General features: G+C 44.9%; 1 protein-coding gene across 1 annotated transcript; it reads right to left on the reverse strand.

Annotated features, from left to right (window-relative positions):
• Positions 1-36,658: 36,658 nt before the first annotated feature.
• Positions 36,659-56,196, reverse strand: LOC116488912 (glycerol-3-phosphate acyltransferase 3). The gene is made up of 12 exons (XM_032186912.1): positions 56,007-56,196; positions 48,353-48,425; positions 43,237-43,507; positions 42,685-42,759; positions 42,100-42,189; positions 41,796-41,889; positions 41,212-41,327; positions 40,373-40,428; positions 39,850-39,935; positions 39,466-39,594; positions 38,840-38,919; positions 36,659-37,803 (listed from the first exon to the last, which is right to left on the reverse strand). Exons 1-12 carry the CDS (start codon positions 56,148-56,150, stop codon positions 37,677-37,679), a joined length of 1,341 nt encoding a protein of 446 aa, XP_032042803.1. The 5' UTR covers positions 56,151-56,196; the 3' UTR covers positions 36,659-37,676.
• Positions 56,197-72,089: the final 15,893 nt, after the last annotated feature.

The raw sequence follows: 72,089 nt of genomic DNA on the forward strand, positions 1-72,089 counted from the left end.
CTGTGCTCATCATATCCTGTTTTACATCAGTGTGCATGTGTATATTCATACTAACATTTTCAAAAACAATCATTGTAATACCATAGATGCTTGACTGCAAGGAAAATACACTGGTCTGAACTCAACCTTACCTTTGATAAATAAAGATTAATAGCATTTTGTTGTGGATTAACCCGGGTAGGCAGCTAAACTGTACACAGCTGCTCGCTTTCTCCCTCAAGTGGTACGGGGCAAAGTGAGAAAACTTGCGGGCTGAGTTACACAGCTATACCGGTAGGGAATGCTCCTTGGACCAGCTGGGGGCCGCTGTCCCACCTGTGTCCCCTCCCAGCTCCTTGTGCATCCCCAGCCTCCTCACTGACAGGGTAGCCCAAGAAGTAGGGAACATCCAGAGTCTGTGCGAGCACTGCTCAGCACCAGCTAAAAACCTTGGGCTCTTATCAATGTTGTTGGTCACAAATCCAGAACACAGCACCCCAAGGGCTGCTATGAAAAAAAAAAATGACTCTATCTCAGCCCGAACCAGTAAACTTTTACATACTTCAAATGTACTTATGTGAGCTTTTTGATTTTTCTGGAAACAATAAAAATCTGAAGTCACTTACAGGATAAAGGTCTCTAAAGCTCTCAGGAGGGAATCTGGCAAACCAGCATGACCTAAGAATTAAAAAAAAAAAAAATCAGTAAAGTACCAGGAGCACTGTGAAATTTTGGCCCAATTTCTCTGTAGAAGGTATATAAATCAATACAGTAAAACCATCTTTAATCCCAGGGATTCTCTGTAACACGTAAAAATCTCCTGCCATTCCTCTCCATGCACTAAGCATGACATTTTTCTTTGACTGTGAACAATGACAATTTCTCCTTTATCAAAGAACCCAGGGGAGAAAAATCATCTTGTCTTTGCATAAAACACCACTCGTTTTTATGCTTTATATAAAATAATAATGAATGTGGAAGGATCACTAAGTTCCAAATCAATCAGTCTTTTGATGTTATTATTAACTGCACATACTCCATTCTTGTGGTTTATGGTATCATCAGAACCCCTCAAGATTTATACTCTGGTGATCTAGTTGTCTCTATTCATTATCCTATATTTAATTAATATATCGCTTAGAAGGAGTTGTCAAAAGACAAAGTTAATTATAGTGGCAAAAATATCTAGTTGAAATCGTGTGTCACATTTTAGTTTAGCGACAGCTCCCACAAAAGAACATTTAAACTACTTTTGTATTTTTTCCTGTTTCTCTGAATAAATATTATTGTATTTTTCCACTCAAGTAATACAGAAGACTAGTCTCTGCTATTTACAAGGCACTTTAGACTGGAAACATTATTAATATTTTACTATATATGTGCAATCTTTGAGCTACATTTAAAGACCTGTTCCTGAAGAATGGAGAAGTTAGCAACAAGTAATTAACCTTATTCGTCAGGTTGAAGTAGCACCCTTTATGAGGGAAAAGTGAGTATTATACCTGTATATAAAACCATCACAATTTTATTCAAAATTATTCCAGCTGTACAGGCAACCTTTTCTGAGACACCTTCACCGTGTTCAAACAAATGACTCCTTTTGAAGGAATGTTTGCAGAAACAGTACATTTTAAGTTCACGTTGGAAAATATCAATATACAATGAACATTTTTAGTCTTAAGTATAAATATTCACTGTGGGAACTGGATTCAAAGAGTTACACTCACCCAGAGATGTGGGGCTTGCACATCCAAAGAAAGCTGTCTGGCTGATATCTGTCAAAGAACACTGACTAATAATCTGCATTTTACGACATATTTTTCAGAATTTTAGTGAATGATTTTGCATTATGAATATATTGAGCCAATTCTATCTGTTTCCAGGTTTAACTTCAGGAAAGAAAAAATGGTCCTTGAATGGCACACAAGGAGTAAGCTGGGGATGAATTCCACTATGTACGTAGCACTTGTACTTTTTGTCACATATTATGTCACACAAAATCTATTAAACCAATATTTTTAATACCTTTTGGTTATGGTTCTTTTCTCATATTCCTCTCTTCGTATTGGCCACAAGCCTTTGCTACTCTAGCTGTAACAGTAAAATCTAAGACTGATGACAAAGTTAAAATATATAAAAGAACAAATAAAAATCTAAAAGAGTCCCACTGATGAAAATCCATCTTACATGTACTCATTAGTACACAGTTTCTTATTGTGCACCCAGATGCCTTCACAGAAACCCCCCCAAAAAAAAAACAAACTTCACCAGACAACTGATATCTCCCATAACTACAAAGATTCCCACATATTTTGGAGTAACAATCACTACCACCTTCCAAATTTTCTCCACTGCCAGCACTGCTGCTTAGAAAGCAATGATTACGTAGATGTTACTTCAATTTATAGGTCTGCAGACTAGCCACAGGCCACTTATTATGACCCCACGAACCACAGGCTATGATTTGGGAACCAAGGCTTTGAGACTCAGTTTCCCTACTGTCCACCAACTGCACAACAGAAACATTCGTTCCAGAGTGGCATTGCTGCAAAGCCATCAAGGACACCCACATGAAGAGGCAGGAGCTCTTGAGCACACCACCATATATATAAAAGCAGTATAACATGTATTTTATTTCCTGAAATCTTTCTTTTGTTGTCATCAGCAGACTTCTAAACATAAAGGGGGATATCAGGCTTTGTTTTTTCCCATCAGATTTGACTGGCTGCCATTGTGCAGCACTGTCACTCCAGGGTAACCCACACCTTCCCTTCGAGTCCCAAAATTTACAAAAGCTTTTGAATGCTGTTTCTGATGTGGGACATAAAATATTAGCATCCATGACAGCCATACTGCAATGAAATGTGAAACTGAAATTTAGGCAATAATAACGATTAGCCCATCAAAAGAGAAAATGTGCTCCAGCACACTCTTGCAGAAGATTAATGCTGCTTCATAAGCTGACCAGACAACAGTAGCTTTTACAGCCCAAGCAGGAACATGACAAGTATAGTTCACTTCCGATCTGCTCTAGAAAACAGCACTTTGAACACCAACCTGCAAGAGCCAGAAGTTGATGATTGTATTCAATGCTTTGCTAAATTTCCAAAAGCTGATCTAAGGATGCCACTGCAGGAGGTGCCCAGGAGCATCCCAAAAGGGGATACAATTCCTGGAGGCAATATGAATTTATAATAGAGCTGGTCAGCTTATTCTTTCTATGTTATTCAGACAATTTAGTGATATAGTTTCAGTTTATTAAGGATTTCTGAGCAGACTTCAGCTTCTTGCCCATTCATTTACTGTTTGTAATCATTTTACACCCAGCTAACCCAAGCAGGTAGTAGTAAACAGTGAAAACACCTAAGGCCACTGCTTATTTAGGTATCTTCAATGTGTGACCTAAAACATTTAAATTAATTAACATAAACAAACATAAGAAACAAATGAAGAACAAATATGAATAAACATATTATATAAATCAAAATTATAAAATAAACAAGTGTTATACACAAATAATATATTCATTATTATACTTAAATATTATTATACATTAACATAAGCAAAGAACATAAGAGTAAAAAAAATAAAGAACATAAGAATCAAGCTAGGCTGTCCAAGTGTCCAAAAGGAAGCTCAGCATGAAATAGTCATTCGAAAGGGCAATATACTTTTGTAACACGTGACTAGTTGCTGTGAGTTGCTAAGATTGCTAAGAGTGAGACTGCGACCACAGACCAGCAGAATTTATGACCATCCAATTTACATAAATTTACTTGTTGACTTCAAAAATCTCGCTTGAATATTCATCCTTGTTCATGAGTTTTTCCCCTTCATATGCATGCAGTCACAGGTTTGAGATTTTTATAACAGCTATTTAGCCTGGCTTTTTGGTGTATACCACCGAATAAAGCATGATCCCCTTTTAATTTCAGCATGGCCAAGACGGTATAGTGACAAGAATCATGGAGCTTTCTTTTTTTTGGGGGGGAGCAAACATCTCCTATGACTCTGACACACTCCCTGCTCCAGGCACCATGTATTTAAGGATAAAGTATGGCTCCCTTGCAGTGCTCCTTTCAAGTAACATGCAGACTCATGCTGGCACTCCAATACAGTGATAATGGATATAGGCTGAGGAAAAAAGGACTACAAAACTGTATAGGATGGAGAGTATCAATATTCTTTCATCAATACAAGGACATTAAAAACACATTTAAAAAAACCTTCATCAGACTGTCTGTGTGCATCCCTGCCACAAATAACTGATGTTCTCATGAATTTACTGAGAAACCCAGTAAGTAAATACTTCTTCATTTGTATAGCAAAAATGGAAGGGGAAAAAAAGGTTGTGAAGTGTCTGCCAGGGAGTATATACAAACTAAATCAAAGGTATTGTTCAAAATTTACAGCAGGTCATCTCTTCTTTTTTCCTGTTTCTTTTCAATATCGAATGAAGGGCTGACCAGCAAGGTCAAACTTTCCTTATTAATGAGGCATTGCTAGAGCTTTGTCTCATTAGGGCACTCAGAACTATGCATTTACTGCAATTTGCAGCACTTAATAGAGAAAGGTCAGAGCGGGTTACGTTCAATTTCCACTTGGCAGAGGAAGGAAAAATGGAAGCAATTCATTTGCACAAATTTGAATAATTCTTCTCAGTCTCCTTTTCTTTATGTATGTCTAGATAATTCCTGCATTTTAGCCTACTCACAATCATCCCAAACCTGCCAACAGTCGGCTTTCTATGAAGGCTGTAATGGAGCTGACAGCTTCTATGAATCCAGGTGTCAAAATAAAGCCATTCACTCCCCCCTTCCCCTCACTCACAACAGGGAATAGGAGCTGCCTCTAGTGAGCTCTTAAACTTATCATAAATGTATCAAGATTGCTGTGGGCCATGAAACAGCTGTAGACAATTACTCTTTCCACAATTCTTCGGCATAAGAATTGCTTTCCCTGCGAAGTAACATCTGCCATGCTGAGGTGATTATTCATGGGCAATGGGCACCACCATAGTTTTATGCATAGAGCCATCAGTGGCAATGAAGCAGAATTTATAGTTTTCCCTGGTTCAGTAAAAATAACATTTCAGCTGCATTAAAATGTCATCCATCAGCATTGTCCCAGAACACAAGGCCCCATCTCATCCAGAGAAATTAAAAAGTATTCATTTTAATGCTAACTTGTGAAGCTTGCAGTGACATTGCTTTTTTTTTTTCCTTCCTTTTTTTGTAAGCAATATTGAGGAGGAGGAGGAGAACTGAGGGAAAAGGTTACGTGGTGCAGTGAAGCTGAGGATTAAATGTGCTACTAGGGAGTAATGATATACCAATTACTAGGCTGCTGGTTCTTATTTATTCATAACCCCTGAACGCTTAATCAAAAATCCTTGAATCAAATTGAACAACTAAAGAAGGAAAGTTATTTCACAGAGATAATGTAATTCTTCAGCTTAGGAAAAAAAGAAAAAAAAAAAGGAAGGGAGTGCCAAATGGATATAAAGGCAAGATATGGCTCTTGCCAGAGTAGTAGGGTTAGTCTTTTAAAACATTAGCTTAAAGGAGTAGGGAAATTTAAGCCGGAAATGTAATGGTTGTAATTTACAAGCGAGTTTCTATTCTAATTCCTAGAGTAAAGCTGATTAATGCCTACTTTGGCGGCACGCTCAAGGGAGAGAAGTGTGCAAAAACTTATGGTGTGAATTAAAAGTGCTCTGCATTGCTAATGTGTCATGGTTAGATCACAGCTACCATGCTGCCTGCACAGTATCTTGCTCGAGCAAACAGTGAGAAGGATAAGATTGCTGTCTTTGGAGATGCCACTGACGTTAGTAAAGACAACACACCTCAGATTAATTTTGAGGCAAATTAAGCTAAATTAATTTCTGCAGTTTTCTCTAGAGAGGTAGCAGTCTGCACATGCAACCTCTTTTAGGATGAGAATATATAGTCATCATCTTCATCTTTAAGGACAGGATTGTTTATAAAAGCTCTGCCCTGAGATTGTAGGTGAAGCACAGCACCAAAAGAAGAGCTTCTTTTTGCCCACAAAAGCAGCCTTCACTCTAGGTAGCTTGGAGCAAACACAGAGCAACTTTTGCCTTCAGCTACTGGGCTTAACTCAGCATGTCCACAGACAGGTTTCACCAATCAGTTTTACAGTTGTGTTTTTGTCCCCTAAGCTTTTTCTTTCCACAGTATTTCCATCAAACCCTATTTGTTTTGTGTTTTTGTCTTATGATCAACCTCCTTAAAACATGATTACCCAAAAAGAGAAATTCAGGCTTGGACCCAAAATGAAGTCTCAAATCCTTCAGAAACTTAAGTGATACCAGAACAGCTGTTGTTTTATTAAAATAACTGTAGTAGGTAGATGTACTACTATTACACTAACTTATCCTCAAAGTACAGCTTGCTCAAACAAAAATACCACCTTCTCTCTTCTGAGAGTCTCAAAACCATGGGAAATGCATGGCAACAGACACTTCCCAGTCCAGCGCCTGTATCTGAGGAGTCAATAAATCATGGCCTGAAAAATAAACTACATGCTCATAAGTGAGAGGCAACAGTCAGGAGCTGAGTGGTGGTAAGCAACTCCAATGAGGAACAGACAGGCTTGTGACAAAATGTTACCTACCTGGTTTGTTAATTAGCTTCTTTCTTCTGCTTCCTGTATGGTAAGAGGACTGACTCAAGGCCCATGTCTAGAACGAATGAGGCTGAGCTGGTATCTAGTGCATTCTCCATTTTCTACTGACTCCTGCAGAAAAAAAAAGCATGAGATGCAAAGAGACCTATCAGCAGCACAGGAACAAACAAAATCATTGTGATGGTTTGCACAAATTCTTTCAATCACACCGCTGATTCATTAGACAGGACAGGTTCAGCTCTCAGGTCCTGCCTGACCTCACTTAAATTATGAGGTGCCTTGCATAGAAGAAATATTACTGTTGGCAAGATCAGAAAAGAGTAAGAGTGCCTGCCAGGCTCCAGTGTATCAGCCAACGTGGCACACTGAAGGACATAAGACCCAAGAGCAAGGGAAATACTGAAGGAGAATCACAAGTAACATTCCGGTATGGATTCAGAGAGAGAATGAAACAGCTAGTGAGAAATTATTTAAGAAATGGATTTGACATAAAGAGAATACACAGATCAACTCATTAGGGTAGGAGGGGAAACTCATTAGGGTGGAAGGGAAAAGACATTTCACGTTTACTAGACTGCTTTGTTGAGTGGAGAGAACAATGAAGTGCAAGAAGGCAAAAGAAATGGCTATGAGAAGGAGCTAGAGAATGAAAGCAGAGGAAAAAGCACTATAAAAGTTTGGAAGGGAAAATATACAGTTAGAAAAAAAAAATCCACATGAAGGATAACGACAAAAAGAGGAGTAGAAACAGAGGCAGCTGATACAGTTAATTTTCAGCTGTCTAAAGGCTCCACCATTTGCAACCTTACACTCAGTTGTGAAATTCCATCTAGGGAACATGGATCAGATCCCTCCTCATTTCCATGGGCCATCTGAACTTTCCTGGATTCAGTCTACGTGCAGAAATAACAACCTTTCAGTCACTCCAGCTAAGAAAGCACAGTAATCCAGAGAAAGTACAGACTTTGCATTTTCACAGAGATTTTTACTTTCACCTGATCTTGGCACACATTCCTTAATCTCAAAAAATATGTTTTATTGGCTTAAGAATGCAAAGCTCTTCATGAACAGAAGTAGTCCACACGCTGTGGCTAACCAGCTTTACAAAGAAAAAGAATAAAGAAGAAAAAACACAAATGGTTCAAATTTTCTTTCTTCCTTTTTTTTTTTTTTTTTTTTTTTTTCCCAATTCAGAGAGGCAAGAATAAAACAGAAACTTGAATAAACAGTCTGCTAAATTTCATATTCCTAACTCTACAAGTCAAAATAACGCAACCTTGACTTCGTGTGATGTGAAGCTGCCTGGATGCTTGTATTTAGGCTGTACATCAGGAAGAGGTTCTTCACCGAGAGGGTGGTCACACACTGGAACAGGCTCCCCAGTGAAGTAGTCACTGCACCAAGCCTGTCTGAATGTAAGAAGCAATTGGACTGTTCACTTAGTCACATGGTCTAAACTTTTGGGCAGACCTGTGTGGTGCCAGGAGTTGGACTTGATGATCCTTATGGGTCCCTTCCAACTTGGGATATTCTATGATTCTATGAAACTGTTTTAGGGATTAATTAAGAGCAGGGTTATCACAAGCACATAAAAATGGACTTGAGATCCTTTTGGTACCACACATATCTCTGACAGCTTCAAGGAGCAGACTCCCAAGCAAACAGCATGAGATCAATACAGAACATTTTTTTTTCTCCTGGATGTTAATGCCAGTTTCCAGCTATGATTGTTTCAGGGATCTCCTGAGCCAAAGGCTGCCTCTACAGCATCTCTTGTAATATCCAGTCCACCTTAACAGCACTACTGTGCTTCTGATAAAGCAACAGTATCAGGCAGTTCTTAAGTCCTGCCCTTAGCTCAGTACTATCCCCTCCCTGCTACCACCTGTCTGTGAACAAGGGCAGTAGGAGATGCACACTTGACGGGACTACTGGCAATGCTGCCTGGCAGAAGAGCGCGGTGTAAATGGCACACACAGAGCAGCTTTCCTTGGCGATAACCCACCCTCTGACAGCAGACACGAGAGCACATGGCCTGAGCTCTCCAGATTTTCCCAGCAACTCTCAGGATATTTGCCAGCCTGGGGAGCCAGGCTTCTTGGGCGTTCAGGGGAGCAACAGAGCTACACCAAGTGATTCCTCTGTCTCTGTGGAGGGGAAACTGGCTGAGATGATCAAACAGATGAACTTTTTTTCTGGACATTGGTGATAGAAGCAAGTTCTGATTTTCCATCTAAAAATGTTTCAACTCAAACGGTATGCCACAATGCTTTTAAAGTTTGGATCTTTTTTAAGCTGTACAATTACCCTTCCCAAGAAATGTTAGGACAAGACTATTAACCATGTTATTGATTTTCTAAAATAACAGTCTTACTGTGACTTCATCATGAAATCTGCTGATGCTAGGCCATAACTACACTTAGTGGTCACACCAAGCCATCCTGTCTGACCAGGAAGGTCTCTCTCACCTTGAAGATGCCTGGCTTTCACCATGGTACATTTCCCCTTCAAGAGATTTGCGGAGAGCTTTTAATTATTATTTATAATATGAGGTCTGGAAAACCCATTGCTCATAGTATCTATCTGCACAGTGTTTTCCCACATCCCACTGCTAATTTCCTCTAACATAGTTCAGTGAAGAGCCAGTCTTACAGGCTGCAGCACACTCTAGCAGCCTGAATACATCCCCAGGGTCTCCAGGGAACTTGGAGATGACATTTACAGCCAGCATGCAGCAAAACATCTCTGTCCTCCCGATCCAGGTCTATCTTGTGTAGGATTTTAACTCACCTGGCTTCACAAAGCAGTACAGCCATGCCTTTGGCCCTTTGCTGGGCCAAAGCACTAGTGCAATTGGGAACAGCGCAACAACTCCAGCCAGAAGAGTTTCCCATAGGCAAAGGAGAAGAGGCCAACCCTGGCAGGGAAGCACTCTGCTAGCCACTGGTCAGGTGAGGGGATGAGGAGATCACTGGTGACCTGTTAAGAGTCATGTGAGACTGCAACTAACCTGGGAACTGTCCTCTGATCCTCAGTCACACTCTTCCATCAAGCGCTCCTTCATGCTCATCTTTCTTCTTGGTACATAGAGAGACACACTCCTCTCCAGCAATCTCTCAGCAGCAAGACCTGTGCATGATGCAAGAAGCCATTTTTGGAGAGCTGAGTATCTTCTGTTAATTTTAACAAATCACCATTTTTTATTTCCTATGACAGTCACAACAAAGAGAGAATTCCCACTGAGAAGAAATGCCATGCTTCTGCAACCTCAACTCCCAGCCAACAGCACCCCTTTGTTCACTTTCTACCCGTAACAAAAAATATGTGGTGCTCACATCTGCAGCCAAAGAGCAAATAACATCCTTTCTCATATTCTTCACATAGGTATGAATACCTTTTTTTTTTTTTTTTTTTTTTTTTAAATACGGTTATTTACTCTAACTTTACTTCATTAGTGTTAAAGACTTTATTTCATGTTAAATGTTGGGGGTCTTTTAAAATAGGAGACACTGGGAAAAAATAGAGGCCTGCTTTATCAAATACATTAAACTCTTATCTCTACTTGATTTTAAAAAATTGTGAAGCACAAATTATCCAGAGCTTAGCACTCAGAGTCTCTTCCTTGGCCTATAAAGTCAACAGTTACGGTGTTAAAGTTTAATCAATCCCATAAAATATTACTCAGAAAGTGACCCTGGTGTTATGGCTGAAGTACATCTCCTACATTAAAAAGCACTTTTGTGGAAGTCAGAACAGTGTTACTGAAAGAGCGAGCTAATAGGTATCTAGATGAGGTTAAGATAGGGAGGTAGAAGGAAAGGAGAGAATTCTGAAAGGCAGTAAAGGGAAGAAAACAGGAGAGGGAGGGGAAATCAGCTTCTTCCAAGTGGTTCCCTATGGACCTAAATATGAATGGATGAGGCAAGATGAATATCAGGCCTCAGCACATATTCTAATTGATTTCTGTTTCGGATTAAAACACCCAGCATCCTTCAATATTTTGTAATGGTCAAATAACTTTGGGTCTTATCATTAGTAAAGAACATAAAAGGCCACAAACACTTCTCAGGGAGGCGGTATGGTTTAAAATCAGAATGGTTAAGCCTCCCAAAGAATTCAAACTGCACAGCATGTGATCAAATCTCTGCATTTCACAGAGCAAAAGTTGGGCTCTCTCACTCACCAACAAGTTATGAAGTCTGCCAGATCTTAGGTCAAGATTAAAAACTGTGCTAAACCCTTGGTCCAATATATCATGTCTTTCAGACCAATATCTAAACATATGCAATCCACACAGATCATTATTCGGAAAAAAATAAGGTTAGTGTCATACCAGAAATAGTCCCCTTTGTCAGATGCTATGCAATAAAAACTAGAGGCAGTCTGTGGTTAACTCAGATTTCAGAAGCAGCTGAACAAAAATTATTTAAAGATTGGAAAAGGAAAAATTCCTCTTTCAAAGGCCTCAGCCTCAGAATTATCTGCTGGTGATAAGCAAGATATTCCAAAATCCTAAATACTCCAAAGAAAAAAAAAATAATTAATTTGCTTACTACCTATAAGGAAGTTTTTAGTGACATTTTTCCCTCAGAGCTATGAATGAGAAAAGGGCCATTCTGTAAAGATGATTCCAAATTAGTTATACACTGAAGTGGCAATCTCCTCTGCAGCATCATAACATAAGAAACTAGTTTCTCAGTGTATTTTAACTGAGAAAGAGAACCACAGAATCATAAAATGGTTTAAGTCTTTTATTAAAAGATTATCCTAGCCTGATCTGGGGTGTGTTCCAGTACTGCTGTTCCAGAAAGTCTTTTAATGCAATATGGATTTGTTGCAGCTGTGCAGAGTCATATCTCTTCCACTTAAAACAAGGAAAGTTCTCAAATTACGGGAAGAAAAAAAAATTGTCCAAGTTGCAAATTTCACCTAGAAAAGAATGCTGGACAGCTCCCTGAGCCCATGGGGCTCTCAGGCTGGCTGCTCAGCAGTGAGCCCTCCTCAGCTCTTCTGAAACATCTGCCAGCATCTGAAAGGAAACATTCTCACAGCTAGCTGGAGTTACATCTCAAATAACCATACGTTCCCTCTCACATGGATAACACACAATGCAATAGGTACCCGCAATGATTCCAACAGAAGACAGGTATTGACTCTGAGAGCTTTGCAGGTCAGACTGAATGTCAAGAACAAGACAACAACTTGAGGAATAAATTATGGAAAACTCTTCACATTTCCTACATTTGCAGTTTTGCACAAGTTGATCTGCAAGTGCTATTATATGCGAGAACCCAGATGAAGCAAGTTGAATGCACAAAGGCAGCAGAACATATCATCCAGGTTCACACCTAATGATATTAGTATGAAGTTCACTTTGAACATCTCAATTCACATCATAATTTGGAATTCCTCCAATTTTTGGTAGTGTTCAGGACCAAGGTTTTGACAAGTAATCTTGTAATGTATGGCAATGCAAGAAATATTTTAATACAAGTAATATTTTAATCAAATGGCAAATCATAGTACAAATTCAGTTTTACCTCTGAGAAGTTTTCACAGCTGAAACACCGTAGTATTCTGTACAGTGTTTATACCTAACTACAGCAACAATTTTCTTTGACTTACCTATGCTGAGTGCCGGGCAAAGATACTGAGCAAAATGATGAGAACACCCACCTTATTAACTTGAGGTGAATTTGCGAACATGCACATGTTGACTTCAGCAGATCAACTTCTAAGGTCTCCAATACACTAATGGACCCAAGGTCTCCAGAATGACCATGCTTCAGAATGATTAACTACCTGTGTCCATCACCAAGTCCACTGGAGCAGTCAATCTGCTTCCCACCACCCACCACCCCATCCCCAGGCTACCTTTACACAGCTTTAACAACAGGTTTTCATCCCTGCTGAGTGACTACTACAAATCCATGGCTGCCACCTCCAAAGCTTTCCTTCACTATTTAACCAAAACATATGCCCTCCTTTTCATCTCACTTTTCAAAGTCTTTATTTCGTATATACAATAAACAATTCCTTCCTTTTTTTCTTCTTTTTTTTTTTTTCTCCCAGAGAAGGAGTAGTTGTAGACCACGATTTGCTCGAAATGGAGATGTTTATATGGCAAACAATAAATCACCCGTCTCCCTGCTGTGCCTCAGAATGCCAAAAATCAAAGTGAAGTTCTCTTTAAGTAATCTCACACCAAAACAAGGCCCTTTATCATCACCTTGATTGCGAACATATTGCTAGTGAACGCAGACAAGTTCCAATGAGAAGAAGGGATAGCATTTAGCAGGGATGCAATTAATTACAAAAATAGCTAAGTATGCTTTCAGTATAAAATTTAGATACAGATATACAGATTAGTGTTCAAAACCACCAGCGCAGAGGGAGGATCACTATTTCAGTGTTCTTCTGACCAGTCTATTCAAATTATTAGCTAAAAAGGGCTTTTTTTTTTTTTTTTTGTTCCCATAAGTAACTTATTTAAAAGGATGTGAATTAACTTAGAATGAATGTTCAATTCATATAGTTGAATCGCCATCATTATTATTACAGGAAGCTCTAATCATTATCACTAATATCAGACACTCTCCCAGCTTGCCTTTAATGAACATGACTCACATTTCACTTTAATGATTCCTACACCCATGTCTCCTCTGTGCCTTCTGCTTCTACCCAACCATGGGGGAAGGGTGGCCTACATAGCTTTCTAAAGATGAAAGGCCACCTTTTAAGAAAGGAATCACTCCTGATGCCTGTTTTATAGGTGCTCATGCTGCAAAGCCTTGGAGATATCCTGAGAGTCCAGAAATTACTCTCAGCCATCTTATTTCAAGGAGTCCCAAACTGTGACACCTTTGATAGCGTATCAAAGGAGTGCTTTCCTGAAGAGGGCTGAACTGCCTGTAGCATTTCCTCCAGAAGAGTCACCTTCCCATCTTGCTCACTTTACTCACCGTCTTCTACAAGAGAATGTAGTAGCTGATGCGGAGTAGGGCTGGCAGGGAAGAGGCTTGCAGAGGTGACAACAGAAAGATGCAAGTGCACTGTACTAAGGACAGGAAACCAAAGGGCCCATGGGAATATTCCTCACAGACCTTACACCCTCCTTTCTCACCCAAATCTAAATTCAGGGCAAAAATCAGCCACTAAGATACCGCAGCTTGAGATGGCTCAAACAGTCCGCATGGTTCACTTAACTCTATTCCCTAGGGTCTTAAATATATTCACAGTACAAACCATTTTTCAAAAAAATCCACCTCGATCACGTAGCAGTCAGAAATAAGCCTGTGGCACCCACAAACAACTACTTGAGAAACATTACCAATAACAGCTGAGGACAGGCACAAAGCTTACACTTTACATGTCAGCTACAACAAAACAACACAACCACAGTCACAGAAATATGGATAAAAAAAAAAACTACTTTGCACAGGACTTCCATCAAATTTCTTAAACTTTTGTTGCCACTAATTACACCATTGAACTACAGAATTAGTTTCATTACAGACAGTTATAAATTAATCAACTCAACTCAATCTGAATTTAGTAATATTTATACTTATAAAAGATATACAAGCTATAAAAGGCATAAAAACTATAAAAGGCAAGTAAACAGCACTGGGTGTGCGGGGAGTCTACGCTCCACCAACACACACACATGAACATCAAACTTTCTAAATATACAGAACACCGCCCCCACGTACTAAACCCAAGTATGCCCACACATACATACAATCAGAAAAGGCAACAAACAATCCCCCAAGTTCCATGACTTTAACAGTTTCCATTTTTCCATTCCTTTTCTTGATTACAAACAGGTCTCCATTTTCCATTCCTTTTGAACAATATGTCTTGCTTTAAATTGTCAAGCAACTCAGTCTTCAGGCCTTATGTTCAGGCCTTATGATATGCTTGAAGAAAAGCATATCCATCTCCTTTTCAAGGCCAATGAGGCCTGGGTCAAAAGTCATGTCCAGGTCACCAGAGGGCGGAACACCAAAGGCCTGCGATGGCTGTAGTAGCAGAGGGGCCCATGGCGTAGCAGTCGGATCAGTAAAGGATCCCACAGCTCCCTCACTGTCTGGCAAACCACACGTGTCTGACTGTAGGTCCCACATGGCTCTTTAAGGCCTCAGAGACTGCTCGCCAGGTGCCGAGCAGTCCCACTGCAACCTTGGCGCTTTTAATTGCAGAGTCCCACACCTTGACATCAATTTGGTTCCATGTTTCAAGATCATAAACTGTCCAATTGTTAATAAGGAGAATGAGCTGTAAAGTTACCAGGGCAGTCTTTGTTCCTAAGGACGTATGATTCCCCATAATGCGCAGCTGCTTACCAGCGAGGGGCAGCCTTGCGCTGGGTCTACCCCTTCCAGCTCGAGCCTCTTCGCAGCTCCGGCGCGCCCACCTCCAGCGACCTTCAGCACGAGCCTCCCCGAGCAGTCCGCTGAGCCCGGCCGAACCCATCCCCATGAGGTAATCAGTGTGCCTGTTCCCATCTTGGTCTCCATTCTGCTAGCTTGTTCCTTTTCATTCCTTCTTTCTGCTTCTTTATTGATGACATAACTTCATCACATCGTGTTGCCTTTTTTTTCTGTTTATCTTGAGGGCAGGCTCCCCTCTTATACCCTTCTCTCCACAGCAGTTCTTTTCAAAACAACTTTTCATTGGTCAAACAACTTTGAATATAACAACAGCAAACACCCAGAAACTTCCATGCCTTAATGGCTGGAGAACAAGAAACCGGAGACTGCATGGAGTCTCCTGAATCACCCTTCTTTGTTCCCTCTAAACTCTTTTACATTCCTGATGGTCTCATCGTTAAGACTCTAATGTTATCATCAGCCACGGGGCTTTCCAACCCCCATGGCCAAGTTCCCAAATCTCCCCCTTCTTTATTAATATCAATCATTTTCTCGACACGAATTACCACTCCATATATAACAAGACCCTGTCATTTAAACAGAATTGTACTTCTATTAACCAGCTGCTAAAGCCAATTCAATGCTGTGTGTTAACACTGCCTTGCCAAAGGATAAGACCTTAACAGTTCAAGACTGACCAGTAGTGGTTTTATGGGTGGTGGTTGCAGGTGCAAATAAATTACTTCTCTACACAACAAGAAATCCTCTATTGCACTCATCAGTTAAATTAGACTAAAATATTTTGCAGCATTCCTGCTAAACAGATAAAGGAAAAGCTGAGAAGACTTTCACAGAAGTGCCGCTACATCCATCCCAGGTGTGGTGTCTGACATCCACAAATCACTTTGCCACCTGAGGCCACAGATGAACAACACTACAGGACCTTAAAACACTTGCAGTAGTCTAGGGAGAAAGGATGTCATTTCCAAAGCTCATTGACAAGTTTAACATTACAGTTGGCTTCCCATTCTTTTGTAGTCTTTAGGTTTTTCCTCAGCTTCATTAAGACACACAAATTCCTTTCTTTCCCTTTTTAGCATTTAAGAGGCTGGTAAAGCAAAGTGTCACCACGCTTTCTTAAATGAGTTCAATTGTTCAGAACCTGTTTGGTGTCCACTCTTGCATGTAGCATTGTATAGGAAGGAGGTTGGGTCTGCTCCTGACTTCAAGTAAGTGCTGGTGGGTATAATAACCAGTGTTTGTGCAGCACTTAAAAGATAACCAGCATATATGCCATTATATATATACATACTACCACAGTTTCTATGCTGCAAGTCCTTGATAGGTCTGTCTGAGGCATTTACATCTTTAATGGGATGGCTTATGTTATTTCAAGACCAATTTGCATAAGATACCTGTTCAGGGATAAGGAAAACAACATTTTTTTATTTATTTTTTTTTGTCCATTGCTGCTTCACACACAATCTGAGGAGTTCTCACTCATCTCAATCAGGTCCAGCTAGAGATCATCACCACAACTTATCCTAGAAACACGTTAGTGATGCACGCTGTACAGGGAGAAGGCAGGAAAAATTTGGAAGTTTCCAGACTAGCAAAGCTCACATGTGCTAAAAATAAAGGAACACAGTACCTCTTGTTGCTTGCTGATAGAGGCTGACAACAGATGCGGCTGCATCCTTCCTCCAGTCCTGCTTGGAAACCATGGAACGATGTTTTGGGAGCAAAGCCTCACCCTGCAATCCCTCTTCTTCAGCAGGATGGAGCTTTCCTCACTCAGTGTGCCAAGGAAAAGCTTGTTTAAGCATAAAGAAACAGGGATGAGAGTCAAGCACTTTACCTGTCATCTTTGGTAACCAGTTACACGTGACATTTACGCTGATGTTTAGCTCCCCAGTTGCATTCATTATTAGTTTACAGTACATGCCCAGTGCTTTTAAGAGATGCAGGACTTCCTTCCATTTTGGTTTTGGGGGACCACAGATATTATTTTATGCACCAAGTTCCTTCTGCGATTGCTCCCCATTACCTCTGAAACTACACAACCACCTTTTTTAGTTCTTTGGTCTACAGCACACAAGGATTTGTTGGGTCACAGCTGAACTATTCCTGGAAATGCTAAACATCTCATACCCAAATTTCATTTGTAGTGCAGCTCAGCAGCTCAACCGGCCATCACTGATGTTAGCCTAACACGTTCAAATAGTTTTGGAACAGGAATGAAAGAAACAAGTCAGCTAAAATAACATCTCTGGTATGAAAGGCTGGTCAAAGCTCTTAGTGATCCCAGAACAAAGTGTTTTCCTTTGTTTTAGATGAAAACAAAATGAATATCCCCAGTACTCACTCACTGCTGTCATCCTGCTTCACATCTATTACAACCAAGAAAAGAAGCAGAACTGCTGATTACCAATGGGAAGACTGTGTTTTTTAGATTGACCTGTAGAAGGAAACAATAGTTAACAAAGGAAACGCCATATGAGTTCAAGAACCTGTGAAACCATCCAGAGGCACCCAGGCATCACCCACACAAGTTTGTTGCCCAGAGTCCCCCGAGTCTTTGGGGCCAAATTCTGACATTTCAGCAAATGCTGAAAAGCATCTTCCACAAGTAGCTGCACAACAAGTGAGTGTGAGCCACCAAGTTACACTCTAACCCTCACAGGCTCATTCAAGTTTGCAATTATCCCAAACTGTATTCTTGTCAACAACATACAACTTTCAATACATCACTTGCTTTCCAAGTCAAATTAGCACTTCACAGTCAGATTGTGCTTCCTAGACAATTCTGTCCTAATTGAGACTTCCATCATTTTATTTCAAGAGAGTAAGAGCTTTCATTTGTGATTTCAGCTACAGGGGCAGATAGATAATGAACTGTGTAAGTTTCTCCAAACAAAATATCACATCCCCTAGATGCAGCTATCTGACAAAAGACATTAGTGTACAGGAGCCGGGGCTGTGCTTAAGCTCAGACATGTATTGTTAAATGTGACATGCTCAATTTATCATTAGTTATGAAGTGAAAACGGATGAATACACATTCAATTTAGTTCAGCTGCTTTCTTCATTTATCACAGTCTTTCATCATCCATCATTCTTCCCTACCACCCTTTTGATTTGAACAAATAACACACTTTCATAAATTTAATCTAATTAATCATAATTGTAAGGTAATGTTCCCTTAATGAAGCATATATTGGGCTTTATAAAGTTTGTTGCAATTTTAATAAAATCTGTTCCAGATAGAATCTACAAATGTTTTCAATGGAGCCAGAACCAGCCCTATCTCTCTCTCCCATTCATTACTAAGGTTGATGATGATGTATCAGTACAAAGAGCTGCTCAAGCATATTGCTCTTTTATAGAACAACTGTTTCAATAAATTGAAAGCGTTCATCATTTTATGAGACAAGACATGCAGTTAAAAAAACTTAATTGAAGTAGAAACAAATTAGGAAACCAGCCTTAAAGATTTTTCATACGTTATTGCTACGAAATACAATTCTTGCTATCTTCTGAGGGTATCTTCTGAGGGTATCTTGCATGCCAAAAAATGGAGGAAGAAGAAATTGCTCTTTAGCATCAGAAGTAATGGGCAGAGCTAGGAAGTTTTGCTGTAGTTCCCCAGCTGCAGTTAACCCAGAAGGGCCCCACTGTCTAGCAATAACAATGAACCAAAAACTCAGTGCAGAAGACCAAGTCACAACATTTCAGTTCTGCTCAGGGCTACTGGAAAACTTCTGGCCAACATAGCTAAGCCATACCAAATTTCATTCTTCTCTCCACTGTCTGTGGTGGACAGCATGCCTTACCTTGTCTTGTTGTGATTTTCCAAGGTTCATAAAGCATTTTGGAGCATCTGGGCAGAAAGTGCTGTAGACAGTAAATATGACTTATGACCATTATTAATGTGCAATTTTATTTGATCGTTATTCACACACAGATTCACAGACACACAGATACTCTCCATACCAAGATTAACATAGCCTCCATTTGCCAACATCACAGCACACTCATTTGTATCTGTTTCAACTCTTATATTGGCAGTTATTTCAAAGTTGCAAAACCAGAAACAGGACATTAAAGAATTGACACTATTCCCACTGGCAGGCTTTCACATCTGCAGGCCACTAAAGACAGATGCCTGTCCTTTTCAATATTGGGCTGAATATCTGGTTAAAAACTGTACTTTGCTCCAGGGGGTTCTGCCTGTGTCAGCAACCCAGTTGTAATGATTGCTGCAGAAGTACTGGAAAGTTAATACTCTGCCTATCCAACCATACATCCATGGTGTTATTTCCTTATTTTAATTTCTCAAGTGCAGTTAAACTACCTTTACTTGAGCCTTGTTCCAAACTTTTGAGAAATTTCAGCAAAAGGAACAATTTTAACCATTGTGTGCTACTACCACCACCTCCATCTCAGTGAAGATTCACCTGCCAAGGTGACAGATGAACAACCCAAAAACCATCTGTTCCAGTATGTGATCCTGATGCGAGTCATTATAGGATCCTTTCATTACAGAAAAGAAATGTAGTTCTACAGCTAGTTCCCTGGTTTATATTGCAGAGTTCAAGAGCTTTTCCCTTCCGCTTTGTGAAAGAAATGTTTGATGATTTCTGGCAGACCATTAGACCAAATTTGCTTGTGATGTTCCCTTGTTGCATACAGCATTAGAGCTGCACAGCCACCTGTAGTCCCTTCAGACCTAGCAACTTATTATATATACCTCATCAGCAGCAGTGGCAAACAGGGATTTACTTGTTGCCTACAAAGACAGAGGCAACAGCAATTGGAATTAACTTATTGTCTAATGTGGACTTCCTGAGGCCAACCACCTCTTAACAGCCACTGATTTCTGTAATTCGCCCTTTGAACCACAGAAGTCCAGGGCTTAATCATCTGCCAAGGCCTCAGAATGCCTACGCAGCAGTGCTGGGAGAAGGAAATACCGCAACAGCAGTAAGATCCCTAGCAGATGGAACTTTGCAAAGGAGCAATGGCAGAGATGCCATCTCTCTTTAAAGAGACTGATGTGGTAGTATTATATGAAAGAGACACTTCAGACATTTAACCTAGTTCTGCATCCTTCTGAAAAAAAAAATAAATAAATAAAAATAAAAATAAAAATAAAAATAAAAATAAAAATAAAAATAAAAATAAAAATAAAAATAAAAATAAAAATGAGGGCTCAGCTGGTGAGGGAGAAGGATGCAATGCAAGCTTTTCTCTCTATACAGGGGGTGTTTCCACATCATCTCAGCTGTGACCATTCCTGCTGTACTCCCCTTTTCCCAGCTCTGCTCCACTCCTGTTTTACCCGCAACAATTACATGGGCCAGTGAGGAAGCTTATTGGTGGCACTTTCTCTTCCATGTCCTATGCCCCTTGACTTTTTTTTCCTTCTCCTCCCCCCAGAGTACATCTTCTAAGCCTAAGCTGCTACAACAACCAGTGTGGCCAAAGCACTGCTAGCAATCAAGGTAAGTACAAAGTATGAGATCAGTTAATCATTTGTTATCTTTACAATGCAGTAGCTGAAGCTCCAGGGTAGGCAGTCCAATAATCTGTACAACCCCCAAGGTGCTCATCTTCTCCTAAACTGATCATTCGTTATCCAGAGCATATCAGCATATGAAATTCTTCATTGTTAAAGGCAACCAATCTCACACAAGTGTCAAGACTTTGAAGCTCTGGTCCATCTCAGACCCATGAAGTTTAAGATGCCTGTAAAACACATGTTAAATCTTAAGCAGATTTAAGGCCTGATCCTGCTTTCAGTGAAAGCCAAGGGAAACTTCTTCTCAAGTTCTTGGAATTCAGATTCAACTGTTCACAACACTGACCAAAACAGGCAACCTTTACAAATGCACTGTTCTGCCGTAAGCACTACCTCTGTCCCAAGGCAGAAATATGAGTCCAATCCAAGGGGCAGTAAAAACTGCTTTCCATAAATTGAATGAAGGCAAAAAGTACCATCAAGTTGCTGGTCAGTCAATGAATGCTATAAAGCATGGTTGCAAAATATCCCCATCCTTATCTTCCTTGCTCTGAAATGACTGTGACCTCTCATGCAGAGAGAATAATAAGATGGGGATGCAAATGACACAGAACACCTACAAGGTACACACAAGGTAACTCTACAAAATACACTCAGACAGAAAGCAATGCTTACCACCTCTTGTCAAGGTTTTTGAGTAGTTACCACCACCATGATCTTGAGGAAAAATTGATTTTGAAAAAAAATTGATTTTTTTTCATCTTGATTTTGAAAAAACTTGGACTTACAGCCATCAGATCACACAGCTGGCTCCTGATGCCCTTTTCCCCCAGAAACCTCCTTTCTTTCAGGCCACAGCCTCCCACATCACCTTGTATCCCACTCGAAGCACGGTTCCCAGCAGATAAGTTGCTGCACTACCACCAAACCATGCACTGGAACCCTTCATGCTGGAGCATGAAGATATTGTGGGGCAGGCAGTCAATTTTCCACACAAGGGAAAACAGAAAGAAACCAGTTCTCCATGGACAGGGACAGGTCTGGCTGCTGGGTGACAGCAGAGGTCCGGGACACTCAGCCAAAGCACAGACCTGCAGGCATTAACAATGCAGGCATGTTTGTCGTGTTGGCCATTAGCATCAACTGCACTCAAAGACAAGTTATCTGAAAAACAGGTTTGCCATCAAGGAAAGGAGGGCGTTTTCATTGCTGGGGCACAGAAACAGCTCAAGGAGCTGCTGGGGTGTGGACATGTTGGAGTTGCACACAACTAAGCAGAGCTGGCTGTCTCCCCATGCAGCAATTACTGAGTTGTAAGTTTGTCATAATGGTGTTCCAAGTCCACTCAGGTATCAGTTGTTAGATCTTGTGTTCAGTCCTTTCCTTCCCTCTGTTGGAGCTCCTCCCATACAATAGGGTTAAAGACATTTGCTCACATCTGAGTGATATGAACTCCCCACTTAAATACTAAAGAAATCAGATCCAACTTTTTCAAGTAAGGGAATACTCCTGAAAAAAACGCTTTCCATTTTTCCAGAATTAAATAATAATCATCATCATCTCACAACCAAACCTCAGAATCTACTTCCCTTCTATCTTTTCAGATCTTTTTCCACAGAAACTGATGAGGGGGAAGAAATTTTTATTTTTTTTTTTGATACTGAAATGTTTTGCTGCCTGCTTTTTCTTGGAAATGCAAGGGAAAGAAAGGAGTAACTTTAATGTGGTAGATTTCTAGTATGGCCATTCTGGTAAGATGCTTCCAAGTTAAAATCTGTCATTTTTGAGAAGCACAGAAGAACAGCAAGTTTGCAGTTTTTCATCCCAGTTTCTAAAAGATTTCCACCAATGCAAATGCATTCCCAGAACAAACTGCAGCCCTCTGAACACATCCGGTGCTGCACCCCTTCCAGTACCGCAGGTGGAGAAGGGGCATGAGTTAGCCCAGGGCACTTCAACTTCACCTCCCCAGCAGAAGCCAGAGCTGCTGAACAGATGCACAGAGGGAGGCGATCTCCCTCTGAGCTATACAGGGCCCTTTACTGACAGCCAGCAGCCAAGACCATCTGAACCACTGTTATTTTTCCAGTAGTCTTTTATTTTGTTTTTCCTGCCCCTACAACACATACATATGAAGGACGTGAGGCCCCTCGAGGGTTGTGTCCTACTTACTATTGGCAACTGTGTCTGCTTCAGAGTGCTCACTGAGGCTTCGTCCATTGAAGCCACTGGATAAGCCTTTTATTTAAGAACTAATTTGTTACAAAGAATGATCTCTTACATTTGGTTGTTGTTTGTCCAGAGAGTTCCTTTGTCATTTACTTGCTTGGTGTGAGGTATTTACTGAACTCTGCTTTCCTGGCAGCAGAACAGAAAGTGCTTGGACTCAGTTCATTAGCGTTTAATGTCATACGCGTAGTAAGATCCACCACTTTACAAGAACAACAAATGTTGTCACCATACCATGCTGCAAGCAAAAGATAAGAATAAGAGAAAATGTACTAATTATCATCTTTGTTAGATACCTGCCAATGCTAACTTCGCTGTATATGGCCATTATAATCTTCCTTTCAACTCTACTAGCGCAGCTCATGAAATCTGCCTCTGCCGTATTGCACTGTCTGCTCAGAGGCACATTGCGAAGGTTTAAAAAGATGGATTCTTCATAAGAACGCCACAAGGTAAGAAACAACTACCCCTCCAGCTTCAGCAAAACCACAACTCAGTCACACAAGCACACACCCACTGTTTCATCTTCATAAGCATGTAACAGCACATAATCAACACCCACCCCAACTCCTGATCTAAACAGGTGTATTTGTTGCACACCCCTGCCTAACACAAGACAGCATTTCAGCTGGGCAAGAGCTTGAGCTAGTATCAGAAAAATCTTAAGAGCATATTACTATTCATTTTTTCCAAAGAAAACAATTATCTTCCAGTGTTTTCCAGCTTCTGGTTAAGAAGGTGTTTTCTTGGAACAGTTTTAAAAAATGAATTGCCAGGAATGGAGCTATCAATTAACATCAGGAAAGAAGAACTGCATGCATTTGGGTAAGTGTGGAGGAAGTGAAGGGAAAAAAAGGACTGGTAATAAAGGGGTAGACCAGAAAAGGAGTGTTGTTTCCTGTGAACTGCCTTATGTATGTTGGCACCTTTTCCCAGCTTTTAAAAGGAGAGACAGTCTAGAATAAAATTCAGCAGTACAGACTTGAATGGTAACAGCAAACTTAGACCCTGGCAATTATTAAATAAGAACATAATTAATTATTTCTTCAACTGAATAGTCCTGAATCCTACCACAAATCAATCAGCTCTTCTTGCCTAAGAAGCTGTGACTCTATTTTAGCTCAATAAAAACAAAATCAATGAAGGCCAATTATAGCCCATCTCCTTAGAGTACGCAAATAGTGCGCCATATAGATGGGCCGCTATTGCTTAGGGCACTGCCAAGAAAGATGCTCAGCAGGCAAAAAGTAAACGTGAGCTGGTGCTGCCCCCTAGCTGTGTGTGCTGTAAAACGCCAGCTTTTCTCCCACTTAATGAAGGTTATGCAAAATTAGCAGACAGTATGTGCCCCCCAGCAGTTGTTCATCAGCTTACCACTCAGTATTTTAAGATGCAGAAAGTCCACAAATGCGTCTCAGATCACAGATTCCCGGTTAGTTACGAGAAACAGTGCATGAGGGAATTACAGAAATGTGACAGTGTACTTTCCTTCCATCATCTGAGACTATGAGGAAAAGGTGCTTTAAGAATATGTAAATGTATCACAAGAAAAGGATTTCATCACACTGCCACGTAAATCAATTAAACATCTCACCCTCTCAAAAGGGGACAGAGAGCTCTGTGTGCGCAGAACAGATTTCTGGCTACAAACACAGGCAGTTTTATACTTCTACCGTACTACTACCATGCTAATCTGAGCCTGCTTTCCCTCCGACAACACACCAGGTGACAAACTAACCAAACCTAAATCCATGGCCCTTCAGAAAGATTTTTCGTCTTCCCTCTGAAAATTGTGAAGGAAAAGTTTATCAAAATTTTCACACATGTACCATACAACTCTACAGCTGTCTGGAGACAAGAGGCTACTGCAAGATGAACTGAGGAGCTGAAGCTTTTTCCTGCCAGTTCTCCACTGCTGTGCACAGCCCCTCCACCTGGGAGAACTGACTGCAACCATGCAAATGTCCATGTAGTATGCACACAGTGGACAAATGTCTGCCATCCCCCAGGATCCATATTCCCCAAAAATCTGGCCTGCCTGGCTCACTCTGCAACAGTTTTCTCACAACAGACAATTATTCCAGCTCAGGAATCACCTGCAGGGGCTGAGTCTGCTTCCACATTCTCTGGCTGCAGTCCAAGCACACTTTTGGCCAAAAGCCTGCTGCATGCTGGCTTTCTGCCCCTGTAGTGGAACTCTGTGCTTAGCTTTATGGACTATTTTGATTGGCAGCTTCATCTTAGCATGTCTTGATTGCTTACCTAAAAATGAGCATTTTTGCACTGTGGCCCAAAACAAAATTTTATCTTCCTATTTAAATGCTGTGACATCTCTAACGTCAAGAACCATAAAAGCCCTAGAACTGAAAGTAAAAGAAGTAAAACATTAATTTATAAGCCACTATACGCAATATAAAGCACCCTCTTCACACAGCTTTGAAAGTAACATGATGCTCAATAGCATAATAGTCTTCTTGAAATAGTATCCTGAGCAGTTTATTTTACCTCTCTGCTAAGTGTGAAATAACCACTCTCATTTCAGGACATGCATGCACGTATTTGGCTTAAGTGGCAAGGGTTTTGCGGTGGGGGGCTGCAGGGGTGGCCACTGTGAGAAGAGCCCAAAAGCTGCCCCATGTTGGACAAGAGCCAGCTCCAGATGCTCCAAAAAGGAGCTGCTGCTGGGCAGAGCTGAGCCAGTGAGCAGCGCTGGTAAAGCCTCTGTGAGAGCAGATTAAAAAAAAAAAAAAGGGGGAAAATTAACCCATGTTGGAGCAGTTCTTGAAGAGCTGCTGCCTGGGGGCAGCCCCCACTGGACCAGTTTGGGAAAGACAGCATCCCATGGGAGGGACCCCACAAGGAGCAGGGACAGAGAGGGAGCAAGATGAAGCAGCAGAAGGTGAAGTGCTCTGGACTGACTGCAGCCCCCTTGCACCGCTTGAGCAGATGAGATGGGAGAGGATGGACAGAGAAGAAGGTGTTATCTGCTTTCAGTTTCTCAGTGTTCTAGTTTGCTAGTAATGATCATACTAACCTGCCTATGGTAAGTCTGTTTTACCCCTGATGGCAGTTTGTGAGCCCTGTTCCCGTCCTACTCTAAAGCCATGAGCCATTTTCTATTCCATTTTCCCTTGCTGTTCTTTTGAGGATGGAGTGAGAGTGGCATGGTGGAGCTCAGCTGCCCATCAGGGTGAAACCACGGAATGTACACCATGAGAAAGCTGTTTGAGATACTGGAGTAAGGGAATTGTGTAAGCTGTAATGAGATGTGCTGGAATTGTCATCACATGCCCATGAAAAAATGTTCAGGGCTATCACAGGCATTCTCAAGACAGCACTTGTGCTGTCACATCCTGGGATGTATTTCCTCTGTTTTCTCTCTGGGTTACAACCAATTCAAATAACAATTTTCTTAGTGGCTGAGAGTTTTACTCACTACAGAGTCCATCTTCTTGAGGAACCACAGAGACGTATCTAAGCAAAGTTATTCTTTATCTAGTTACTCAGATAGCTCCCTGCCCCCCAAACCCTACAGGAAAAGAGGCTCCACAACAGAGAGTAACAAGCCTGTCGGGAGTAACAGAACTTGCTATGAATGCAGCAACCCGTAAATTGGGCTAAAATTTAATACAGTGCAAGCCCCAACAGCTCCCCCATTTGTACAGTTTCAATGCTTGCTCAACTTTATTTCAGCAGGTGATGTGGCAATATGTGCTAGCTGAAAGATGAATGCAGCTTAAGGTCCCAAACTGTTAAGCCACCTCAACTTTGCAAAGTTAGCCAGTAAAGATTCAAATAAGTATTTTTATCTTTTTGACAATAAGCCTGTGCTTGGCTGGCTTCTATTATTTCTATAATCAAGTTTACTATGATTTAACCAGCTCAAGCTCAAACTGTTTGCTAAATTGGTGCATGTTTCCACCAGGAGGAGGTAAAGGGTTCTTATTGTTTCTATGTAATTAAGCAAGAGGAGCAGTACTCCTGCAGCAGCGCAGCTGCCAGCCCCTGGTGCTGCCAGCAAGGAGGGCTGGGAAACACTACCCCAGACCTCTATGAAGAGGAACCTGTCAGAGGAGCATTAACATTAGAGAATCATGAAAATCCCCACCTCCCTACTATGCTGAGCCACAAAGTTTTTAAGGTATCCGTGCACACAATGGTGCTTCTTCATGTTTTTTTATTTTATTTTATTTTAACTGTAAAGCTTCCAGAGGTTCAAGCACAAGCTAAGAACATGTATGTTTTGGTATAAACCTACAGCAACCTTCATCTGTATTTATTAAGTAACATGACTACATTTTTATTCTTTTTCAAAAATAATTATAGCTCATCCTGGCTGCAAAACTTCTGTTTATCCAAAAAGCTTGAAGAACATTACCAATAAATTGGTAATGGACACAATGGACCTGGAAATATTCGCCATCTAGAAGTATCTGTCACCTAGGAGTGCTCTGAGAAAAAGCTCAAAGAGCTTTTTGCCAAGCAGTGAGAGATGCAAAAAACGAGGCCAGTCGTTTCATACCAGGAACATGACAGTAGCATACACCTAAGGCTTATTTGTGTTTTTCATTAATCACAGAGGAATTTCAAAGCAGTGAAAATGATCCTTGATGGCGAAGATTTTGCCAATGAGTTCTGCAGTGTTTTGGGTTCTTCAGCGCTCTAGGCTGTGTCAAATACACCAATAAGCTGCATTTGAAAACAGAACTGAGTATGTTTATTTTTGCTCAGTAGTCGAGGCCGGTGCCCGCCAGGCCTGGTGAGGGGCACCCCGCGCATTGTAACTGCGTGCTCCAGGCGGAGGTATTGCACCTGTGTGAGGTGCAAGTAGGTGGAAGGTCTGCTCAGCATGGTGGCAAAGCCAAGAGACCATGGAGATACCCCACAATTGGTGGTGGACGCCCTGCACTGTCCCCTGTCAGGTGGGGGGCAACCTGAGGGATGGGGAGGGTTGGGAGAGGGCCCTGCTTGGTACCATGGGCAAACCCCCCTGATGCTTCCCTCGCGTCCCCAGGTCCCCCTAAGCAGTAGGTTTGTAGCACTAGACATTGAAGGGGAGGTAAGTGAGGAAGCAGGGGAAGGTTCCCCTAAGAGGTTACCAAGGAACTGCCTCTGCCGGGAAAGAAAGGTGGTTGTGGGAGGCTCAGGGAAATGGAGGGCCCTGTTTGAAGACCAGACCTGAGCCCTAGGGAAGTGTGCTGCCTACCTGGGACCCAGGTCAGGGACATAACTAGAAAACTCCCTGAGCTGGTTCACCCCACTGATTACTACACATTACTCGTAGTTCAGGTGGGCAGTGATGAAATCGCTCATAGAAGCCTCAAAACTATGAAAAGAGACTTCAGGTGTTTAGGGCGAATAGTTGAAGGAACAGGAGCAGAAGTCATGTTTTGTTCTATTCCTTCTAGGGAGGTGAAGGACACGGAGTGGGCTAGGAAAACACAGGTAATGAGTAAAAGGCTGAGAGGCTGGTGTCGAGACAGGAACTTTGGGTTCTTTGACCATGGAGCAGTTTACTCAACCTGTTGTCAAAGGATGGTACTCACCTGTCTCAAAAGGGGAAACAAATCCTAGCACAGGAGCTAGCAGGACTTGCAGAAAGAGCTTTAAACTAGCTGTGATGGGGGAAGGGGGTAAAACAGGGCTTACCAGGGAAGCGCCTTGGGGAACAATGCTGAAGCTGGGGGTGAGGCAGATGTCTCGTCTGAAGTGCATCTACACCAGTGCATGCACCATGGGCAACAAAAGGAGGAGCTAGAAGCAATTGTGTGACAGGCTAACTACGACCTAGTTGCAGTAACTTAAATATGGTGGGATCACTCCCATGACTGGAGTACTGTGATGGGTAGCTACAAGCTCTTCAGAAGGGATAGACAAGATAGGAAGGGTGGTGGCATGGCTCTTTATATAAGGATCAGGGGAAGGCCTATAGGGGTGACATCGTGGTGGGGGTCTGTTATAGACCACCTAATCAGGACGAAGAGATGGATGAGGCATTCTATGAGCAGCTTGCAAAAGTTAAACAATCACCAGCACTCGTTCTCGTGGGAGACTTCAACTTCCCTGATATATGCTGAAAGTGTAATACTGCACAGAGGAAGCAGTCCAGGAGGTTTCTAGAGTGTGTGGAAGATGGCTTCTTGACACAGCTGGTTCAAGAGCCTACTTCTAGAGGTGCCCCACTAGACCTGCTCTTCACTAACAGAGAAGGACTGGGGGGAGATGTGAAAGCTGGAGACTGTCTTGGGCAGAATGACCATGAAATTGTAGAGTTTTTTTTATCCTTGGTGATGTCAGAAGGGTAACTAGCAAAACTGCTGTCTTGAACTTCCAGAGGGCAGACTTGACTTATTCAGGACACTTGTTGCAGGGGTCCCTTGGGAGTCACTCCTGAAGTTATCCTGAAGGGGTCCAGGAAGACTGGATGCTCTCCAAGATGGAAATGTTAAGGACACAGGAGCAGGCTGTTCCTGAGTCCTGTTAAGGCAAGACAGAGGGGAAGACCAGCATGGATGAACTGGGAACTTTCATTGAAACTGGGAGAAAAATAGAGTCTACCTCCTCTGGAAGAAGGGACAGGCTACTTGGGGCAACTACAAGGAAGTTGCTAAGATATGCAGAGAGGAAGTTAGAAAGGCAAAAGCCCAGCTTGAATTCAGATTGGCCACTGCAGTAAAAGAGAATAAGAAATCCTTTTACAAATATATTAACAGCAAGAGAAGAATCAAGGAAAATTTTCATCCTTTACTTGATACAGCAGGCAATGTGATCACTGAGGATAAGGCTGAGGTTCTCAACACCTTTACATCTGTCTTCAATAGTCATTCAGTTATCCTCGGGGTACTTTACACTCTGACCTGGACATCCCCTGTGATTCAGGTAGAGAATCCTGCCCTGTGATCCAGGAAGAGACAGAGACCTGTTCCTCCATCTGGAATATCACAAGTCCATGGAACCAGGTGATCTCCACCCTAGGGTGCTGAGGGAGCTGGCGGAGATAATTGCCAAGCTGCTTTCCACCGTCTATCAGCGTTCCTGGTTATCTAGAGAGGTCCCAGAGGACTGAAGGCTTGCCGATGTGACTCCCATCTACAAGTAAGGAGGACCCAGGGAACTACAGGCCTATCAGCCTGACCTCGGTTCCAGAGAAAGTCATGGATCAAATCATCTTGGGTGAGATCACACAGCACATGCATGGCATCCAGGGGATCAGGCCCAGCCAGCATGGGTTCATGAAAGGCAGGTCATGCCTGTCCAACCTCATCTCCTCCTATGATTGTGTGACCAGACTGGTAGATGAGGGAAGGGCTGTTGACGTTTGACGTAGTCTAGTTAGACTTCAGCAAAGCCTTTGACACGGTCTCCCACAGTATTCTCCTGGGGAAACTGGCTGCCCGTGGCCTGGACAGGTACACTCTGGGTAAAGAACTGGCTGGAGGGCCATGCCCAGCGGGTTGTGGTTAATGGAGTTAAGTCCAGCTGGCATCCTGTTACAAGTGGTGTCCCCCAGGGGTCAGTACTGGGGCCTATTTTGCTTAGTATCTTTCTTGATGACCTAGATGAGGGAACTGAGTGTACCCTCCGTAAGTTTGCAGATGACACCAAGTTAGGAGGTAGTGTCGATCTGCCTGAGGGTAGGGTGGCCCTTCAGAAGGATCTGCATAGGCTGGACTGCTGGGCTGAAACAAACGGTATGAGGTTTAACATGACCAAGTGCCAGGCCCTGCACTTTGGCCACAGTAACCCTATGCAATGCTATAGGCTTGGGGCAGAGTGTCTAGAAGACTGAAGAGGGAATGAACCTGGGAGGGTTGATCAATGCTCAGCTAAACATGAGCTGGCAGCATGCTCACGTGGCCAAGAAGGCCAATGGCATCCTGACCTGTATCAGGAATAACATAGCCAGTATGAGCAGGGAGGTGATTGTCTGCCTGTACTCTGCTCTGGTGAGGCTGCATCTTGAGTACTGTGTTCAGTTTTGGGCCCCTCAGTACAAGAAGGACATTGAGACCCTGGAGTGTGTGCAGAGAAGGGCAACAAAACTGGTGAGGGGGCTAGAAAACAAGTCTTATGAGGAGCGGCTGAGGGAGCTGGGATTGTTCAGTCTGGAGAAGAGGAGGCTCAGGGGAGGCCTCATTGCACTCTACAACTTCCTGAAGGGAGGCTGTGATGAGGAGGGGGTTGGCCTCTTCTCCCAGATAACTAATGATAGGACCAAAGGAAATGGCCACAAGTTGCACCTGTGAAGATTTAGATTAGTACCAGGAAAAACTTTTTCTCTCAAAGAGTGGTCAGGTGCTGGACTGGCCTGCCCAGGGAGGTGGACTCACCGTCCCTTGCTGTGTTCAAGAAGCAGTTGGACAAGGTGCTATGAGATATGATTTAGTAGCTTAGTGAGTAGTATCGGTGATAGGAGGATGGTTGGACTAGATGTTCTTGTAAGTCCTCTCCAACCTTGTGTTTGTATGATCATACAGGAAAGAATGCCAGATACTCATTGCCTATGTCATGTGGGAGCACGCAATATCTCAAAAGGACCCAAAATGAGGAATATAAGAAGTTGAAAAGGATGTGAAAAACTCATTTCACAGCAGCATAGTTATTTCAGAGGCCAATTACTATGTAAAACAATAATAATGCAAAGAAAGTAGCAGCATGCGTTAGTTTTGGCAATTGGAAACAGCATCTTCAGGGCTAATTAACTAAGCAGGCGGTTGGGTTAGTACTCACTCATGAGTGCACACACATCAAACCTTGACGTTCTCTATACAGCTACACAACAATGTCGTGTAGCTGTATAGAGTCCTAGTCCTAAGTCATAGTCCTTAGCTGTATAGTGTAGCTGTACAGAGTCCTAGTCCTAAGTCATAGTCCTTAGCAGACCTTCTGCCAAACCACTCCAGCCCTCTCAGTGACATTACTCTTCAGTGACAGCTTGTGCCTTCCTCTTGGAAAACAAAACAAAAACTGCAGAGTGCTTCTTCAAAAAAAAAAAAAAAATAGCAACTAGGTTATAAAACATGATGAGAAAACAAGGAAAGTGTCAAGTCCTGAAAGGTACAGCACACAAAAAACTGCTGCTGTTAAAGTGTCTGACTCACGTTTACTCCAGGTACATAAAGTGCTTTGGCACATCCAGCATCACACCAACACAAGGCTCCAACCGCTGGGTGGCAGTGCTGTGGTAAAAAGCAGACAGCAACATCCACTTTCCCTGCTAACCCCAATAGGAGCTAGCAATTCTTGTGAGTCACTCCATTCCATCCTAGCTTTGCCCCAGTTGATTAGCAAAAAAAAAAAAGTATCACCTGAGGCAGCATCTCCACTGTTCTGTAAAGATGGCTTAAGTCATCTGCCAGCCAGCTTATTGCAAATTCAAAAAAAAAAAAAACACACAACACATCGAAAAGCCAATTATCATGAAATCAAATGCAGCGCTGCTTTACAAAGAGCTTCAAGTCCATCTTCTGCAAAGTATTGAAGTATTTCCCTGCACTGAGGTGACTGCCTTAAGATTCTAAGGAAGATTGCTCTTACATTTCTATGCAACTTGCTTTTGTATAAGAAATCTATGGACTTAGTACTTAACATCTTGATAAAGTCCTGATAAGATAGGACATAAGGTTCAAGGCACAGCCAAGTATCACAGTCCTCAGATCCATTCTTGTTTTAAATTGACGCAACTGCAGTAAGGCCAACAACTTCCAGCAGTGGAATAGCAGCATGAAGACATCACACAGAGCAATTTCCAGAATTTTAAGGTCAAGTACCTCATTCTCTTTGAAATTTAAATCCCAATCAACTCAGGTCTTTTGACATACGCTATACACACAGAACCTCTGGTGCTTGAAAACAAACTGGACAGAGTGCCACCTGTGGATTGTACAATAGTATGGGGCCTAAGGACAGAGTCACTGTCCCACATAGGAGCCCTAGCAGTGTCCTGCAACCTAGTTGGGTGAGGGTTAGCCCAGGTGACCCTCCCTGCCTGACAAAGATGGGGAAGAAACAACCTGGAAAGCAAAGGAAGCTTGCTGCCCCATGCCATGCCCATCCCACAGAGCCAAGAGAGGGAAGGCTCAGGGGAATTTCTTAACCCTGCCACAGGGGCAGCTCCACTGAAGTTCAGGCCCAGCAACTCTGTATCTACCTGCCCAACAGTGGGGTCTTATCAACAGTCTATAATGTGGCAACTGACCCAAGCACTCATCCATCCCATGCATGCTAAATAAGTGGCAGTCCTATCCAAGCAACTGTACCACACTGCATGTCTCTCTAGTATTAAAAAAGTACCATTTTTCTCAATAGCTGAAGGATAAGAAGAGGTCACACACCATTTATAGAGCCTAAGAGCCAGATATTAATTTTCAAGGACTGTAATAACTTTGATCTGTGCAAAAAAAATAAAAATAAAAACCACACATCACAATTCTAGATGTTTTACATGCACTGGCTTCTCTGTAAAATGAATTTACCTTTTCATTATTATTTAGTAACTGTGCTGGTATTCCATTTGTATCGATTTTGTGCAGCAAATGGGGGGAAAACAGCCTCAGAAAATCTAATAAAGAGACCGAGACAGCAAACAATCATTGGAGTCCGTACCTTTACTCCAGAGGTCACATTTCTGTCTTTATTATGTTCATTTCAGGGCAAGAAAAAAAAATCTGGACAGCAACAAATCAGAGCTGGTAATAGCAAGGACACATTCATCAGGAGCAGCACTGACAAAAAGCACAGCTGTGATGAAATCTCACTCACCTTCACCATCAGGCTTGAACAACTATTTTATCACCCAAATAAATACTCAAAACCAACGATTTATTAGCAGTGTCCTACTCTTTAAGAGCATATGCTTGGGCATGGCTGAGTCAGTACATGTACTTTGATTGCAAACAAAGAGCAGTAATACATCACCACATTTGCCATCTTAGTGCTATCATCACCACTGGCGGCATCATCTATATCATAGTGTACTGGGCAGGGACACTAAAAAGCACCTTAAATACCAGGACAAAACAATTGATTTTAGCCCAGGAGATTCCAGAATGAATACTAAGTTATTTGTAATAGATTTCCAAGGACTCTTGATTTGAGGATTTTTATTAGTCTCCTTCCAGTCCAGACTGAGTTTTCTACAATGAGAGCCTGCATGCATTTCATGTTTCTGTTCCATATAATGAGAAAAAAAAAACACACAAGAACAGGTAGAGGTAGAGCATAATACATTTAGTAGAACCATTCACCATACCTACTGTGCTCACAGTAAAGAAAAATTAACAGGAAGATTTGAAGAAAAGGAAAAAAAGAAATTGTAGGGAAGTGATTGTCCCCCTGTACTCAGCTCTGGTGAGGCCGCACCTCGATTACTGTGTTCAGTTTTGGGCCCCTCATTACAAGGACATGGAGATGCTTGAGTGAGTCCAGAGAAGGGCAAAGCAGCTGGTGAGGGGTCTGAAAAACAAGTCTTATAAGGAACAGCTGAGGGAGCTGGGATTGTTCAGCCTGGAGGCAGCTCAGGAGCAACCTTATCACACTCTACAGGTACCTTAAAGGAGGCTGTAGCAAGGTGGGGTTGGTCTGTTCTGACACATGCCTGGTGAGGGGACAAGGCGGAATGGGTTAAAGTTGCACTGGGGAGGTTTAGGTTGGATGTTAGGAAGAACTTCTTTATGGAAAGGGTTGTTAGGCATTGGGATAGGCTGCCCAGTCACCATCCCTGGAGGTTTTTAAAAGAAAGGTCCTCTAGATGTAGAGCTTAGTGATATGGTTTAGTGGAGGACTGGGTACTGTTGGTAGAGGTTGGACTCCATCTTGGAGGTCTCTTCCAACTTAGATGATTCTGTGATTGTTCAAAAACAACTGCTTGCCCCAAAGCCAATGAAGCCATCCTCATTGTTTAAGAATTTAAAAGGGGACTCCTGTTTCCTTAAAAGTTAAGGGTCATCCAAGTGTTAAAAAAAAAAATAGGTCCATAAATAATAACCAATGCCCTTAGTTCCCAGCACTAAGACGTCTCAATCTTGAAGGGCCACTTGGATTTCTTGGGCTGTCCCTACTGATACAAAGACATTTCCCATACCTATCAGGATACAAAAAGCCTTCCTAAGGCAGGGGGACATTTGAATAGTTAGCTTGAGCACTGGGGCAAGTGGCATTTGCTGTTCTCTCTTTGTCCCACTGCTATTATCCACTAGGGTTTACATTGCTGCCCTTTAAAATTAGCACCCTCAAGATAAGACTTTTTGAAACCATTCCAAAAATGTGGATCTCAGGTCTAATGAACTAAGGAACCAGAACCATCTATTTGAAGCTACTACTGTTTTTCAGACAGCCTGCCTGCATGCTGGAGGATGGATGGACCAAGCAATGCTCTCATAGCCATACAGACACACACTACTCATTAAGACCTTCTTGTAAGGTTTACTACTGATCTGTACATTTTATGTTCTCCAAAGAGTAAAGATTTAATCATTAGTTCAGTAGGAGCTACTTATAACTCTGAAACTCAGCTTTAAAACAAGACAGACTTATTTGCCTTGCTAGATCTAACTTAACTTGCCTGCCACTGTATTACTTATGTGAAGCTCAGCAGATTTTTTTCATTTAAACAGTTTTAACTTAAGCAGGAACCAAACCAGTCTCTGCTGCTTCTTCCAAATCTCAGAATCCTGTTGCTGAAAGCACTTGAACATATCAGGCCATCCTAGAAGCAAAGTGAAATTTTATCACACAATACACTTTAACTGCTGGCAATCTACTCCAAAAGCATGACGTAAAAGGATATCAGGCCATAAATTGACTATGAACGTTGTCTTAGGCATTCTGTATTTACACCCTCACCTTAACACTAGTTGTTCTATCTGTAGTTGAATATCTCACTGTAGAGATGAGTAGTTCCCTTTATGCACACATTTTTATAGATTAATAGTTTTTTGTGCACACTTGTGCATGCATACACATGCATTTTTAAATAATTTATTAGAGAAGTCTTCCTAGGGAAGAAACAAGCCAGCGAAGCTCCAGCTTAGAGCGCATATCCAGAAGTTACAACAACCATGTTCATTAGCTCCAATCTTGCACAACCAGTTCATCTTAATAGGACTACAGCAGCTCTTAATAGGACTACAGCAGCAGGTCAAAATTGAATTACATTCAAACAAGGCAAAAACCTCTGCTGCATCTCACTTTTCTCAACCCCTTAACCCTCCCTCTTCAACAGAAACTTTTTATATAGGTCTGTCATGCTGAACCTGAAAGTGTTATGGGCTGGTTCCCCATGCCTTCTTCCACAGTCACATATCTCAGAACAGGTTTCACAACCAGATGTCCAAGACCAAGTGAAAAATGCAGTGTGCCTATGTAATAATTAATACACATTTGTGTAAGTGTATAGAAGTAACAGAAGGAAAGAAAGAACAGAAGCAAAAAACAGAAACCAAATCAGGAACCCTTATTTGTAAGACTATGTGCTAACAGTTTTAAGCAAGGTTCTCAGGTCTAGTACAGTAAATTTCTCTATTTAGTGTTAAATTCAAAAATCTGTTTGCTATGGCAAAGTAAGACTTACAAAATCACTCATGGTTTGTTACAAAAGTAGAAGCTCTTTGTTCTTTTCCAGTTAATTATAGCTAAATTGGTTGCATCTCCATGATGTGAGTTCGGGTTCTAATTTCAAGTTCAGTCTGTGTGACGACTCACTCCTACTCTAGACAGAAGAAACACTAAGCCATTTCTGTTCCTTTGAGTCTGGGGGGGAAGGAGAAAGTAAGGTTAGAGAACAGGTAGGAGCTCAGCTACGACAACATATGGTGCTTTGTGTTATGCAGAATTCTGTCAGTATGACCTTAAGTTTGTTACCAGGAAGTACAACTGTTTTGTTTAAACACATACATAACAGCATAAATGCCACACAAGACCCATTAGAAATATAGAATTTATTTACTCTTTACATTAAGACAGCAAGATATTGCAACCTCGAACATGCCATTTCATGTATCATAAACAACTTACAGATCCCTATGCTTACAGTTGTAGCTATTGCTAGCCCAAAACACCACAAAAGTGTATTTTGGCAGGGTCTCTTTAGACTTTAAAGCCTTTAGCAGCAATTTCTGCATAAGTGTTTTTAAGACTACCCTTCATAATAATACATGTGTCAAATCCTACATTATCCAGCTGCTTACTCTTACCTTTCCAGTTTGTGGTCTTGAGAAAATGACTTGATCACAGTAGCAGCGAGCAGTGAGATTGATGACTTGCCCGTTTTTCTTCCCTCTGGTAGCAGTTCTCAGTAAAAGCAATTCCATGTTTTAAGGCCACCAAATTCCTCATGATCTTTGAACTGTGCTTTTGGCAGGGCAGCTCCTTTCCTGTCCTTTGAGTTCTATAGTCCTTGTGTCCCTTTCCCCTTGCACAACCAGGTGCAAGCTTACAGGAACAGTCAGTGATACAGTTCTGACACCATCTTAAAACATTTAATAAGTCTACTTCTAAGAAGTCTAAGCAACAGAAAGAGAAATTGTTTAAAGCTTTGAAGTACCATGAACAACAAGTATTCACATAACCAGTGTCCTGACAGCATCTGTTCAGTGTACTTCCCTTCATCCTTAAAAGCTCAGGACAACTTCAGTGCTTTTTTTCCCCCTTCCCTTTTGTCCCTTAACTCTTTCATGTGTTCCATTTGAACATACTCAGAGCTGCAGCACCTCAGAGCATAAAGATGCAGATGAGCAGGGGAGTGACAAGTGAAGAGGGAGAGATACAGGGACACTGCTCCTGGCAGGCTCTGCACCAGCCATACAGTGAATATGCATACACAAGGGATTTTGTTGCTCTGGTTTGTGTTAATTTAAATTAGAAAAAGAAAAAGTATTACTCCTGCTAAGGCTGGTTGTGCAATATTTGTTTCAAAGAGCCACCATTCAGTCTGACTCTGTTCCTGTAGGCAGACTTCCTACTGATCCATTTCTCACTAGCATCTTGCTGTAGTTTTTCTGCTGTTCTTCCTTGAAGCTATCTTTGACTTTAGCTCGTTTCAGGCCTCCATCCCTACAACAAAGCAAGAGAAAAGTAAACCTTGTTTGTCAGCAGAAATGTTACATAGTTTGACCAATCAGCCATTTGACTCAACTCTAGAGTTTTAACACACAAGGTGATTTGTCCAGAGAAGGGCGACAAAGCTGGTGAGGGGCCTGGAGAACAAGTCCTATGAGGAGTGGCTGAGGGAGCTGGGCTTGTTCAGCCTGGAGAAAAGGAGGCTCAGGGGCGACCTTATTGCTCTTTACAGATACCTTAAAGGAGGCTGTAGTGAGGTGGGGGTTGGTCTGTTCTCCCACGTGCCTGGTGACAGGACGAGGGGGAATGGGCTTAAGTTGCACCAGGGGAGTTTTAGGTTGGATCTTAGGAAGAACTTCTTTACCGAAAGGGTTGTTAGACATTGGAACAGGCTGCCCAGGGAAGTGTTTGAGTCACCATCCCTGGAGGTCTTTAAAAGATGTTTAGATGTAGAGCTTAGTGATGTGGTTTAGTGGGGACTGTTAGTGTTAGGTCAGAGGTTGGACTTGATGATCTTGAGGTCTCTTCCAACCTAGGAAATTGTGTGATTCTGTGATTCAGAGATGGAGATGACAAGATTTCTTAACTTCTAAACCTGGACTTAAGTTGTTGGGGGGGCAGATTTTTTTTAAGCAGCACAAATGCCTTAAGTCTTAATGCATATGCAATCCAAATCCAATATACCTACTAAAACAGCCTGATCTGGTGTTGCCAACAGGCTGCACCTAGAATAAAAATCTTGGCCTTTCTGGGTCACTATTTCCACTCAACTGCAGATGCAGTTCATCTTGTCCTAAACTGTAGCTATCTGATCTTAAACTCCAGCTGGGCCTCATAACTGAATTGATTGGCCTCTTTTCCATCCCTTTATACACACTTAAAGTACTCTTTATTTTCTCATGAAGAACAGAGTTAAACAAATGGTATTTAACACAAACCTAAGAAGCAGCATGCCTCAGGATGTTAAGAGCCCAGAGAAGTCTGCATGTTCAAACAGCTCATACAGTTTAACAAGGATAGCATCACTCACCAGGGAAGTTCAGTCAGTCCTCCTTGGTGAGCAATAGCTGACCTCACCCGGTTGGCAAACTGAACAGCATCTTCTCCTTCCTTCAAGTATTTTAAATTCAACATAATTAGAAATGAATACAAAAACTTCCATCATACTTCTCATCTGCTGCTCCCAATTGATTCCATGCCAAATGATCCCCCCCTCCTTATGACAATGTAACCCGAGGCTCCTATGTGATAAATAGGATCTTGTTTTTCAGCAGAACATTTGAGTTCAAGTACATTTTGCTCCAAAGGAATGCATGGAGCAGAAAATGGTTTTTAAGCTACAGATGTAGCCTTAACTCCAGCTGGTATTAGCAGCCGTGTGTAACAGCACATTTACTGTTATTATTTGCATCCTTATTGCAATGCTGACAGTACCAGGCTGCACTCCACACCCTTTCCAGGGAAGACCCTCCCAGTACTACAATACATCAGGAAAAGTTAAGTCTAATCATAGATCAAAAAAGCACTCTTAAGTCCCATATAAAAATGAATTGGAGACATGAGTGTGGCCAGGGGTTTGGAGAAGAGAGCCAAGACCCTGTGACACTTTCAGAAAGCGAGAAACTTAAACAGTCAGGCAGGCAGACACTCAATTACCTTTCTAACCATGGGTGGCATGTACCATACATTGCAAACAATGGCCCAGCTGGTCATGATCCGCAGCAGGTAGCTGACAATGTTGTATTTGCTGCTATTCCAGAACGCATCTCCAAACTGAGGATCATACTGTAAGGGATCAAAAAAAGATAAAATCTCTTCCTCCACAGGCCACCACAGCCTCTTGAATTTCAGTGGATGTTTTCAGTCACAGGCTAGGACTGTTTCAGTGCCATACATACCAGGATTCAACCAAGGCAGGTGGCCCACCACAAGAGCTACTGTGCTTTCATTAGCAGCCCCACTGAGACAACTTCCCACCACCCTGACAAAGACAGACCCTCAAGTCATTCTCAAGTTCAGCAGCCAGCTTCTTCCTCATACCTTGATTGCAACAGGGTAGATTGTCCCTCCTATTTCAAAGCTCCCTTTCTTGAACATCATCACAGATGTATTATTTATACAGGTGCCTGTCCGGAAGATAAAATCAAGTTGGTATTTCACACAGCCTGCCACATTTCAGTAGTAACACTACAGCAACATACAGGCCTTATACTGAGGAGCAAATGCAGACCCTTTATGTTAAGCATCTCTCCCCTGCTTGCTTGGATTCTTTGTCTTGTGACCAACTCCCTGAATGGAACCACAAGTATGAAAGAAAGCACAAGGCTGACATTAAATATATCATGAATAAGTTCATCTTGCCCTGTAAATTATGTCTACTCAATTCTCCTGGCAGAACAACCACCAGCCAGGAACACAGTATTGTCTTAGTGTAATCTTCACTGAAAGATTAAAAATACAAAAGCTAACACAGTAAGGATTTATCTGGGCACCACAAGTTATGAAAGCAAGAACAGAGACAAGTAAACACTGAGTGAAGGGAAGGAGCAGTTAAGTTTCTTACCTTCTGGAAAAATTAAGATCGGAAGCTTGCTCTTATCTGCCACATGTTCCCTGAGCCTGTGGAAGCAACAAAGCTTAAAAAAATCACTACTTTTCATCTTCTTTCCCTCCCCCTGCATGTGCATTAGAGTTACCAAACTCTTTGGTGAGAAATCAAAACTGTTTAATGGACATTAGTGTACCTTCCACTCTGTTTGCCACAAACCTTAACTGTTGTGCAAGGATTCCCTTATGCCCCCTCCTACAAATTACTTCTATTAGTTTTAGATTTAAGGAAGCAACTGTCTCCTCTCCTACCTATTTTATAAATTGTCTGGGAAGCCAACCCACATACACCATTAAGTCACTAACTAATCAACTCAACTTGCAGTAAGTTGCCTACATCAGGAAAAAAAACTGTGCAGTGCTCAGTCCAGGTTCTGCTTACTTAACAGGAGACTTCCTGTTGCCAAAAGATACTTCAAAATACTACAGCTCACATTACTTGAATAAACCTTTCTGAACTTAGCAAATCTGTCCTGATGTGCAGAGGGGAACAAGGTGGTAAAATAACTGCACACTATCCCTGCCAAAAGGCTCTTACAAATCAGCTGTTTGTCATCTGTGGATCCTGACTTTGTACAAATCCTGTTTCCTGCTAAAGCCTCACTGCGCCCTTGTGCTTCTGTCTTTCCACAATCACAACTCCTAATACAGGCCATTCCAAAGTTTTACTTCCTAAACCACGGTCCTCAACTGTTCAATGACAGTTCACGGATTACCCCAGTGGGGCCTCTTGTGCACTAGCACATACCAAAGCTGCACAAGCAATTCAATTCCCCACTCCAACCCACACCTCACCTTTTTGTCACTAGATGGCGGTCTTTAATTTCTGAGCGCTCAAACCAGACATGAGGACAGGCCTTCACAGTTGCTCTCTGAATGACTCCCATTAGTCCACCATGAACCTGGCCAACCTGCAAGCCCAGGAGACACATTAGCATACAGTCACACAGAGTCACAGAATTGTAGGGGTTGGAAGGGACCTCAAGAGATCATCGGGTCTAACCCCCCTGCCAAAGCAGGTTCCTTACAGCAGGCTTTGCTCTAAGTTCATCACGAGACACCCAAAACAGTTTCACAGCATCCCTGATAGAAAAAATGTCATACTGGAAACCACAAGTCAGGGTTAAGCGGTGTCTACAAAAAACATTACAATGCATTTACTTGAACAGATCTAGAAGTATGTGTGAATACCTATCTCAATGATTTCCAACAGATTAAGAGCCTGACACTGATATTTTCAGGGCAACTTCACCAACACATAACCTGTAGTCAGACTCAAACAATTCTGTACTTTTCCTCAGTGCTTGAGGTAACTTGTCCACTAACTGATAGAGCTAACACAACCAGTATTCCCTTGTTTTGCCATTCTCCCCTCATACCATTGCATAGCATCCATCATTGGTCAAAATGATCGCATCTATGGGTGATGTGTGGTTGGCAACACAAATGCCTCCTTTCTGAGGTTTGTTTTCCCTGCAATTACAAGATTTGTTGTTAGACTACCAGTAGTTCCATGAGCACCACATGAAGCACACAGCCCCGTAAAGCCATCAGGTCTGTCAGCATCCAGCATTGACAAGGCCTGTGGGTCAGCAGTGAGCTGCCCACTTCCTAATGAGATACTCCCACCAAGGAGCACACATGCTGTGTGCTGTTTTGTTACCATAACATGAGCTCACTGACCTGTTATGGTAATGGATAGTCCCAGACAGAGCTCTGACAAGGATCCGGGAGCACGTGAGGTGGACCACTTCACTCAGATAGTTTTTCACACTGAAAGAGAAGACATAAGCATCTGGAGAATGCTGGAAAGCAGCTAGACACACATGCAATGTTCTTCTGCCTACTCAACTTAACTCAGGACTAGAAGACTTTCCTGGTACTCAGAGGGCTATTCCCAGCTCCACCACTCACTTGCTATGGCAGCTAGGCCAAGAGGCATGGTATGTGCTTTATCTTGTTTACCTAGACAAGGCAGGTCATCTCCTCAGGAGGCTTTTTTCCCCTCACAGTATCTCATTGGTATTTTTATATTTAATACACCTTGTTGAGTGTTTATTATGAGAGCAAGAGAGGCTGATCAAAGCCTCAGCCCCAAACTTGTCAAGAAGCCACCTCTACCAAGGCAGTGTATTTGTAGGTCAAGTGGACTGTCAGTAGGTAGTCCAGGTCACATGAAACCATTCCTGTCTCAATACTGAGTACTTTGCACTGACACAAGGCTACATAATCAGCCTTTTGACCCTCACACACACCAAACACACTCACCTGCTGTTTGGCAGCTGTCCTACCAGTGTTGTCCCCACAATCATCGAGGTAATCCCAATAGCAGCAAGAGTAAAGCTGCAGAAGGAGACATGAAAGCAAAGTAGTTTTGTTTACTTTAACACCACCTCCCCTTCAAAATGAAAGGGATTAGCAAAGCTTAGTTACCCTGCAGATCCTTTACACAGTCAGTTCTAATTCACTACTAATTCCCTGTCACACTGCAAATGATGGCCTAGCTAAGACAGCAGTATCAGATGCCCTGATGCATGTAGTGTCAGAACTCACTGAGCTTTAGAGATCACAGCACTACATTCACATTGCCAATATATTTGACTTGGGAGAAGCAGTCACAGAAGACATGATCACTAGCCATCATCTACTGTCTTGTGTCAAACAAGAGACAAATGCTCTGAATGCCTTCTTATCCACTCATAAGAGAGTTTAAGCAACTTGTTCTCTATCTGTAATTTTTGCCTTTGGCTAAAAAACCTGGGGAGGCACAGATGGAAGTATTCCTCGAGTAGCAGAACCCCTCAGCACCCAGAAGCTTACCGTAGTGGCAGCAGGAAGCAGTACCGCACTATAACCCCAATGACCCACACAACAGTGAGCCTCAGGCTGATGTAGTGGAAGTTGACATTAGTCCTTGTGAGGAGGTTCCAGGAGACCAGCTCTTCAGAGGAAAACCTTTGGGTGACTTCATCTTCCACAATGGCCTCAAAGCCTTTTCTGCAGAAATAGAATATGTCGGAGAATTGGAACTCCATTCGATGTAGACCTGCAATTTCTTTCTCCATAGGCGTTTCATCTCTTTCTATGATACCTTGGGAAGGAAAGGGTAGCCATATGAAGAAGCAGTTCTATAAATTCATCATCCTCCAGAACATTTGCAGCTCTGTTTCACTTCAGGATAAAAAATTACAGCCAGAAGTACTCTTATGACAGCATGATCAGATGGGTAGCTGAATACCACATACCCTTCAGTAACCCAGTTCTAGCTCCCCTTCCTATACCCCAAGCAAGCAACATACCAAGTTCTGGTGTGTAATGGAGGTGAAATAAGAAGACAAGTTATCTCCCACCACTTGACCCCTCCAGCTTGGCAATCTCATCCAAGACAATCCTACCCTTCCAAAGGTGATCAAATGCATACTTGCCCTCTCCACTAACTGCTCCTGGTGCTCTGTGTATTTAAGGGTGTTCCATCTCCTCCGTGGCAGCTTCCCCACTTCCTAGCCCTGAATATCCCAGCTTCCCACAGCCATGGTCTATTAAGACATGCTCTACTACTACCTGTCAAAGCCTGGACCAAACAGCTTCCATAGCATCTGCACAAGGACCAGCCATGAAGAAATGCACCCACCTCCCTTCAGAGCACAAGTCTTTTCATAAGCACAGAGAGCCCCAATATTTTTATTTTAGTGTAAATCAAACAACGGAAGCCCTCCAGAAAACACCAGGTTTGAGAAAGTTGGAGGGCCCTCAATGTAATGTGGTCTGCTATTAATGGTTGCATTTCACTTTAACTCTACTCACAGGATGTCTGGCAGTAGAAGAGTAACCTGGAGAGGTCAGAATCATGGTACAAGTATCAAGTATTTCTTCTCACTAGCACTTTTTTTGTTTATCTTGTTGTCAGATAAACACCTATTGGTCACTTAAGCTTTTGAAAGCAAGGGCAAGTCGTGTAAGCTAAAAGATCAAGTGGCTGCCTTCCGGTAAGCAAGTCTGGCTCCTGGAACCAATGACTTCAGAAATCCAGAATAGCATGTAACCAGAACAACCACCCCTGGAGATGCTCAACTAGGATTACCGAGGTCCAAGTTCAGGGTGCCACTATCAGATGCCGACTAATTGCATAATCACTGTGCCTTGATATCAAGATCAATGGGTAGGGAGGAAGCACCCAACTGTTTTGAACTACAAGGACCTTTCCCACAAGTACATACCCTGCAGCACTGAATGCCCCCACAAAATCCCAAGAAAGCCTTGCCAGCAGCAGAACTCGGTGAATATACATGTATTACATGCAACATTTAGATTACAACTGATATGGGTAATCTTTCTGGCATGCATGTGTGAACAGAAGGAGCTGCAAGATACACAGCTCAAATCACTCAAGTAAATACTAAACAACACCCAAGGAAGACACCACACTGCAACAAGCTTTTAGTACCTGCAGGTCTAAATTCTGCAGCCCAACTTGCTATTGCACCAGACTACTGCATAGCACACATTCCTATCAGTACCCTGTATGAGTAAAACACAGCACACCCAAACACACACGTATTTCAGAATCCCCATTAAACAAACAAAGCACAAAAATTCAGCAGCAGGGATTACCCCGGGTAGCATTTGCAACCTGGATCAGAGTTCTACTTAAAGAGTCCTTCCTTTCCTCCTTCAGCCCTTCCCTTAAACCCACATGCTGCAAGACACCCAAGTCTGCAGCAGGACAGCCCAGCCTCTTTCTCTCCCCAGCTGCTGGGGTGGGAGCTGAGCCACAGCCCAGAAGCTGGCACCAGTGCCACTGCCCTTTCCCAGTCCCAGCAGAGCTGGGAAAGCTTCGTCCTTACCCGCCCCCACCTCAGCAGCAGCCAAGCAGCTGTTTCCCCTGGCTCATGCAGCAGTGGGCAGTGCCACACCACTAGTGCTGGCTGTCACCCCAGGGCACCAGCCTGCTGCTGTCGTCACACCACACCCCCAGGCACCCGCTGCCTTGCGGACAAAGTACTTGAGCAGGGTGCCAGCAGCACCTGAAGGTATTATGACCAGAACCAAGCAAAGCACATGCTGCTCAAGTGATATCCTCAGACTTCTTGTAATCACGAGTAACACTTGGTGGCCTTTAATCCCTTGGCCGCAGGCAGTTGGCCAGAGACATATCTGGAAAGCAGCATTATGCCTAGGTACAGCAAGCAGCTCCCTCCACCAACAAGGAAAACAACAGCTACTGCTTGACTCAGTATTACAGCACCAAGCTGTCTAAACCCACCAGCTTCAGAAGGACTGCCCAATGCTCAGGCAGCACCTACATGGACAGCTGAGTAATCATTTCTCCAGACACCTGCTGGGCCCACAGCTACCCCTGTGGCCACCATTTCAGCCCACTGCCCTCTGAACAGAAACCACATAAGGCAACAGCACCAGCCAGATCATCATGCAGCACAAGGGCCAGGTAGCATCTTGCCTGGGGCTACTCCTCATGCCACCAACACAGGCCTGCCCCTTTCAACAACACATCAAATACAGGGTTTTGGTACTGGAGCCAAAGGTGACATCTGCCACCTTCTCCCTTGGCTTTCCTGTCAAGGGCCGAGGTAAGGTTGAATTTGAGCTTTTTGAGGAAGAACATGTTTTTTCTGACGGGCAAACTGGACCTTCCACGTACAGTACTCCCTTCTTTCCTGACCCACCTCCTGGAGAGGACAGAATGGTCAGGACAAATGCACCAGGTACTGCACATGCCTCTCGTGTCAGCCAGCACTCAACACGCACATGGGTATGCACACAGCCCCATGCCTTGACCCTGCTTTAATCAGCTGCTCGACAACCCCTTATCACCAGAAGCTTCTCCTCCTTCAGTAAACATTGCATAACACCATCACACCTCTGCCCTGACCAACGTGGTATCTGCTGAGATGTCATGACAGACCTTTGCCTATCCTGGTCCCATGGCAGCTTCACACACATACGGGAACCTGGCATCCTGATCAGAAGTGGATCAGCTTCAAAAGCTCCAAAAAGCAGAGCCTGGCACAGGACACTACACATCTCCCTGCCTCCCCACACCTCAAGTCAGGAAGAGGCCAGCTCTAGCTTACCAGGTTAAGAGCCACATGCAGTAGGAAGAGTTCTCATTTATTCTTCCAACAAAAGGACTTTCTGAGCTGTGCTTCAGGCCTGAACTGTGTTTCAGGCCACAGCTGTGTTTGTATCCTCATACAACGGAACCTGAGCACCAGGTCAGCCTGCTGTCATCTCTGTGCATTACCACAGGGCATTTCTGCCACCACTATGGCTCCAGCCAAACACATGCACCCAGGTTAATCCACATTCTCAGCCACCACGCACATAGTACACCCCTCAGCCAAACATGCAGTGGGAACAGGTACACAGCACAGCTACTTGGTGGTTTCAGAGGAAGGTGGCTCACAGAACCATGCACTTTCCAGGTCTTCTACCCCTAGAGTCATACTCTCTCCAGAGAAAAAGCAACCCTCAGTGACCAAAGGTACAGGAAGGACAGAGCTCTGACTGTGCAGTTACAACAGCAGTCACACTCCCTGCCCTCTCAGTGACCCACAACGTGATGGGACCCCATGACCTTTACATGAAGGAAGGTTTGCTCACTGCTTCACTCAACCTGTAGAGCACAGTAATGGGGCACCTGACAGAGTAAGGGGGCACACTACATCCCTGTCACACTGCAGAAAACTTTTAAAGACACTTGTGTCTGATACAGACAACTCTTCACCACCCAAGATGTACAAACTAGGTTACAAGTCCCATTTTGACCCGTGCTCAGAACTGCTGTGCAGTAACCTCCAGCTCATGATCACAGCTGTAACTGACAGCTAGGTCTGCTACCCACCCCGCATGCAGACAGCACAACACCCATGTGTCCCAGCATTGGTGAGGCTGCTCTGCTGGAGATGAAACACACACAACCACTTCAGTCCCCATTACTGTGCCACCTTCACATCAGCTATTTGGTAGAATCAGATAATTCACTTGTCTGCTAAAGGGCTCCTGCTCACAGCTTTGCTGCCAAATGAAGTGAGACAAAGTGCTGACATTGAAGTGATCAGAAAACAGCAAATCAGCAGCAGTACAGAGGCAATCAGGTACCAGGATGAAACCAAGTGCTGGCCCAGAGCAGCCTGGGCAAACACCAGCTGCCCTCACCACACATGCAGCCCCCACATCCTCTCACAGCCAACTCTGACCTAGTACAACCCCTCTGATACTATGTGATATCCTGCACAGCGCATGTAAGAAAAGCTATTGCTTCATATTTCTTCCTTTAACCTGATTTTGCAACTCTTCAGCTGTCTTTCTACAAAGGAGACCAAGAAGTTAATCCAGCAAGCAGTGAATTAACTTGAGAAGGCGGCATGTAAGTAGGAGCAGACTAATTAGGGAAAGAAGTGTAACATCCTACAACAGAGAAGGCACTCTGAGCTTGTCAAACACTGTCCACTAAAAGGCAGATCTCCTTGGAGACTATTAAATGTATTCTGACACTCTTAAGATAAAGAGTTGTCCAGCAGCCTTGCACATGGTGTACTAAACACAGGTTTCAAGACAAAAGCAAACTCTTATTGCAACTGTTATTTCCCTCAATTGAGGACAGTCTCCACCTGAAACTCAGCTTTAGTCAACTTGATGTTCTTTTGTACCCCCTCATTTCCTCATCCCCTGGTTTTTCAACCAGTCACCAGAAGCCAGTAGGAGAAGCACTTCACTCTGCAGTACAGCTGTGGTGCCAGTATATTGCCTAATAATGTGACAGAAGTATTGCCAAATAAATAAATATCAAAGTTTATAAACATCCTACCACCCTTTTCCATACTCTCACACACATCCACCTTTCCATTTGAAAGGGCTCATCCTGCCTACTTTGGCAGGTTCCTCTGAACAGTATGACCAGATGCTGAGCTCTTACCATTAGCAGCAGGAATCTTCAGCACCTCTGGCTGGGGATTCTTGACACCTTTTTCTATCCGTTTAGTGGCCCACTGTTGAAGAGAAAGAACGCATTAGTACCCCAGATGTAATATTCACTTAAACACTTCTACTGTAGCAACACTTTAAGATCAGTTATTCTTTGTCTCTTCACCAGGTAATAAGGCACCTGTCTTCCTCAGATGCACACACAAACATATACCTCTCCTCTGAAGAAACAGTGCTGAACATATTTAATTACCAAAGCACATGCAGGTCAAGCCGGTGCTTCCTTACTCTGCTTGCCAGTCTTCAGAAGGCCAATGAGATCAACATACTTTGCAGTGTCATTTGAGGCACCACACGCCCCACAGCCCTTACCTGCCTCACTACTTGCACACCAGCCCAAGAGCACAGCATGAGTTCAAAGCCCACAGACATGCTGCAATCAATCTTGTACCAGCACTATTTTACCATACTCACATGAAAGAGTCCAAGTGGGCCACATCCAGTGAAGCCTAAACACAGCTAACCCAGCTATTGGGGGTCACAGCAAGCCTGGTTCACTTGGGTTTCACCCATGACTCTTCACCTGCTCATTTCCTGGCATTTCAGGGTTCCAAGCAGCACAGATTCAGGCCCAACCACACTCACACAGAGCCACTTCCCTGCCCTTGGACAGGGCAGCCAGCTCACCAGGGTTAACCTGCTGTCCTGTAGCATGCAGACCATCAGAAGCAGAGAGAGGGGAACAAAGCCATCCTGAACAGCTTGCAAAGCTCCCCACAAACCTGTGTGATGGAGGCATCCAGCACCACAAAACACCCCCTGGTTTCTAGCCCTAGCAGGACTGTAGCCAGCCCAACCTGTTCTCAGGCAACAAGGCTGCCTCCACCTCCAGCTGAGTCAGCTCCACGCAGCACTGTGCAGCAGCCTGCTGCCTCCTGGATCTGGCAGGATTTTTTATGTGCCTGAAGGTGGCAAGCCCTTCACTGCCCTGAAGCCTTGCCTGTCACTTTGGGGCAGCCCTCCTGCCCTGGATCCACTCCTTCCCCACACAGCTGCACTGCCAAGGGATGCAAAGCCCACAGAGAGCTGTCTTACACAGCTGCCAGTGAAGACAATGCATTTTAATTCCTCCTCCATTTAAATTTTATGACTTCTAGAAAAGCTGTGACAGCAGCTGTTCCAAGAACACTGAGCCAGCAGAAGCAGCATACATGAATCCATTCTGTCCAAACCTCAGTGGCTCACCCTCCTCTCCCCCAGCAGCAAAGCCATGCTTTTTAGCAGCACCAACAGGCCTCGCTGACCTGCACACACAGGACTCAGCAATGTGAGACACACTGAAGTGACTCTCAGGACACACAGCCCTCAAAATTGAGGCTTTCTGTCCATCAGCCTCATGGACCATGCAGTTTGCTCCTCTTCCTTCCAACAGAGCTGCAGGGCATTTGGGGATCCATGCGCATCCTGAAGGCATGGCCCCCAGCATGTAACCTTGGAGAGCAGCAGACTGCCAGTGCTGCTTCCCATATCCAGCCTTCCTGAATCACCACCTGCCCTGCCAACACTATCACTTCATTTCCCAGCTCTTCTGTGGCTGAAGCAGCAGCTGTTCCAGGAACTACAACTTCTAGGAGCAGCTCTGCACCTTCCTGTTACACATCATCCTTGGCTGTGTTGCATCATTAACTCTTGGCAAACACCAGAAGGAAACACTACTAAAGCAATGAGCTACGCACAACACCTCTATTTCTACATTTCTTCCACTACATGGAAGCAGGAGCACAGGGCAGAGGCTGAACTGCAAGTACAGTGTTCTAATCATCCTCTGACCTGGCTTGAACCATTGAGTTAAGCTGTAATTAAAGTCTCCGTAAACAGGCAAGTCACTTATTACACACAACAGCAAAAATATACTGGGCTACTGCCAGAGCCACAAATACTACCAGAGAAAATGACTTCTCCCAGGTCCTCCCAAAGCAGGCATTAAAGCCTATTGCTGCCACCTTTTGTTTTGCCCACCCTGGGACAGAAGCATCCCTGGAGCTCAGAAACAACACCCAACTCTCCCTCAGGATTATTCTCCCACAGAAATCCTGCTGTGGGGAGCTCAGCTCAGCATACAGCACCCGAGAGCCTGAGCCCAAGCAGAAGGCAGTGACACTGAGGACACAGGCTATTGAGACATACCAATGTAATGCTCAAAAGTTTGCAATATCCTCACACACAACCACATCCTTTAGCACTTTGCTTAGCAAAGCAGGCAGTAAACTTTTCCCCAAGCACATGGAAATCGCAGGACCACATAACCAGCCACATTCCTGCAGCTCTAATGCCTTCACTCACCTCAGAGGAGCGCTGCCCAGGCCGCAGGCCTTGCCATCCACAGGTTGCCACAGCCCCGGCACACTGAAGTACCCTGCGACACCAAGCTCGGTGGAGTGCAGGCAAGGCCGCAGGGGGCAGCTCCCTTTGCCCTCCATTCCACTTACTCACGGGCACTTGAAATAGAAGTACTGTCCATCAAAGCTGAATTTTAACTCTGATTAAGTGAAAAGCTTGTTTACATCTAACTTGGAAAACATGAGACACTGCATGCAGCAATGCAAGTAATTTCTCTTCCTGCTAGCTGGCAATTTGCAGTACCACTGCCTTTTCAGCCGGTTCTGTCCCAAAGCAGCTTTGCACCACAAAGAGCTATCACCATGCAGATAGATTGATGTCTCAGAGGGGAGGATATCACCTTGGCACACTGGAGATCAAAAAGCACCCTGCAACTAGGTGATGCAGTACTCATGAATGGTCCTGTAAGAGGCTTCAGAGGCAAAAAACATATTTGCAAAAGATGTCAGAAAACATCTCATCTGCAAGCAGTAGCTGTGTACCAAGTACAACTTGCTGTGACTTCATAAAAGCAAAGGTGCAGGATGATTTGTTGCAGTCAGTCACACCTCAGCTAGGAATGATGCATGGACTTCCCCTGTTCCCTTACGGAGGGAGCTCATCTTCACCCTGTGTATCAGCCTTAAATATCATCTCCAGTTCAGGAGCCATGTTCGATGACTACTGAAAAGGAGAGCTTACTGAATTACTGAAGCTGTCTGAAATCTGAAGTTACACAGCACTGAATGGCTAGTGTTCCCTTGTTAAGGATGTTGGCAGGTCATACTAAGAGCAGATGTGGATATGCTGGTTTAGGTCAGCATCCTCCTTGGAGGCTCTCCACACCTCAACAGAAACACAGATTTCAGAGCACCTCCCACACAAGGGGAGGCAGCAAAGCCTGCATGCCACTTCATCTGTTTTGTGTGAGGAGAACAACAATGCCAAAAGGAGCAACGACTTCAGAACAAGGGTAGAGGGCCCTCTGGGGTACCCATGCCATTTTTTCCTCATCCTGGGGGACACTGTAGTCACAGACTCTAAACAGGACAAAGAGCCCAGCTTGACAGGACAGTATCAAGGGCATTTGCAACATAAATGCCAAGTCGCTTCTTTTACACCTCCATGCACTAATACATCTTTAGGACAAGATACAAGCAGAGCTGCTGCTGTTCATGAACAGCATTTGCTTATCAGCAGTATCAGAACTGCCGGTATTCATGCACTGGGAAATCAGGAGTGGCATCAGGTCAGGGTTGTTGACCAGGAAGATGCTGCAGTAATTAGCAACATAAACCCAGTGGAGGGCAACCCCAGCTCCACTGGCCCCACCTGCATGCCAGCAGCCTTCATTACTGTCTGCTGTGCACACTGGTAGGGACCTGCACAGGACTGGGGCCTAGGTTAACACTGTTGAGGAACTAAGATTACACAGCAGGTGTGCTAAAGTACTGCCCCAAAAAACAGTGCTGACCCTGCCAACAAAGGTCATAGTCCCCATCAGACTCCTCTTCAAGAGCTTTCATTAACCTCTGACCCAGTAGCCTTCAGCCTTGTTCTTGCAGCTCCACGCTCTCCTCCGCCCCACAGCCCATGAGGGATGCCAGCTACAGATACACAGACCTGTAATGACGCTGTCCAAGGACATCAGTCAAAGCTTGCTTAAGAAGCCAATGAGTTCAACAGGAACAAGCAGGAAAACCACAGTGATTCATATTTACAGGCTGCAAATTCTCCCTTTTTCTTCCCCACCCTTATGCCACATACCATAGCTCCCAACCCTGATGGTGGTTCAGGAGAAAGCTGCTGCCGCCTTGAGTGCTGGGGAAGGAGCACAGCACAGCCCACAGAGCCAGGGACTATTGGTTTCACCAGTGGCACCCAAAGATCCTTATTGTCCCCAGGTTTATTCTTCCCAAGTTTAGCTTCCTTCGAGTTGCCAAGGTCATCTGTAACACCAGCACTGGGGCTTCCACCTCATAGCTACCCAACTTGTTACACCCTTGCCTAGTCAAAGTGCATTCCCTGCAGGGCAGCATAAAAAAAAACACTATTAGAAACTTCTTTTACAAGGGCCGCTATTAATCCCAGACAGATCAGTTACATGCTAACACACCTATAACTCCAAGCATCTGCTGCACATTACCGCACTCAAAGCAAAAATAAGTCAATAAATGTTTTTCTGCTAACAAAGAGCCCCGGAATTGGAAAGCCTCGATGGAAAGGAGTGCGTGATTGACACCAAGAAGGAACAACGCACAAAATTAACAACTGGAAGCTACCTAAGGGTGTTTAAAAACTAACAGGTTGAGTCATCACACACAATGATGATCACAGGACGCAGTCTCCACCAATTCAGGAGTAAGAAATACTTCTGTTGCAAGTGATTCTGTAAGCATCAACACAGCAGGGCACCAGTAGTCTGAGGAACTCCTCACAGGAGCCAACAGCTGAGGGAGAAGCTTCTGTAGCAGTAATCCAACATTTAAAAACAAACACATGCTAACATTGCACCAGATATTATTTCCATACTGAAAGGGAAGCCATAGGCAGAATAAAGCAAGCCATTTTCTCTCAATGTGGCAAATCAATTCAGAAGCAATATATATGTGATGGGGGAACCAAGTTTTCTAACAGCAATCCTCTGCCATTAGTATAGTCAAGTCATGCTCTTCACTTCTTCCTTGCCTTCTCATATAGTACAGCAAGTACATGTATTTACCCACTTCATATAAAGGGGGTCAACCCCAGTACAATACTGGGTGTTTAAACACAAACAATGCAGTCAAACATAACTTCCTCAGTGCTGCTGTCTGTACATGCTGCATTTTGCTTATAATAACGTTCCTTGCCAAGGCAGCTCAGCACAGGCAAAGTACTATGCACCAACTGATCTCTCTAGTATTCTGTTCATCTGAAATTACTGACAAGAACACATTGTTCTTTAAAGGAGCCCTTCCCTTTTCTGGGGTCACACTAGCAGCACTGGAAGTGAGCATCACACATCCTCAAAGAAGCATAAGTAGATTTATTTGTACTGGCAGGCAAAAACTCCAGTGCAAGTCCAGTATCATCCTCATCTGACTCCATACCACAGCCTCAAAGACAACTGCACACCAGAGGCACATGTCTGTGTGCCATGACAGTGTGCCAGCAGACACCACATGCTTCAGAGCAAACCCAGTTACCTAGCCCCCGGACTATTCTGCCCAAGATTGCAAAGCTGGACCCTCATAACAGATAACCTCTACAGAAAGCACACAATGTTACCTAACATAAAACTGCACAGAAATTCAACTGCACAGTCACTGTATCCTCCCATTGTGCCAACAGGGAGTTAAAAACAGGCAAGAAGAGAGATTAAATCCATACTCAGCTAGAGTCCACAGACTGCCACCACTTGGCCAACAGTTCATACACTCAGCCCATCAAAGGAGCAACAAAGGCTGCAGCAGTGCAATACTAAGTGTTATACAGACCCAAGGATCACACTGCTCTGCAAAGATAGGAGCCTTTCTGGGAGATCCAAGGCTGGAAGCCAGAAAGAAAGAAGCCTCAGGAAGCTGCTGAGGTTGCCACAGTTGGAAAATGCCTCACCTGCCTGAGACTGCTGCATCCTGACTGAACACTGCTCCAAAGCAGTTTACTGCTACTCAGTAGAAAGCCTGCAGATTCAACTCAACAGCCCAGGAAGTTTCAGACAGCACAGTTGCACAAGGCTAGCAACTATGTATTTACCACTTTCCATTGTTAGTATTATTTTTGGCAGGAAGAAGTCAGTTACAACATCTATCTTCAGGGCCTCTTGCACATGCTGCTTTGAATCAATTCTACATCAAGCTGCTGAGGCAAGCATATTCATGAGCCAAGAAGAAGGGGACACCTCCTCAACAACATGTTCTGTGCAGTCTTCTCCCTAAGCAGGTGTCCTGAACACTCCTCAAGCCAAAATCGTTTTGTCTACATGGCACTGATCTTATCCACCCAATAAGTGAAGCAGGTACATCTTCGCAGACTCTTCACCTCAGAACCCTTCTCAATTTATGATTTTATTGAAATATAATTCATATTGACACATATACAAATAAAAGAGAAACCTGTTATATGTAAATACATTAATACAACAATGTAACACGTCTTAAAAGTATTAAAGACTAATTAATCCATTTGTGATACATGTTCTTTATTATAAATTGCATCTATTTATGAAGAAACAGATCACAGAACTGCACCTGTACCTCCAGAAAGCAGATCTAACCTCATCTCCCAAAATATGTTATTTCCTCCCGTATGCATCCCAACAGCTCATTCTCCCAGACCAGCAGGCCGCCATCATCAGCATGCTGTCAGCTGCTTCTCTGTACGTCGGCCCAAGACATTTCAAGTCACTTTTTGCTGCTGCATTTGACAACACTATAAATAGTGACAATGAGATAAGAATTAAGAACGATAAACAGCAGTTTGTCACAGGTAAAAGCAAGTTGGTCAAACAAGGCTATCTCACTAGGCCATCTGCACGCTCCTTCAGGCAGACCAACCTCCACCTCATCAGCTCCTGCTATCCATTTTTAATCCCAGCAGCAACTGGTTTTTGTAGCCTCAAGTTATTCTCACACCGTTGACGCTACATAATAAAAGATCCGTCCCACACGCTCAGAAAACACCTCAAATATGCCCATTCTCACCAGGAGCCTTAAAACACATCTACCTCAGCCGCACTGAAGAGACGCCATTTTGATTAGGACATTGGCACTACTTGTATGATTTTAAGGAGAAGGACCCGTTCACTTTCTCATTACTTTTATTTAAAGTACCATGGATCTTTAAGACACTGAAGCAATTTTTAAGCGAAGACCTCGGAGAACAAGACCAAACGTGACAAAGCCTATCTACCGTGACAACGTACTGATGTACACCGCACCCCCACGGACCCCACAGGCGATGACTTCACCTCCCCTGCTCACCATGGGGGTGCAGCCCTCTCTCCTGCCCACGAGGAGGGGGCCCCGCCAGCCGCCATCTCCTCACGCCCACCCCACCAGCCCCACTCCCAGGCGACAAAATGGTGCCGAGCGCTCTTCGCACCCCGGCGGGCCGCGTGGCCGACCCGGGCTCCGCTCAGCGGGCACCCCCGGCTCCGCGGCCGGCAGAGGGGGCGGCACGCTGCTCGGCTGTCCTTCCAGACAGAGCACGGAGCGGAACCAGGGGCACCTTCACCCCTCACAGAGCGCAGGAAGGGGCAACGAGAGCACAGCCCACCCGCCTACCTCCAGCGTCTTCACCAGCACCCACATGTAGGCCTCGGAGATGCCCAGCGAGACGCCCAGCGCCGAGGGCAGCACGATGAGAGCGAGCACCATGGCGAGCCACGCCGCGCTCAGCCGCGCCGCCAGCCAGCCCAGCTCCTCCATGGCGGGCAGCGCCTCCTCCCGCACCGCCTCCGCTCCCAGGCCAGCCGCTGCCCTCCACCGCCCTAAAGCCTCACGGCCGCCCCCGGACCGCCCCCGGACCGCCCCCGGACCGCCCCCGGACCGCCCCCGGACCGCCCCCGGACCGCCCCCGGACCGCCCCCGGGACCGCCCCGCTCCGCCCGGCCCGACCCCGGCGCCCCGACGGCGGAAAAACGGAGCTGGAGCCTGAGGCCTAGCCCCGGCCCGCAGAACTGCGTCCGGGAGGGACGCACAGACTGTGAGGTGATCCAGGCTCCACTTTTTGGCTCTGGCGCGGTGTGTCCTGCATGAGGCACCTCAGCTCGGCATATGACTCGCTTCTCCCACTCCTTGCCTCGCCTCGCCTCTCTGTCTGATTCCTCCAGGGACGATTGCAGGTGCAGCATGTGTGCACAGCCACCGCCGAAAGCAGTCTCCCGCTCAGTCCGAGGATGTCAGCCAGCACTTAAGGCTTGTTTTCCCCCAAGTGTTTAATTGTGGTCGCACCAGAGAGCCCCAGTCCGTGCCACGCACACTTTAATACAAGAGTCCCTGTGCTGCAGAGCCGCAGCTCAAGCGCTGCTCAAACATGTCAGGGCTACAAGGACAAGTCGGGTAAGGGTGCTCAAAACCAGAAAGCAGTTAGGAGCCTAAACTAAAAAAAGGACACTATTTCTGGAACCAGGTACTATTCACTACACATTCGACCTAGGGTTACATTCAAAATTTGTGTTTTGTCTGTGCCTTCACTGACAGGATGACATACAGGGCAGTTATCACTCACCCATAAATCTCAGGTACAAATGGCAGAGGCCAAATGTGTTGTTTACTTGGGGCATTAGGGAGCTGAAATCTCTATCCAAAGGAAAGGTAGCAACAGTGCAGTGTATCTAGCTCCTCAGGTAAATAATGTGTGTGTGGACAAGAATCTCTCATGCAGATTTCATCTCCTTTACTTTACAATTGCCTCACTCGGATAGTAAAATCTAACATAACTGTAGAAAGAGTTGCCATATAGATACATATATGCAACACAGATTTTTTGTTTGTTGACAGAACCTTCAAAAGTGAAAATAATGGATTACTACAATCCAGTCAGTGTCCTTGTTAACCAGTGTTTCAGTAAAGCACAAAAAGTTTGAAATGGGTACAATGTCTGTCAAATCTGATGCCATGCACCAAAGTCAGGACTTGCAGAAAGCAGAAATCCATCCATGTCCCTTAAAGACCAGAGGACAATTCAGACACCTCTTGTTCTAACATTCATTGCGAGGAACTGAGGTGTTACTTTTCCACTATAATGGTGTGGCTATTGTACTACCCCCCACCCCCCTCCATCCTGGCTGACATCAGAGGCAGCCAGATTCTGACAGCTCTATAAGCAAAGACTAGAAAATGAACAGTCTTCACCAGCATTTGTTCTTTTTCTCCAGCAGGGAAGATGACTGCTGGGATCCCTGCTGTCATTAAATGACAATGGGAAAAAAATTGGTAGTGAAAACAAATATTAAGGTGCAATTTCAGGCATGTCCACTCTCTATAAACTTAACCCACAGAGGCAGAAGTGAACATGTCAACAAAAACAAACTACTGCATCCAGGTTGCCCTGTAACCTTACCTGAGTAATTCACAACGATGTTAAGGTTAAATTGGAGAAAAATCATTTTTCTTGTTGTGCTCCTTAAAGTACCTTCTTCTTTGCCTAGTACAGCACAGAGGGAAGATGTCTGGTAACCTGACATCCTCCTTGTAATCACAGAGCTGCTGTCAAAGTCCTGTAGTGAATGTGCTGAAGTTTCTTATTTCTCTTTATCTTGCATTCCTTCAAACACCAGCTAGCTGTTGACTGCAAAAACTGTTGACTTATTTAAAACAAAAGAGTCTTTGCCAAGTGCCCTTTGTCTTGTAAAAATGGTAGAGCAGTTATAAACCACTCATCATTTATCTACTGATAAAGTAGTTTAAAATTAGTGCCACCATTCCTGCTTTTTTCTCTCAAGTATTGGGACCATACTTTCAGCATGGGCAAGAACACTTTCTAGTAGAAAGTGCAAAGTATGAGAAAAAAAGATCCTATGAGACTATATCAGTGTTTATAAAATTGGAAGAAAACATTTTCATAAAGCCTTATATTTTGACTTATTTCACACAGTGTGGTCAGTGCATTCAAAAAAGGCTGAAGGTGAAATTAAATGCCTCACCTTTATCTAAACCAGATTCTCCAAATGAATCCAAAAACTTTGGGTGTGTTGACTTTTTTTGAAAAATCTTTCTGGGAACTTATGAGATTTCTTAATTTTTTTTTTTTCTGCAAATAATAGCACTAATCTATTTTTATGACCGTCAGAAGAATGTATTTACATTTCTTGCTTCAAAAGCCTTACATTTCTTGCTTCAAAAGCCCTGTATACATAAAATGTAATTGTGACAGTTAAACTGAATCAAAGAATAAGAAAAATCACATACAACGTTCTAGTCAGCTGTAGTACAAGCGTTTTCTGAACAATTTATTTTTACATTCCTTTCGGTGTCGTTATTTTATCCTGCTTGATTACCTGTGCCTGTAGAGTTTGGCTTTGTGGTGTGTAGCTACAAAATGACTTTCCAGGAGCAGGGAAATGCTATTGAACTGACTCGGGACAAGCATCCAGACAGAGCTGCCTCATCACTCTCCCTTTGCAAAGTCATTGCACGTATTTCTGGCTTTGGGTGGGTCAGATTTGTTAAGAAGTAGCTTTTCACTTGTCTCCTGTCACTAGAGACAGGCAGCTTCAGAATATTGTGAGAAACACTCTGTAGCCAATAACATAGGCTGAGGCAAGGATCTCAGTGAAGCAGCAATTTTATTCGCAATTGCAATGGCGGGTGTCCCACAAGCAGGAGAGTGCATCTACTAGTTCCAAAACACAGTTTATATACCTTTTGATGACAGGACCCTCCCCTGTTTCCCCACTGAGTGGGTAATCCAGGTTCACAATCTATCTGATGCTTCACAGATAATGCACGGCCTTCAGTTGCCAGCCTGTTAAATTTCAAATTTATTTTGACTTTTTTTACTGTTTGAAGTGGTAATGTTTCTTCACTTATCTGACTTGACACTGCGATTTTCACCTAATTGTTCTAAAGAGTCTGGTTGTCTGCATTTTACAAGGTTGCCTGCTAAGTTTTCTGATCACTGCAAGCATACCTCAATACCACATTCCTTACCTTTAAACAATGTAACTCTGCAAAAACAACATTTTTATTCCCACAATATCAATCAGCTTCAAATCATGTAAATATCTGTATTTTATGTGAAATAAATATGGTCCCTTAGAGCATAGATGTCTTAGTGCGACTTTTTATCTTGTGCCATTTGGTAATGGCGGGTAGTCAGTGAGCCACTCAGGGGAATTCTGCACTCTTGTGTTTGTCTTCTGATTGCAGGCAGGTCGTGCTTTCTCTCCACCATTTCATTTGCTATAATTCACTGTAAAAACTGATATGCTTTACACACTGAGGAGTTAGATGATTTCAGCTTCAGTTTATAGACTGGAACCAAACTGGCAATTTACCTTCTATGAATCTACCTCTGATTCATGTTGCACTGACAATACAGATGTGATATATGGAGTAATAATTCGTGTCAAGAAGGTGGTTGATGTTAATAAAGAAGGGGCAGATGTGTGAGTGTGGCCATGGGGGTTGACAAGCCCCAGGGTTGGTGATAACATCAGACTCTTAACGATGAGGCCATCAGGAATGTGAAGAGTATAGAGTGAACAAAGAAGGGTGATTCAGGAGACTCCATGCCGTCTGGGGTTGCTTGTTCTCCAGCCATCAAGGCATGGAAGTTGCTGGGTGTTTGCTGTTGCTGGGCAAAGTTGTTTGACCAATGAAAAGTTGTTTTTGAAAAGGATTGCTGTGGGGAGAAGGGTATAAGAGGGGAGTCTGCCCTCAAGGCTAAAATGAAATTAAAAATAAAAAAAAAAAAAAAAAAAAAGGCAACACGATGAAGTTATGTCATCAATAAAGAAGCAGAAAGAAGGAATGAAAAGGAACAGGCTAGCAGAACGGTGACCAGGACGGGAACAGGCACATTGATTGCCTCATGAAGATAGGTTCGGCCAGACTCATCAAACCGCTCAAAGAAGCTCCTACTGAAAGTCGCTGGAAATGGGCGCACCGGAGCTGCAAAGAAGCTCACGCTGAGAGAAGCGGAGCCGCGCACACAACTGCCCCTCGCTGGTAAGCAGTTGCGCATTATGGGGAATCATACGTCCTTAGAAACAAAGACTGTCCTGGTAACCTTACGGCTTATTCTCCTTCTCAACAATCAGCCAGTTTATGATCCTGAAATATGAGACCAAACTGAGGTCAAGGTGTGGGACTCTGCAACTAAAAACGACAAGGTTGCAGTGGGATTGCTCGGCACCTGGCGAGCAGTCTCTGAGGCCTTAAAGAGCCGTGTGGGACCACAGTCAGACACGTGGGGTTTGCCAGACAGTGAGGGAGCTGCGGGCTCCTTTACTGATCCTGCTGCTACGCCATCGGCCCCTCTGCTGCTACAGCCATCGAAGGCCTTTGCTGTTCCGCCCCCTGGCGACCTGGACGTGCCTTTTGACCCAGGCCCTATTGGCCTTGAAAAGGAGATGGATATGCTTTTATTCGATGTGGGAAGCACGGGATACATAAGGCCCGAAGGCCGAGTTGCTTGACAACTTAAAGCGAGACATATTGCTCCCACGACTAGCCCTGGAATTCTCCCGTGTTTGTAATGCAGAAAAGGAATGGAAAATGGAGACTGTTGTTTGTAATGAAGAAAAGGAACGGAAAACGGAGACTGTTAAGTCATGGAACTTAAAGGATTGTTTGTTATCTTTCCTGATTTTACGCATGTATAGGCATACTCGGGTTTCATATGTAAAAGCAATGTTCTGTATATTTAGAATGTTTGATGTTCGTGTGTGCGTGTTGGTGGAGCGTAGACTCCCCGCACACCCAGCGCTGTTTACTTGCCTTTTATACCTTTTATAAATATTCCTTTTATAACTATTACTAAACACAGATTGAGTTGAGACTTCACTTATAACAGAAGGAACAACCGCATGTATCAGTACAGGCTGGGGGATGACCTGCTGGAGAGGAGCTCTGCGGAGAAGGACCTGGGGGTCCTGGTGGATGACAGGTTGGCCATGAGCCAGCAGTGTGCCCTGGTGGCCAAGAAGGCCAACGGGATCCTGGGGTGCGTTAAAAGGAGCGTGGACAACAGGTCAAGGAAGGTGATGCTGCCCCTCTACTCTGCCCTGGTCAGGCCTCACCTGGAGTACTGTGTCCAGTTCTGGGCTCCCTGGTACAAAAAAAAGACAGGGATCTCCCGGAAAGAGTCCAGCGGAGGGCCACAGACAGGATACGGGGCCTGGAGCATCTCCCCTAGGAGGAAAGGCTGAGAGACCTGGCTCTGTTCAGCCTGGAGAAAAGAAGACTGAGAAGGGATCTTATCTATAAATACCTGAGGTGTGGGAGACACAGGGATATGGCCAACCGCCTTTTAGTGGTCTGTGGGGACAGGACAAGGGGCAATGGCCACAAAATGGAGCACAGGAAGTTCCGCACCACTACGCAAAAGAACTTCTTCACGGCGAGGGTGACGGAGCACAGGGACAGGCTGCCCAGGGAGGCTGTGGAGTCTCTGCAGATATTCAAGTCCCGTCTGGACATCTACTTGTGCAACCTGCTCTAGGAAACCTGCTTTGGCAGGGGAGTTGGACCCAATGATCTCTGGAGGTCCCTTCTGACCCCTACAATTCTGGGAAACGAGCCCCACAACGCCTACGTTTCTCTATCTTCTGTTTAACCTATTGGAGTAACAGCTTCATTAATACAGTGTTTCCGTAGTCTTCTGACACTTGGATTACCCCTAACAATTGACAAGAGGAAGATGCAGTCTTTCTAGACCTGGCTTGCATCGATAAGAACCCCCTGGTTTTGAAGATGACATCGGGTTGCATAGTGGGGCCTTGGTCCTTCCACAGTCCACAGACTCAAAAGGTTGCAGAGCGGAAGCTTTGCAGAGCTGTACGAACACTGAAGATCCAGTTCTGCAAGAAGCTGATGCAAAAGCTACATGGCACTAGGCAGTTTGGGTGAGGAAGAAAGAGACTGGCATTCTCACGGTGCATGGTTTAACCGAGTTTAGTCCTGTGGGCTGTGTCAACAGAACTGGCTTTGGTTTGTACCCTTTCAGGACACTGAGGACCCAATTTCACGTCTGTGGGCAGCATGGCTAAGCGGGCAGTGTACTCTGTGTCACTGGGGACAGAGGAGGGATTGCCTGATGGGCTATGTCAGTGTGCCCTGCACAATGCTGCCGCCACCTTGCTGGAGCAGTTTGCGTGCTCCTAGCACCAAAACGTGCCTCTTGGAAGGCCGGGGGCAAGGCGAGGCAGAGCTGGAGGTGGTGTCAGGAAAGCCTCATGGCTCCTGCCAGGCACTGCGCCAGGCCTCAGGCCTGGGAGGCCAGCCCCACCCTGCGGCCTCCTGGCACCCATCGGGTGCCACAGCTCCATGCTGCCTAGCAACAAGCGCCAGCGGCCTCACTGTTGAGTGCACCCAGAGGCGCCAAGGCAGGCGGCCAATGGGGCGGTGCCTCACCATGATGGAGCAGAGATGTCACAGGGCAGGGTGGGTGACATGGTGCTTGGTGTGCTGGGGCTGCGGCACTCTGGCGATGGTGGCGCGCAGGCGAGGCGCGGCCTTTGGGCTGCTTGTGGCCCCTGAGGAGTGCTCCTGTGTGCAGCTCTCGGTGTTGTCTTCACTGTGTGACCCCGCAGGAGGGTGTCGTCGTGCAGCTTTCGGTGTTCTTATCACGGCAGCCCTGAGCAGTTCTGCATCGTTCAGCTTTTGGTGGTTCTCCTCTGCAGCCTCTGAGGAGTGCTTTCTTGAGCAGCTTTTGCTGTTTTCTTCACTGCGACTTGAGGAGTGCTTCTGCGTCCAGCTTTTTGTGTTGCCTTCACTGCGTTTCCACTGAGGATGCCTTCATTGTGCAGCTTTTGGGGTTCTTCACATCACGTTTACCCTGAGGAGCGCTTCATCATTCAGCTTTTTGCATTTTCTTCACTGTGGCGCTGAAGAGTAATTCTTCGTGGAGCTTTTTGTGTTTTCTTCACCTTGTGGTCCCTGAGGAGTTCTTCATCGCGCAGCTTCTGGGGTTCTCTTCACTTCGGGACTCCGGAGGAATACGTCATCGTGCACATTTTGCTGTTTTCTTCACTACGGCCCTGAGGAGTTCATCGTGCAGCTTGCGGTGTTTTCTTCTACTCGGCCTTGAGGAGTTTTGCACCGTCCAGCCTTTGGGGTTCTTCGCCATGTTTTCCCTGAGGAGACCTTCATCATGCTGCTTTGGTGTTGTTTTCACCTTCCAGCCCCTGAGAAGTGCTTCACCTTCTAACATTTGGTGTGTTTTTTTGTTTTTTTTTTTTTTTTTTCTCATTCTAGGCCCTGAGGAGTGCTTCTGCGTGCAGCTTCTGGCGAATTCTTCATTGCGGCCCATGAGGAGCTCTTCATCGTGCAGCTTTTCAGGATCTCTTCACCACGTTTCCCTGGAGGAGGGCTTCACTATTCAGCTCGTCGTGTTTTCTTCACTGTGGCGCTTGAGGAGAAATTCTTCGTGGAGCTTTTTGGGGTTTCTTCTCCCTGTGGCCCCTGAAGCGTGCTTCTGCGTGCGGCATTTGTTGTGTTCTTCACTACAGCCCTGAGGAGTTCTTCATCGTGCAGCTTTTCTGGTTCTCTTCACTTCGGCCCCTGAGGAGAGCTTCGTGGTGCAGCTTGTGGTGTTTTCTTCACTGCGGCCCTGAGGAGTTCTGCACCATCCAGCCTTTGGGGTTCTTCACCATGGTTTCCCAGAGGTGAGCTTCATCATGCCAATTTTGGTGTTGTTTTCACCTTGTCCCTGAGAAGTGCTTCATCTTCTAACATTTGGTGTTTTTTTCTCTCATTCCGGGCCCTGAGAAGTTTTTCATCGTGCAGCTTTGTGTGCTTTCTTCACTACGGCCCTTGAGGACTTCTTCATCGTGCAGCTTATGGCGTTTTCTTCTACTCGGCCCTGAGGAGTTCTGCGTCGTGCAGCTTTTGGTGTTTTCTACAATGAGGCTCTTTTTGGCATCGCCCATGTCTGCAGCCAGACCGACAGCTCCATGCCTGACGTGTGGAGAAGCACATTCTTCTGTTTGTTTTCAATCTGCCAACCGATCATTTCATGTAGAGCTGGTTTTTGTTTTTGTTTTTGTTTTTGTTTTTTTTGTACTAGGAGGTGCCATGTTCTGTCATGTTGCTATAAATCTCTTTCAAACCATTTCCGAGTTCTCTTGCCTCATGTACTGGGTTTACGTGGCAAGGTTTTGGTAGCGGGGGGGGCATCAGGGTGGGTTCTGCGAGAAGAATCCAGAAACTGCGCCATGTTAGAGAAGGGCCCGCTGCTGGCCACAGCCAGGCCAAGAAGCACTGTTGTTTGCGCCTCTGTGAGGCCAGATTTAAGAAAGGTTAAAAAAAAAAAAAAAATGCTGCGGAAGAGCAGCTGGGAGAGAGGGAGGAATGAGAAACAGCCTTGCAGACGCCAAGGTCGGTGAAGAGGGAGGGGGAGAGGTGCTCCAGGCGCCGGAGCCTACAGCCTGTGGTGAGGACCACGGTGAAGCAGGCTGTCCCCCTGCAGCCCATGGGGTACCACGGTGGAGCAGGGTTCCACGCTGCAGCCCGCGGAGGACACCCCGGTGGAGCAGGGGCAGAGAGCCACCGAGAAGGAGCGGCGGAGACAAAGCGCTACAGACTGACCGCAGCCCCCATTGCCCCACTCCCCTGAGCCGCTCGGGGGGAGGAAGTGGGAGGGGGTGCACTGCGGGGGGAAAAATCTTACTGTCTCCCTTCTCTGAGTCTGCTTTGCCCATCACAATACCTGCTGAGTGATCTCCCCGTCCTTATCTCAGCCCTTGAGCCCTTGGCATCGTATTTTCTCTCCCTTTCCCTTTCAGGAGGGGGAGTGAGAGAGCGGCCGTGGTGGAACTCGGCTGCCCACCCAAGTAAAAGCACCACACAGTAACACCTACACTAAAGTCCCTTTGCTGCATCTGAAGTCCTTTCTTCCTTGTCCTAAATCTATGGCCTGGGGAGAAGTTTGCTCGCTTTTTACTTGCACCATCCTTCTCCACATCTCGGTTCTGCCTGCTCTTGACATTAAAGCCTTAGTCCATTAATCCAATGTTTAATCTTTCCTTAGAGACCATGTTTCCTAAAAGTCTGATCCTAAGAAGGGTCGTTCTTAGCATCACTTCCTGGGTTCCTTGGATGCTTTCTGCTCGGTGTGTGTGTTCCTTGAAATACAATCCTCAGAAATGGGCACAATTTCAGTGGAAAATTTCACAGTAGACCCCACGCTCTGGATAGAGCAGTCTTCCGTCAGCCGCTCCCTCTCACCTTCTTCAACCTGCTGATGGGAGCACGAGGTGGAGGGTGTCGAAGGCTTTCTGAAGGCGACACATGGATGTCTTCCCTGAGCAAGGTGTTCCGCTGTCAGAGAAGGAAACGGCTTTGTTGTTTGTTTCTCACCGTCGGCACTTTGTTGCAGTTTCAGTTGTCATTGCCTAACTACACGTAACCTATTGGATTATTTCTTTGAGTATTTTTGCAGGAGTGGACATTTAACTCGTTAGTTCAAATAGTGAGATCACGTTCATGTCATTCACTTACTTTTCAGCCGAATGCAACTTTTCATAGAATTTGCTAGCGTTGCAAGGGCCCAGCCATGACCGCTCTCCTCTTAAGGCACCTCCAGTGCTAAGGAGACGGGGAAAGACTTTGGGAGTGCATTTTGTGTCTTCCCAGTGGGATGCTGATGCGCTAAACTTTTCTATCACGGAGCGTGATGTGAATCTCCAAACCAAGCAACAACAACACAACAAAACGAAAGGCTCTTGCTACTGTCTCCCACGATGTCCTGCTAACAAAGCTGACAAAGCGTGGCACAGAAGAGCGGACAGTAAGGTGGGTTGAGAACTGGCTGACTGGCCGAGCTCAGAGGGTGGTGATCGGCGGAGCAGAGTCTGGTTGGAGACCTGTGACAAGCTCAGGGGTCGGTGCTGGGTCCCACCTTGTTCGACAGCTTCATCAGCGACTCTGATGAGGGAACAGTGTCCACCCTCAGCAAGTACGCTGATGATACAAAGCTGGGAGGAGTGGCTGGCACACCAGAAGGCTGTGCTGCCATTCAGCGAGACCTGGACAGGCTGGAGAGCTGGGCAGGAAGAAACCAGAGGAGGTGTAAGAAAAGCAAGTGGCACCTGGGAAGTGTTATCTATGGAGTGGTAATTCGTGTCGAGAAGATGGTTGATAGTAATAAAGAAGGGGGAGATGTGGGAGCGTGGCCATGCGGGTCGGCAAACCCTGTGGTTAACGATAACAGTAGACTCTTAACGATGAGGCCATCAGGAATGTAAAAGAGCTTAGAGGGAACAAAGAAGGGTGATTCAGGAGACTCCATGCCGTCTGGGGTTGCTTGTTCTCCAGCCATTAAGGCATGGAAGTTGCTGGGAGTTTGCTGTTGCCGGGCAAAGTTGTTGACCAATGAAAAGTTGTTTTTGAAAAGGATTGCTGTGGGGAGAAGGGTATAAGAGGGGAGTCTGCCCTCAAGGCTAAAATGAAATTAAAATAAAATAATAAAAAAAAAAAAAGGCAACACGATGAAGTTATGTCATCAATAAAGAAGCAGAAAGAAGGAATGAAAAGGAACAGGCTAGCAGAACGGTGACCAGGACGGGAACAGGCACATTGATTGCCTCATGAAGATAGGTTCGGCCAGACTCATCAAACCGCTCAAAGAAGCTCCTACTGAAAGTCGCTGGAAATGGGCGCACCGGAGCTGCAAAGAAGCTCACGCTGAGAGAAGCGGAGCCGCGCACACAACTGCCCCTCGCTGGTAAGCAGTTGCGCATTATGGGGAATCATACGTCCTTAGAAACAAAGACTGTCCTGGTAACCTTACGGCTTATTCTCCTTCTCAACAATCAGCCAGTTTATGATCCTGAAATATGAGACCAAACTGAGGTCAAGGTGTGGGACTCTGCAACTAAAAACGACAAGGTTGCAGTGGGATTGCTCGGCACCTGGCGAGCAGTCTCTGAGGCCTTAAAGAGCCGTGTGGGACCACAAGTCAGACACGTGGGGTTTGCCAGACAGTGAGGGAGCTGCGGGCTCCTTTACTGATCCTGCTGCTACGCCATCGGCCCCTCTGCTGCTACAGCCATCGAAGGCCTTTGCTGTTCCGCCCCCTGGCGACCTGGACGTGCCTTTTGACCCAGGCCCTATTGGCCTTGAAAAGGAGATGGATATGCTTTTATTCGATGTGGGAAGCACGGGATACATAAGGCCCGAAGGCCGAGTTGCTTGACAACTTAAAGCGAGACATATTGCTCCCACGACTAGCCCTGGAATTCTCCCGTGTTTGTAATGCAGAAAAGGAATGGAAAATGGAGACTGTTGTTTGTAATGAAGAAAAGGAACGGAAAACGGAGACTGTTAAGTCATGGAACTTAAAGGATTGTTTGTTATCTTTCCTGATTGTACGCATGTATAGGCATACTCGGGTTTCATATGTAAAAGCAATGTTCTGTATATTTAGAATGTTTGATGTTCGTGTGTGCGTGTTGGTGGAGCGTAGACTCCCCGCACACCCAGCGCTGTTTACTTGCCTTTTATACCTTTTATAAATATTCCTTTTATAACTATTACTAAACACAGATTGAGTTGAGACTTCACTTATAACAGAAGGAACAACCGCATGTATCAGTACAGGCTGGGGGATGACCTGCTGGAGAGGAGCTCTGCGGAGAAGGACCTGGGGGTCCTGGTGGATGACAGGTTGGCCATGAGCCAGCAGTGTGCCCTGGTGGCCAAGAAGGCCAACGGGATCCTGGGGTGCGTTAAAAGGAGCGTGGACAACAGGTCAAGGAAGGTGATGCTGCCCCTCTACTCTGCCCTGGTCAGGCCTCACCTGGAGTACTGTGTCCAGTTCTGGGCTCCCTGGTACAAAAAAAGACAGGGATCTCCCGGAAAGAGTCCAGCGGAGGGCCACAGACAGGATACGGGGCCTGGAGCATCTCCCCTAGGAGGAAAGGCTGAGAGACCTGGCTCTGTTCAGCCTGGAGAAAAGAAGACTGAGAAGGGATCTTATCTATAAATACCTGAGGTGTGGGAGACACAGGGATATGGCCAACCGCCTTTTAGTGGTCTGTGGGGACAGGACAAGGGGCAATGGCCACAAAATGGAGCACAGGAAGTTCCGCACCACTACGCAAAAGAACTTCTTCACGGCGAGGGTGACGGAGCACAGGGACAGGCTGCCCAGGGAGGCTGTGGAGTCTCTGCAGATATTCAAGTCCCGTCTGGACATCTACTTGTGCAACCTGCTCTAGGAAACCTGCTTTGGCAGGGGAGTTGGACCCAATGATCTCTGGAGGTCCCTTCTGACCCCTACAATTCTGGGAAACGAGCCCCACAACGCCTACGTTTCTCTATCTTCTGTTTAACCTATTGGAGTAACAGCTTCATTAATACAGTGTTTCCGTAGTCTTCTGACACTTGGATTACCCCTAACAATTGACAAGAGGAAGATGCAGTCTTTCTAGACCTGGCTTGCATCGATAAGAACCCCTGGTTTTGAAGATGACATCGGGTTGCATAGTGGGGCCTTGGTCCTTCCACAGTCCACAGACTCAAAAGGTTGCAGAGCGGAAGCTTTGCAGAGCTGTACGAACACTGAAGATCCAGTTCTGCAAGAAGCTGATGCAAAAGCTACATGGCACTAGGCAGTTTGGGTGAGGAAGAAAGAGACTGGCATTCTCACGGTGCATGGTTTAACCGAGTTTAGTCCTGTGGGCTGTGTCAACAGAACTGGCTTTGGTTTGTACCCTTTCAGGACACTGAGGACCCAATTTCACGTCTGTGGGCAGCATGGCTAAGCGGGCAGTGTACTCTGTGTCACTGGGGACAGAGGAGGGATTGCCTGATGGGCTATGTCAGTGTGCCCTGCACAATGCTGCCGCCACCTTGCTGGAGCAGTTTGCGTGCTCCTAGCACCAAAACGTGCCTCTTGGAGGGCCGGGGGCAAGGCGAGGCAGAGCTGGAGGTGGTGTCAGGAAAGCCTCATGGCTCCTGCCAGGCACTGCGCCAGGCCTCAGGCCTGGGAGGCCAGCCCCACCCTGCGGCCTCCTGGCACCCATCGGGTGCCACAGCTCCATGCTGCCTAGCAACAAGCGCCAGCGGCCTCACTATTGAGTGCGCCCAGAGGCGCCAAGGCAGGCGGCCAATGGGGCGGTGCCTCACCATGATGGAGCAGAGATGTCACAGGGCAGGGTGGGTGACATGGTGCTTGGTGTGCTGGGGCTGCGGCACTCTGGCGATGGTGGCGCGCAGGCGAGGCGCGGCCTTTGGGCTGCTTGTGGCCCCTGAGGAGTGCTCCTGTGTGCAGCTCTCGGTGTTGTCTTCACTGTGTGACCCCGCAGGAGGGTGTCGTCGTGCAGCTTTCGGTGTTCTTATCACGGCAGCCCTGAGCAGTTCTGCATCGTTCAGCTTTTGGTGGTTCTCCTCTGCAGCCTCTGAGGAGTGCTTTCTTGAGCAGCTTTTGCTGTTTTCTTCACTGCGACTTGAGGAGTGCTTCTGCGTCCAGCTTTTTGTGTTGCCTTCACTGCGTTTCCACTGAGGATGCCTTCATTGTGCAGCTTTTGGGGTTCTTCACATCACGTTTACCCTGAGGAGCGCTTCATCATTCAGCTTTTTGCATTTTCTTCACTGTGGCGCTGAAGAGTAATTCTTCGTGGAGCTTTTTGTGTTTTCTTCACCTTGTGGTCCCTGAGGAGTTCTTCATCGCGCAGCTTCTGGGGTTCTCTTCACTTCGGGACTCCGGAGGAATACGTCATCGTGCACATTTTGCTGTTTTCTTCACTACGGCCCTGAGGAGTTCATCGTGCAGCTTGCGGTGTTTTCTTCTACTCGGCCTTGAGGAGTTTTGCACCGTCCAGCCTTTGGGGTTCTTCGCCATGTTTTCCCTGAGGAGACCTTCATCATGCTGCTTTGGTGTTGTTTTCACCTTCCAGCCCCTGAGAAGTGCTTCACCTTCTAACATTTGGTGTGTTTTTTTTTTTTTTTTTTTTTTTTTCTCATTCTAGGCCCTGAGGAGTGCTTCTGCGTGCAGCTTCTGGCGAATTCTTCATTGCGGCCCATGAGGAGCTCTTCATCGTGCAGCTTTTCAGGATCTCTTCACCACGTTTCCCTGGAGGAGGGCTTCACTATTCAGCTCGTCGTGTTTTCTTCACTGTGGCGCTTGAGGAGAAATTCTTCGTGGAGCTTTTTGGGGTTTCTTCTCCCTGTGGCCCCTGAAGCGTGCTTCTGCGTGCGGCATTTGTTGTGTTCTTCACTACAGCCCTGAGGAGTTCTTCATCGTGCAGCTTTTCTGGTTCTCTTCACTTCGGCCCCTGAGGAGAGCTTCGTGGTGCAGCTTGTGGTGTTTTCTTCACTGCGGCCCTGAGGAGTTCTGCACCATCCAGCCTTTGGGGTTCTTCACCATGGTTTCCCAGAGGTGAGCTTCATCATGCCAATTTTGGTGTTGTTTTCACCTTGTCCCTGAGAAGTGCTTCATCTTCTAACATTTGGTGTTTTTTTTCTCTCATTCCGGGCCCTGAGAAGTTTTTCATCGTGCAGCTTTGTGTGCTTTCTTCACTACGGCCCTTGAGGACTTCTTCATCGTGCAGCTTATGGCGTTTTCTTCTACTCGGCCCTGAGGAGTTCTGCGTCGTGCAGCTTTTGGTGTTTTCTACAATGAGGCTCTTTTTGGCATCGCCCATGTCTGCAGCCAGACCGACAGCTCCATGCCTGACGTGTGGAGAAGCACATTCTTCTGTTTGTTTTCAATCTGCCAACCGATCATTTCATGTAGAGCTGGTTTTTGTTTTTGTTTTTGTTTTTGTTTTTTTTTGTACTAGGAGGTGCCATGTTCTGTCATGTTGCTATAAATCTCTTTCAAACCATTTCCGAGTTCTCTTGCCTCATGTACTGGGTTTACGTGGCAAGGTTTTGGTAGCGGGGGGGGCATCAGGGTGGGTTCTGCGAGAAGAATCCAGAAACTGCGCCATGTTAGAGAAGGGCCCGCTGCTGGCCACAGCCAGGCCAAGAAGCACTGTTGTTTGCGCCTCTGTGAGGCCAGATTTAAGAAAGGTTAAAAAAAAAAAAAATGCTGCGGAAGAGCAGCTGGGAGAGAGGGAGGAATGAGAAACAGCCTTGCAGACGCCAAGGTCGGTGAAGAGGGAGGGGGAGAGGTGCTCCAGGCGCCGGAGCCTACAGCCTGTGGTGAGGACCACGGTGAAGCAGGCTGTCCCCCTGCAGCCCATGGGGTACCACGGTGGAGCAGGGTTCCACGCTGCAGCCCGCGGAGGACACCCCGGTGGAGCAGGGGCAGAGAGCCACCGAGAAGGAGCGGCGGAGACAAAGCGCTACAGACTGACCGCAGCCCCCATTGCCCCACTCCCCTGAGCCGCTCGGGGGGAGGAAGTGGGAGGGGGTGCACTGCGGGGGGAAAAATCTTACTGTCTCCCTTCTCTGAGTCTGCTTTGCCCATCACAATACCTGCTGAGTGATCTCCCCGTCCTTATCTCAGCCCTTGAGCCCTTGGCATCGTATTTTCTCTCCCTTTCCCTTTCAGGAGGGGAGAGTGAGAGAGCGGCCGTGGTGGAACTCGGCTGCCCACCCAAGTAAAAGCACCACACAGTAACACCTACACTAAAGTCCCTTTGCTGCATCTGAAGTCCTTTCTTCCTTGTCCTAAATCTATGGCCTGGGGAGAAGTTTGCTCGCTTTTTACTTGCACCATCCTTCTCCACATCTCGGTTCTGCCTGCTCTTG

This window comes from Aythya fuligula, chromosome 4, assembly GCF_009819795.1.
Source record: "Aythya fuligula isolate bAytFul2 chromosome 4, bAytFul2.pri, whole genome shotgun sequence".
In the NCBI taxonomy this organism is placed as follows: domain Eukaryota; kingdom Metazoa; phylum Chordata; class Aves; order Anseriformes; family Anatidae; genus Aythya; species Aythya fuligula.

What these genes read in the sequence shown, in the direction of transcription:
- LOC116488912 (XM_032186912.1), bottom strand. Translation starts at nt 56,150, where the DNA reads ATGGAGGAGCTGGGCTGGCTGGCGGCGCGGCTGAGCGCGGCGTGGCTC. An exon ending in TGCTGGTGAAGACGCTGGAG is followed by an intron (nt 48,426 to 56,006) that starts GTAGGCGGGTGG and finishes TCTCTTCAACAG; the next exon opens with TGGGCCACTAAACGGATAGA. An exon ending in TGCTTCCTGCTGCCACTACG is followed by an intron (nt 42,760 to 43,236) that starts GTAAGCTTCTGG and finishes CTCCTTCTGCAG; the next exon opens with CTTTACTCTTGCTGCTATTG.